The 72,089-nt window shown below is 35.6% G+C and overlaps 1 protein-coding gene and 1 pseudogene across 1 annotated transcript; one reads left to right on the top strand and one right to left on the bottom strand.

Annotated features, from left to right (window-relative positions):
* The first annotated feature begins 39,591 nt into the window (after positions 1 to 39,591).
* LOC143612046 (putative receptor protein kinase ZmPK1) lies at positions 39,592 to 42,157 on the top strand (annotated as a pseudogene).
* Positions 42,158 to 43,668: 1,511 nt separating this feature from the next.
* Positions 43,669 to 45,035, bottom strand: LOC143612044 (subtilisin-like protease SBT3.17). Its single transcript, XM_077086116.1, has 3 exons — positions 44,830 to 45,035; positions 44,043 to 44,140; positions 43,669 to 43,915 (listed from the first exon to the last, which is right to left on the bottom strand). Exons 1-3 carry the CDS (start codon positions 44,967 to 44,969, stop codon positions 43,836 to 43,838), a joined length of 318 nt encoding a protein of 105 aa, XP_076942231.1. The 5' UTR covers positions 44,970 to 45,035; the 3' UTR covers positions 43,669 to 43,835.
* Between the last annotated feature and the right edge of the window lie 27,054 nt (positions 45,036 to 72,089).

The raw sequence follows: 72,089 nt of genomic DNA, 5'->3' as shown, positions 1-72,089 counted from the left end.
GTCATCGGCTTAGTGAACGAGTCAGCTAGATTTTGATCTGTGTCTACTTTGCTTATTATGATGTCATCTTGGTCCAGTATTTCTCGTATATAGTGGAACTAAAAATGTGTTTGGACATGTGATGAAAATTGGGCTCTTTGGATTGAGCAATAACACCTGTGTAATCACATATCACGTCGATCAATTTCCTAAATTTGGAACCAGATCGAGGTTGGCTATGAATTTCTTCATCCAAGCAGATTATGAGCGATAAACATCTCGATCATTCTGGAAGTCAGCGTCAGTATAACACATTACAGTGAGCTCCTCTTCCACTCCTCCAAACACGCTTACAATATGTCAGGTCTAGTGCATAATATAGCGTACATGACAGAACCAATCGCTGAAGCATATGGAATTTCTTGCATGTGCTTTGTCTCAATGTCCGTTGTCGGAGATTGCGATTTGTTAAAACGGTTCCTTTAGCAATGGAACAGCTCCTATCTTGGAGTTGTCTATTGAAAAGCGTGTCTTGACTTTGCTTATGTATGTACTTTGACTTAGCCCCTAGAAGCCGCTTAGATCTATCTCGGTAGATCTTGATTCCCAGAATATAAGCAGCTTCACCAATATCCTTCATTGCAAAACAAGATTCCAACTAGTGCTTAACTTTCTTAAGCATAGGAATGTTGTTTCCAATTATCAGTATATCATCCACATACAAGATGAGGAATGATATAGTGCTCCCACTAGCCTTTCTGTAAACACAAGGCTCATCTTTATTTTTGATAAAACCAAACTCTTTGATTTTCTCATCAAAGTGAAGATTCCAGCTTCGAGATGTTTGCTTAAGTCCATAAATGGACTTATTCAATTTGCAAACCCTATTAGGATATTTAGGATCGACAAAACCTTTAGGCTGAACCATATAGACATCTTCATAAAGATGTCCATTAAGAAAAGCTGTTTTAACATACATTTGCCATACCTCGTAGTCATAGTGCGCGACTATGGAAAGCAATATCCTTATTGACTTAGTCATAGAAACGGGCGAGAAGGTTTCATCATAGTCAACACCTTGAGTTTGAGTAAAACCTTTCGCAACTAGCCGTGCCTTATAGGTTTGCACATTTCCATGCATGTCGGTTTTTCTCTTGAAAATCCATTTTCTCCCTACTGCCCGGCTATCGGGGGGTAACTCAACCAAGTTCCAAACTTGGTTATCCTGCATGGATTGCATCTTGGCGTTCATGGCATCTTGCCATTTCTCGGATTCAGGATCCAAGATAGCAGATTTGTAGTTAGTAGGCTTGTCGCCAGACTCGACTACTAATAAGACTTCGGGACCATCTAGATGCCATAAGTATCTAGAATTTGGTACGGGAGTCCTACTACTTCTGCGAACGCTCGTGATCACGTCTGATGTATCAGCAACAACAACTTGTTGATCAGACGCTCCAACTTCCTCAGTGGTTGTTTGTGGTTCTTGAATTTCTTCAATATCGACAATGTTATCTCCAGTTCCTTGATTGAGAAATTTCTTCTCAAGGAAGTGGCATTTCCTCTCGATAGAAATCGTATTTGTATTAGGATGAAAGAAATAATAACCGCTTTAGTTATAGTATACGACGAAAACAACTTTTACGCCGCGGGGATCAAGTTTGTCATCAGACTCACTTGAGATGTAAGCATCACATCCCCATACTCTAAGGTAAGACAATTTGGGCTTCTTTCCCTTATGCCATATCTCATATGGGGTTTTGTCTATCTTCTTAGTTGGAGCTAGATTGGCAATGCGGGCGGCGGTCATAAGGGCATAACCCCAAAAGGAGTGAGGCAAGTTAGTTCTACACATCATCGATCGAACCATGTTTAGCAAAGTTCGATTTCTCCTCTCGCTCACGCCATTATGTTGGGGTGTGCCAGGTGGAGTGAGCTGTGAAACAATTCCATGCTCTTTTAGATGAGTGATGAACTCTGAGCTGAGATATTCTCCACCTCGATCTGATCGAAGCATTTTAATGATTTTACCAAGTTGTTTTTCCACTTCGTTTTGAAACTCTTTGAACCTTTCAAAAGTTTCGTGCTTGTGTTTCATAAGGTACACATAAGCGTATCGACTATAATCTCCGATAAAAGAAACGAAGTATCTTTCATGGTTTCTAGTCATGGTTCTGAAAGGTCCACATACATCAGTATGTATGAGTCCTAACAGATCACTTGCTCGTTCACTTTTATGAGTGAAGGAGTCTTTGGCGTGTTTGCCAGCTAAGCAAGATTTGCAATCATCAAACGAGTCAGATCCTGTGGATTCAATAATCCTTTCGGATTGGAGTATTTTAACTCTTGCCTTGCTTATGCGGCCAAGTCGTCAATGCCATAGAAAGGTATCATTGATGCTAGTCTTGATATGTTTTGAAAGATGATATACGTTATTTTCAGTTTGAACATCAATCTCATAAATACCATTTCGAGGTTTAGCCTCAAAATAAAAGATATCATTTAAGTAAGCAGAAATAGCCATGCCATTAAAAACGTACTTAAAACCTTATTCAAGCAACAATGAAAATGAAATGATGTTTCTGGTCAAACCATGAGCATACAAACAATTATTCAAAGGAAAAACTAGGTCAGATGGACAAGTAAAAAGAAAAACTCCAGTTGTCAGAACTGGTATTCTCTTCCCATCTCCAACGATGAGTTCCATGCTGCCTTTATTCAGTTTCTTCCACTTCTCAGGCTCCTGCAAGACATTAACAATGTGGAAACCACATCCGGTATCAAATACCCATGTGTTGCTAGAGACAGTGAAAAGTTCAATAACGTATATGGAAATACCTCGAGAAGAGCCTTCACCATTGGCCTTCCTCTTTGCTAGCTCAGCTAGATGCTCGGGGCAGTTACGCATACAGTGCCCCATCTTGTTGCACTTGTAGCACTGGCGCTCCTCAGGAGGCGGCGGTGGTGCCTTTGCAACTTTCTTGTTAGTGTTGGTGGCAGATTTGGCAGCAACAGTAACTTTCTTCTTGTCTTTTACCTTATAACCCTGATTCTTGGGTTTAGGCTTCTTTACACCAGCAGATCGGATCATCAGAACTTGATTGGTCCTAGAAGGAATGTTCATCTCAGCCATTTTGAGCATGTTGTGCAGCTCCGGCACTGTCTTTACCCAGCGGTTCATGTTGAAGTTCATTACGAACTGGTTGTAAGAGCTGGGGAGAGAGTTGAGGATGAAATCCGATGCCATCTCATCAAGCATGGGATAATCAAGTTTCTTAAGCTGATCGATGTGCCCCTTCATCATAAGAACATGCGCACTGACGGGAGACCCTTCTACCATCTTGCAACTTATGAGTTGTTTCATGGTATCGAACCATTCCTGACGGGCTTGTTTCTGGAACATGCCCTTGAGTTATTCCAGCATCTCATAGGCACCAAACTCTTCTAAGCCTTTAGCAAGCTCAGAAGTCATGGTGGCTAGCATAATACAGGAGACCTCAGCCGAGTCATCCCTATGCTTGTCAAGAGCTTTTCGAGCAGCGGCTATGTTGTTTTCAGGCTCGTTTGGAACAGGTCCATCAAGAACATACAGGCGCTTTGCCATTGTAAGAACTAGTCTTAAGTTGCGGTGCCATTCGATGAAGTTGGTACCGTTTCAGTTTATCCTTCTCAAGGATAGTCTTAAGGGCGTAGGGTGTGATTTCATTTGACGACATCTGATTAAAAAAGCAAAAGTAAATTTAATTAGTATTCTCGATGTTGTAATCCTATTATTAATGACCCAATAACATTAATGAAATAGGCGTATGAGAATCTGGCTTCCAGTTATTAAAGGCAGCTGTAGCACACAACATTAATAAGTGGTTGGGCAGATTGACAATGATTGTCAATTGTGAATAGAGCACAACTCTCGGTTATGAGGCCTATAGAGACAACGATTGTCTGTATAGATACGTTTAGCCTCATCTTTGCCCACTTTAAGTCTCCAGACAGCTTTAGCACGTAACAAGAGAGTAAAGTAATAGTTGTCCTAGTATAGTGACGTGTGAAAGGGTCGGATGTGTCAACGAAACACTTTCACCTTGATGGGATAGGCTAGAAAACAAGTGCGGTGCTGTAGCTCCAAACACTCGAAATTTCGCAGTATGCCTCAAGTGTGACTTGTAGTAGGATTGGCATAAACTATTGATTTTTAAATTGGGATTAATTTTAAAATTACCAAATAGAGTAAAAGTCAAATTTTACTGTATTTATTATCGGGACGAATTGATGAACCATTTCATCTCTCAGGACACTTAGTTTTAAATAACCTATTAAAAAACTAAGTTTTTCGCGATACGTCTAACCATTTTTAAGTTAATAGAAAACTATTAAGTTATAAGGTTTTGGAAAATCAAATTTCGTTTAATTTTGCAAAAACTCAATTGGTTGATTAAAAATTTATTTTAATATATTTGGTATTAGGTTGGTGGTATTATAACCTATTAATATCAAGCAAGCAACCACAATAGCAAACAAGAATATATAAATCTTAAATGGCCAAAAGGTGATTGGTCTTGCTAGAGCCTATTAGCAAGACCAATCAGGTCAAGGGGTCACAACACAAACAACCACAAGGATGGACTCCTGGTGCATCCGGTCATCTTTGCTAACTCCCACTGACTTCAAGAACTCGACGAGCTCGTCCTCGGTTTTCCTTCGGGTCTTCTTCATTACAATATTCACTAATACAAATAATGAAAAACTAAACCCTATCTATTACAATTTTGAACCAACAAAGTGGCCAAAAACCATAAAATAAAACCGAAAAATAAATACAACTTTTGAACCATCCATATGGCCAAAAACCAAAAAACTATTCAACCAAACAAACAGGGTCGGGCCAGATTTACATATTCAATAAAAAATAAAGTTGAGCAATATTTTGGTTAAATAAAATAAATAAAAATTGACCAAACCAAGATTGCTCAAAAAACATATCTAGATCAAAAACTTCAACTAGCTTGAAGTTTATGATGTAGATCCGGAGAAAAGACCGGATTCGACTCATATGTTGTAACCAAGGCTCTGATACCACTGTTGAGTTCCAGTGGTGATCAGTCAACGGTTTAACCTTTAAACCCGGTTTTAATTATAAAGGTTTCATAATTATTAATCAAGTTAATAAATGAATATGCAGCGGAATACAAAAAAAAGAGTAATCACCAATAAACGGAACCGTACAGGATCCGGTTACATACGATACAAGTACGAGCCAAACAAAATAAATATAACTGTAAACCGACAATATATTTAAGTTTGCCTCGGTTAATAAATAACCGGTTGAGACACCAAGGTTCAACGAACGATGCTAGGTGACGAACACGTAACCGGACAGCGGCGGCGACAACCTTTGACGGTAGAAGCGGCGGTTTCCGATCAGCAGCAGCAAGAAACGAGCAGCAAGTGGCGGCGCGGGAAACAACGGCGATGACTGTGCTGCGGTGATGTTGTTCGGCAGTTGGTTTGCTTTTCGTGAATCACCAAACAACAATATTTAGCATGGAGTATAGAGCTCCAAGTTCTTTGGAGTTTTTGGTTTGGTGACGGCAGAAAGCTTTTTAATTGGTTAGCCATATTTAGGTTAACATTATTATATATAAGTATATAATTATTAAAACCTAACCGGGCCTCCAAAGTCCAACTCATTTAAAGCCCGAACAAGTTTATTTACTTAGTAAATAAACTATAACATTTATAACCATTATAAATGATAATTCCGTCATAGTTATATTCGTCATTTACCGGTTAAACCATGTAAGCGGATTTTTAGTTCGTTACCCAAGGTGTAACTCTCACGGGTCACAACCCGGTCGGTCACGCTGACTTAAGCGAATCGGTCCATATTTCCAACAGGTTATTGTTGCTATTAAGTTTCTAAATGAATGCCTAGCGAGTTAGACATATGTTACACGTACGCAATATATTTACGAGTGCCTCACCAGTTACAAATTTTATTGCATATAAGCGACCACCGAACATTATCATCTTTTAACAAACTGCATATATATGGCATACACTAGGGGTGTGCAAAGTGTATAACCCGACCCAACCCGAATGAAGACCAACCCGGCCCGAGGACCGATCCAACTGAAATTACAAGACCTAAGCATGAATCGATGGGAATGATCAGGTATCGGTCTTTAAACAATCAGTCTATCGGTCTTTGCACATATGACTGAAACCAACAAAAAACCTTCAATAATTTGAATCAATCTTGTATGAATCAAGGCAATGATCCTTGGAGAGTATTCAATTGAAAGTATCAATCCATTACCAAGGTCTTCAGCAGGTGCGGTTACCTTCATGCAAGATTATATATTTTTATTTTTTTTAATTTGAAGTATATGTTGAATGTTCTCCCAGATTCTTCTTTTATAACTGCTTATAACAATGTGATTTCTCAATTTGGATGCTTAATTGATCAATATAGGCTTAATTTATTGTTTGATTCACTGCACTCTCCAACTGTTTGATGAAATGTCTCAATGAACATCGGTTATTCGGTATTCAATGGACCCGGCCCGAAACTGATTGGGCATGATATTAAAGACCGAATTTATAAGTTGGTAAATAGGCCGGTCCGGGTTCGGGTCTTTTCGGGCCGGATCTAAATGTGCACACCCCTAGTATACACAAACATTTGCATCAACATTACATTACCCATTTTCCACATATATTACACATGTGCAATATACTGAACCATCGATTTCTTAATTGGTTCAGTTATTCTTATTAGACTATTATTGGTTATTTTGGAGCCTTTAATTATTTAACAGTTTTTGTTAAGTTTGTTTATGAATTAATATTTTTAGAAGATAAATGACCAAATGAGATTGGCTACAAGGGAAGCATATTTTGCAAAAGCATACACAGTTCAATATGGAACATGCACCTTTCCTTACAATTTCGCTTGCTGACAATATCTTGCAAAGACAAAGGTTTGTACCAAATCGAAAGTAACGTTGAATAAGAATGCTTTTAACTGTATAATGCAAAAAGAATCATTAATGTTAGATCTATAGTTGGAGTGTGAAAGGAAGGACAAATTCAAGTGTGTTTCAAATGTTTTATGGAAATGGTGATGCGTGTGGTAATTCAAGTTTTTTATGTAAATCATCTTTGTAATATGGTGTAAAAAAACATAATTAATTCCTATGTTTGTTTCATTCTTCAATTATTGGTGTAAAAATTCCTATGTTTCATTATGCAATTCTGTTTACATGAAAGTTAGAACCTTATTTACTTGGTTATGGCACAATATTCTCAATAACCACTGATACAAACATGAAATGCGTCCAATCAAATATTACTTGTTTTAAAGCAAAGTCATCTAATCCAATGCAAGGAAAGCAGATAGAACCCACCCTATAGTTTATCTATATAATTACTATAGTGCTTCCATAATGAACGCTGCATACCTATTTAATTGTCTAAATCATGATACTTGCTACAACATTCACCATTAATACGCATAAAATATTGCATATATGCATTCATACAATAGTTAATCCCAGCACATTAAAGTACTTTAATATTCATATGCATATTGTATTGACACTAACAATTCCAAGTACTAAGCTTCTAAAAACATCTCATTTCTTTGACATCGTATTCCAAAGCATGTACCTTTTTTCACGCCTTAAGTTTTTTGAACGCCATATTTTTCTAGCACCACATTTTATTTTTCTTGCTACCTTCTTTGGTTTATGCTCTTCATCACCTAGTTAACATTAAACCAACAAGTTAATTTATTTATGCAATACATTAGTACTATGCATGTAAAAAAAGGAAAGAAAGAAATACATTGCAACAAAAAAGATCAAACCTTGGTATTTGTTGTCCAGAAGCGTGTTTCATACCAATAGACCACTTTTAAATATTTTACATTGCTTGAGTTTTGTTATTTATATATACATATATAGTTGATTAATATTTGAAAGTAATTGGCCCTAAAAATGTGGGCCCTGTGCGGTGGCCCACCTTGCACACGCTCGGGCCGGCCCTACATATATGTAGTATATCAAAACAAAATAAATAATGACTTAACGTTATCACCATAATTTTTAGATACACTACATATGTGCAACATTAATAAATATATGTGGTTTCACCAATATTACTAGGCTCACACGTATTACATATACGCAATATAAATAAACATATACAATTACATTAACCTTAATACTTTCAACACTACATATACGCAGTATAACTAAAACATTCAAGAAATTGTCATTTATGTACTATAAAAGTGAAACGCATCAGAATTGCATATATGTAATGCATCAGCTCTGATATACATGTTGTACATCAACACCGCATATATGTAATCGTGATAATATATACATGTAATTTGGTCATAACTTATGTAGAGCATACCATTTAAGGTTGTGTCATGTTCGTCCTCATCTTCCCGTCGAACTCGTCCTTGTCTGTTCATGTTATCTCTTTCACTTTATGTGGCCATTTTGACCTCTTTCTATTCTTTGTGACCTAACATACATGTAATGTCATCTATACGAATTCATGTAATCGCAACAATATATGCATAATTTTCAATAACTTCTCTAGACTGGACCGTCAAAACTGTTATGTTAATTAGCATTTCCTGAATCTACCCTGTTTCATTTTTTTCCCCTTTTTGGCCCCTTGTTATCGTGTCTATATTGTATATGTAATGTCGTTAAAATAACCATATAATTATTATGTTTGCATACATATGTAATAAAAATACTGCATATGTGCATTATTAAAATGGGAGATTGTTACCATACACAAGTACAAGTTATTAGTTCAAAGAAAACAATAACAAGACAGTAAGATAAAATTAAACGATATATTAGTTTAATTAACAATAATTCTATAATATCAACACAAAATCTGCAATTCAGCCGCTTAAAACTACAAACACGTGCAAAATAAGACGATGTAAATATAACTAACGAAAATAGAAACATAATCTCCCTAGTTTCGTTTTCTATTCCCTTTTTTAGTTATTTAACATTAACATCATACTTTTCAAATACACTACACATATGCAATACAAATACCACATGTATGCACTATAACTAAAAATATATAGTACAACGTACATGGATACATCAACATTATAAGGTTCAAACATATTACACATAAGTAATTCAACTAAACATATACACTTATATTAACATTACTACTTTTAACGCTACATATACGCACCATAACATCAATATGCTTTAAAATACATCATTTATGTCTTGTATAAATCTAACGCATCAGTATTGCGTATATGTAATGCATCAAGATTGTTATTACCAAAACGTGTTCAACTAGACATTTCATCAAACAGTTGGAGGGCATACTGTTTGATGAATCTAACGCATCAATATTGCATATATGTAATACATCAAGATTGTTATTACCAAAACGTGTTCAACTAGACATTTCATCAGACAGTTAAAGGGCATACTGAATCAAACGATAATTATGCCTTAAATGATCAGTTGCACACCAAAATTAAAGAACCATATATGCAATATAACTAACACAAGTTCATTTACACATATGTGTCATAACTAAACGCATACAATTACATTGATATTACTACGTTCAATACTACATATGTGCATCACAACTAGAAATATGCAGTGAAATACATCATTTATGTACTATATATATGTAATATTCGACTGATAATCACAATAAATGAACTCATATCATCATACGCACTATTATTGACTTTCTTATGTAATGATTACGTTATACTGTTCTCCAATTAAAGGAAAAAAAATAACAAAAACAGGGACTATCGGTGTGATTCCTGTGTAATAAGCCTAATCGAATCATAGAATGTGTGAAATTAACTATTACAATCACTTACCTGATGTAGTTCTTGGTCTACGTGCCTGATTTTCCAATTGATTTGCTTAATTGTGCAGCCAAATCAACGATCTGCAAATGAAACCCTATATTAAAAGACCTAAGGACGAGGGTGAGCAAGAATTGAGAGGAAATAGGTGATAATAGTGAGACGATTTTACCCCTCTTCATTAAAAACCTCTTTCTTTATTTTTTGTTTCCACTTCTTTTATTTTCATCCAATGTTCAAGTAAAATAATGGTTTTAATGGAGTTCTCTAGTTCTCTTTATAAAATGAGTTCTCTCTAGATCCCATCCTATATGTATATATATATATATATATATATGTATATGTATATATATCTAGTTCTAACCGAGATTCGAAAAACAACGAGTTAATATGTTGGTTTTAATAAAATATAAATCATTTATCATTTATTAAGGTTTTAAACCATTAGAATTGATTAGTTTAACAAAATACCCAAAAAATGGGGAAAAAACGGGGTGGCAGAGGGTCGAACCCGCGACCTCTGCCCCCAATGCTTCAAGTGTTACCCAGCCGAGCTATATAGCGACGTGCAGCATATGTCCAGCTCGTTTATTTAAAAACACACACAGATACTGACCATAATGATCAAGAACCCTAGAATTTTAAATTGATCAATCCGTTTACAATTGATCAAAACAAGTTTAGGGCTTTTGATCTACATGTAAACGCGATTCAAATAGTGTATTTAATTACCTCTAACACTGATTAGACGAGGGTGAATGAGATCAAAACAGGGCCGGCTCAAGGTGTTTAAAAACGAACCACTAAATGAGCAATTTAATCTAATTATATATAGGGGTTAGGTCTGCGTTGATCTAAGAATGTTGTGTGCCTGATTAATTGTATTGTAGACGTGTATTTATAGGGTAAACATGGAAGAGCTCAGTCCATGGGTTTGTTAGTGAGGATTATGGTAACAATTAGCTGTCAAACTTCAAATTAAGATGTCGATTGAACGCGTGGTTGACCAGTTAACGAGTAAATATGATCAATTCCGTGATTTAGGGCTTATTTCTTGAACTAGAATTAAAGCTATAATAATAAATAAATAAATAGAAAAGAAGAAAAAAAAAGAGCAGGAAGATCGAGGAAAGGAAGAACAAGAAAACAATATTTTGCCCTAATTGCAAACAAGTCCGTAGAGTTTAGGCAATATTAAAAAAGTGTAGTAAAAACATAACTAAAGGTTAAAATTGAACATAAACGATACTTCTATACATTCGTTAACGAACAATATAAATTCAAAAGGCGTGTAATAACATTAATAAAATAGAGATAAAACAAAACCGTCAGTTTTATTGATTAGAAAAATTGAACGGGTCGGGTTTCGGGTTCGAAAGTTGACGAATGTTACAGTATTCACAACTTTTTGAAAATTTCGTCCCAAAATTACAATAAAAACCATAACATAAAGAAAGAAAGTAAGTGTCAAGAGATATATTTTTTTATTATTATTATATTTTTTTTATAAAAAAAAATAACACAGATCTTCAGGTTAACCAAATAACGCTACAGAAGGAAAATATGATAAGGACACTTATATATAGGATGTACCGGCGGCGTATCCACCATGCTATTATCACATCGATATTTGTATCATTACCTAACATCACCCTAGGTTCCGAGTTATGACACACAACCGTATTCACTATAGGTTCCATGCGGGGAATTTGATAATTATGCGTGCACTCATAATTATTTAGATTGTCGCATGATGCACATAACTCATCCCGTTGTGAGGGTTCGAAAATAAGGTAAAATAAAGTTTTTTTTATATAGTGGATTGTTTGAAAAAGAGTAAAGAAAATATATAAATATTAGAAATTTAATTACCATAAGTAACTGGTAAATAATCTTAGAAAGAAAATAAAAATAAAGGATAAAATTGAACATAAACGATACTTCTATATATTCGTTAACGAACAATATTATTTCAAAAGGCGTGCAATGACATTAATAAAATAGAGATAAAACAAAATCGTCAGTTTTATTGACTAAAAAAATTAAACGGGTCGGGTTTCGGGTTCGAAAGTTGACGAATGTTACAGATGCATAAGCCAGAAAAATCCAGATGGCTTGGAGTCTAGCTACGGGAGCATAAACTTCAGTGTAATCTAAACCTTCAACCTCTACGAAAGCCACGAACGACTAACCGTGCCTTGTTTCTAACAATAATCCAAGTGTTATCTTGCTTGTTTCGAAAAACCCATCTTGTATCTAGTGCTTTATTTCCCTCCAGCAACTCAACCAACCTCCATACTTTCAATTTGTCAAACTGATTTAATTCTTCATGCATAGCATCCACCCAACTCGGTTCCTGAAGAGCCATTTCTACCGATTTTGGTTCAATCTGAGAGATAAAACAAGAAAATAAGCAACTTTTTATGTGTCCTGTCTGACTTCAAGTGGACACCTCTGTTTCAAAAGGACCTATGATGTTCTCAATTGGATGATTTCTCTGGGTTCTTGATGGAATTGGTTGTTCGGGAACAACTCCGGTAGAAGGAAAGTTTGACAAATTCTCATCGATCTCAGTGAGAAGATTCTACCATCTAGAAGCCGCCGTACTATGTGAGTACGAGGTGTTGGATACGTATTCATTTGGAATGACTTCTGGAAACAAAGTGCTCCCGAAAATTTGACGAATAGGACTCTCCCCCTCAACTGTTGAAGCATTTTCTAAAGGAGTTGAAGACACAGTTTCAGTAACTTCTTCTGGTTGATTGACGGAGACAAGCGGAGTGACATCAATTGTTTCTGTGAGATCGTCATCTAGAATTGGAGATATGTGAGATACTGCATGTGGGTCTTCTTTCTCAGCATCTACGGTAGCACCACCTGAAGTCTCTGTGTTGATAACCGGAAGTACATTGAACACTTTGAAGAGTTCATTATAATCGAACAGCCAATCAGGACCAACACGGGCATTGGTCCCGTTTTCTTCCAACCAACGAACATCATATGATTCTAAAATCTGCTTGGTTCACTTATTGTAGACTCTGTAGGCGGTATGACCGGCGTAACCAACAAAATAACAATCATCAGCTTTGGCCCCAAATTTTGGAGTTGACTCGAGATTCAGTAGAGTACACAAGCAACCAAATGCTCTGAAATGTGCAACTGCGGGCTTATGACCATAGACAATCTCATATGGAGTTTTCATTTGAGACTTGTTAATTATCACCCGATTCTGAACATAGCAAGCCGTATTCACAGCTTCTGCCCAGAAGAATAGAGGCAGTTTTGAGTCACACAACATGGTCCTTGCTGCTTCAATAAGAATTCGTTTCTTCTCTCAGCCACACAATTCTGTTGCGGTGTCCGAGCTGAACTGTATTGCCGAAACACCCCCTTTTCAGAACAGAAGTGATTTTGTGAGGCATTCTTGAATTTCGTGCCATTTTCGCAACGAATGCCCTTTAGTTTCAAGTTAAGCTGATTCTCCATAAGCACCACGAACCTCTTGATCAATTCTGCAGTTTCACTCTTATTTGACAAGAAAAATACCCAAGTAAAACGTGAGTAGTCATCAGTAATAACGAGACAATAAGAGTTGCGAGAAAGACTCAAAACATGAACCAGACTGAAAAGGTCCATATGCAGCAATTGAAAAACTGATGAAATGGTATTAATCAATTTTGGCTTATGATTTTTTCGACTATGTTTACCCAAGGCGCAAGCCACACACTTTTCAATAGTGACAAAATCTTTAACAGGTAAATCACGCACAAAATCATTTTTAGCAAGACGGTTCAAGTTTTTCACATTTGCATGACCAAGACGACGATGCCAAAGCATGACATTATATTCTGACACTTTTGAAAACAAACAGGTTATTTCATCAGGAACGTTTTTGTTCATGTCGATCGCGTAAGCGTTATCTTTTCTTTGTGATCGAACAAGAATCCAATATTCTGGTATGATGATACCAGGTTTTAAAATTAAACACTCTTTGTTAGTGAAGTGAGTTGAAAAACCTTTATCAAAGATCTGTGACACGCTTAACAGACTGTGCTTTAACTCATGAACAAAATTAACATTTTCAAATTTTAGAACACCGTTACTTACTGTACCATTTTAAGTAATCTTCCCTTTGTCTCCTCCCACAAAGGACACATACCCACCGTTAAAGATTTGAATGTTGTGTAGCTGGGAAATGTCTCCTGTCATGTGCCTGGAACAGCCATTATCAACATACCAAGGTCTGATGATATTCCTCCATTGTTTTTCTCGCACAAGGCGCGAGATTAGTTAGACTTTGGTACCCAGCAGTAGTTACACTGGGTGACCCTCACTCATCCAAGGTTGTCACAGGTTGCCATGACATGTCCTTTTGATCATCTAATATTGATTTCAACGCCTCTTTTACCGGAGATTTAGGTAACCATTTATGTCTACCATTGTAAGGTTTGGCATTATGTGTACGAATGGATGACTTGATCTCTGGTTTTTTGAGTGTTAGAAACAAACGATTTTGTCTTTTCCACTTGTTTCGGTTTTGAAGCCGTGTTCGTTTTTGAAACCGAAGCACCTTTTCTACCCCCTTTACGAAACATATTAGGCTTGGTCTGATGAGGACTAAACCTACTAGATTTGTTTCTGTTCCAATAATTGTCAGAGGGATTAGCCTGGTTATGCCTGAAGTTTTGCCTGTAGGTAGTACGAGGCATATGAGGCATATTCCTCTGATAAAATCCATAATAAGGAACGTATGGACGACGTGGACAATTTCTGGCAATATGACCGGGAGTGCCATAGTTAAAACAAGTTTGACGTTTTACATAGAAATTATTTTGGGCAACTCCTTGTCTGGACCGGTTGTGTGGCCCAATTTGCTTTACCTAATGTTCACTACTAGACATATGATTTGACTTACCACCTTGTTTGTTATTAGAGCATCCCTCTTTAATAAACTTAGGCGATGAGTATTTATTAGAATTTTTCGATCTCTTAAACTTATTAAAAACCACATTATCAGAGTTCAAAGTTTTAACGGAATCAAGCACACAAGTATCTTTGCTCTTAAAAACAGAGCCCACACAAACAGTCGGAATAACAGAATTCAAAACAAGTAATTTTAAAGAAACATCAGAAGTAATGTCTTTATTAATTGAAACACGAGACTCATCATCCTCATCAGTCCAATCCTCAATGATTACTCTATCTGCACATGAGGCAAACACATTAGAATTGTTCACTTTTGAAGTGGACTCAATGGCCTTTACCGAGTCAATCTTTTCAATCTTAACAGGTTTACCATACTTCATGTCCTTTACCTTTTCTTTCTGCTCCTTGGTAAGAGGAAGACCGGTATAGTTGTCATTGTATGGTGGGGGTACTTGACTGTATCCTATACCCTCACCTTCATTTTCTTTCCACCATAATTGACTTTCAATCATGGAATTAACTACCTTACTGGAACCATCAAACTTTCTAAAATCAAGTTCAGCCCTTTTAAATTTTTCAGTTAGATTTGATACTTCTAACTTAGAGGCTTCCAGTTCAGCAGTTAATTCAACATTTTTCTGTTTAGCATCTAGATGGTGACAACATTTTAAACTAAAGGCATATTTTAGCTTGGAGAAATCCTTTTTTTGTGCCTCAATTTTATCTGGATAACCTTTTTCATTTTTCTTAAGTTTATGGTTTTCAGATTTTATCGTTTCCATTTCTCTAAGAAAGTTACTGTTGTGAGATTTATAAAGATCTACTTTATCTATACAAGCTTGAGAGTATAATGGAGAACTTACCTCAGACGAGCTGGGAGAAGTGAATATCATGAACGCGAATTGAAGTTCCTTAACTTGGTCATCAGTAGCATTTTCTTCTTCAGTGTCTTCAACATGAGCAAAGTTGGCAGTTTGATTATTTATGTTGATAGCAGCCATCTGATCAGACCATGAGAACTGTTGAGCAACCAAACCCCTTTCACCATCACCTGAGCTACCCCCCAACTTCTCCTCTAGCATTACCCACGGGAACCAGTTCCCTTTCCATATTTCCTTTCTTGGCTGGATTGGTGCATTCACGAGCAAAATGACCCTGCTCGTGACAGTTGTAACATCTCAGAGTGTCCTTGTTAAAACCCACATTCTGATTATTTGGCACATTCCAATTATTCCTTCTTGTTCTCTTAGTGAATTTCTTGGCCCGAAATACTGCCATGGCGATTTGCCAAGAGATATCCATTTTTTATACATCATCTGGATGAATTTGATCAAGCTCAGCAGCCACTACAGGTTGAACAAAATCTCCCGCAAGGAAGGCATTGTAACAGTTCATGAATCCCGCCATTAAAGCGATATTCTCTTGAGTTTCTTTAGAAATAGCGGGAGTCTGACTGGAATTCTGACTAGGAGAAACACCAGACGATTGAGGCTGAGCATTAACAGTAGGAGATTGGCCAGGTTTAGCGAAGAACACTGGTGCTGGTTGTGGTGAGACTGGAGAGAATTGACCCTGAGTGGATTTAAACATTGAGAAGTTGGCTTGAGGTTGAAATTTCTGTTGTCCCTGAGTAGTCTTGAACATTGAGAAGTTGTCTTGTGAGATGAGTACATTATTGGAGGCAACACTGTAGCAGCTGCGTTGTAGGAGTTTGCCTGATTTATAGCACGTTGTTTGTCATCCATGTCACACGCATTGATGATAGCCATGACCTCAGACAATGTTAGCTTGTTGAGGTCTTTCGTCTTCTTAATGACTGCATCATTCATATCCCAACTTTGAGGCAATGAGTTCACCAACTTATTGTTTGTTTCAGCAGCTGTAAAATTAACGCTTGCAGATCTCTTCTCAGTCACAAGAGCTATGAACCTATGAAGCTAAGTTTCTAACGACTCTCCCAGACATGATTAAACATATTAAATTTTTGTCGTAGCAGATCTTGACGACTTCTCTTCATGTCTTTATTCCCATCATACACCTCAATCAATGCTTCCCACAGTTCCTTAGCAGATTGTAGCTCTCTGAAACCTAGGGCAATCTCAGGTGAGAGTGCCATAGTCAAATTTGAAAGTGCCTTTTCATCCTCTTCTATTTTAGCAAGATCATCATCATCATACATCGCAACAGGTTTCACAGCAATTTTTGTAGAATTCTCACGTTGGTAAGTATTGACTTGGGAACCCCTAACTATGCTTCTCCAAATTTTGGCATCTTTCATCTCAACATATTTCTCGAATCTAAATTTCTACTCGCTAAACCCCTCATGAGACAGCAGACGGGGTACGCGAGGTAATGGTCCCCATAATGGAGTCCAGTTCTTGATGAAGAGAGGCATTGGATGATCCATTAGTACTAATTATTTGATCCATTTCAGTTTAGTAAGTCCAAATGTTCTACAATCCAGGAATCAAAGCCCAAGTAAGGTCTGTCAGGCCCAAATTTAAATTACAGTATGCGTTGACCGAGAACCAATCGTTGACCGAGAACAAAGAGTGTTGACCGAGAACCCACAATTTTGACCGAGAACATTTAGTATTGGTCGAGAACACTTGTTTTTGGCCGAGAACACAAGTCTAAAGCCGAAAACGCTCAGACTTGGCCGAACACCCTTGTATGAGAGCCGAAAACGATCAAATCTAGCCGAAAACTGTGAAATACAGCTAAGGGCACCCGAACTCGTTTGACCAGAATATTATGAGCAACAACTAAATCCCTAGATTGATGGGATTTAAATTGTTTCCAAAATTAATACTCCTTCTTCCTGGATCCACTGTTCACCGGAAAACCCAACCTAAAACTCCAAAAACACCAAAATCCTGAATCGTTGATATCAAAACCGAGCCTTTAATGGTTCAAAAGGCTCTGATACCAATTGTAAGTCCCGTAGATGGATATTTCAATATGATATCAACACACCTCAACGATATTACGGAATATATCGTAAGGTGATTCAAGATAATCAAGTAAAAACGCAAAGAACATAGGTAGATGCTTCAAAACACACGTTGTATTAGCGTCGGGTGCTTAAGCACAATTGAACATATAATACTCGTTTCACACTAATGATGTGAACGGCCAGCCACAACCCTATACATGTTATCTATATATATATATATATAGGGAAACAAACAACCTAGCCCAACAAAGCCCAAGCCCATCGAGATCCTTTTAAATGATCTCGGTTTACATACATAAACACTTAGACACAAAATACATCAAAATGAACTAAGTACAAACCACCAAAAGTATACCCAACAATTTTGATCATTATTGGTTTAATTACCATTTTCATGCATGAGGTTTGACCAACTATGAAACTTTAGTACCTATTTTAATTATCTTACAAATCAACACCTAACGTTTCCAAAAGAATTCTATTTTATTACTTTTCGCTAACCTCGGTTATTTTTTTTTTCCCAAAATCATGCTAAATAGAATCAATTATTGGGTTGGTGGTTATTTCCTGCATTGTAGAAAATAAGTATTTAGGTATGCACTTATATTGTTTAATGACATTATGCTCTAGACTATTGTCTATATATGCATAAATCGTTATCTTTTTACTATTGTTACACGAGAAATTACATTAAGTTCATATTTTCTATCATGTGCAGTACATGGGGTGAAATATGAAAAATATACATTTAATAAGTCGTGAACTGAAACACAATATACTTTATAAGTTTTACTTTGTACGTTAAATTAAACCATAAATATTTTGAGAATCACACTTGAAATAAAGGACCTTATTTATTTTTATCATTTGACAAATCCAGTGTAATATACGGGTTAAAAGCTAGTTATATTATATGGTATTTAATGTACTTTTGAATCTAATTAAATATTAACTTTTTACATAATTTTGAGTTATTTTATTAAAATCATTAGTACATGCATTAGTTTTTTTCATCTGTAAGGTGTAATAAATATTTAAAAACTTTATGTATTAGTTTTTTTACACATTATAATACACGGATTGAAAATTAGTGGGTTAGGTTAAAATTAGAAATGGCAAATGGGTTGGGTTGGGTTGAACGAGTCATGGGTTGAAACGAGTAATTGGTCAAAACGAGTTTGGGTCAAAATGAGTTTAGGTCAGAACATGTCAATTAAAAAAAGGTTGCTTTGGTTTAAGTCGGAATAGGTTAGGGTTGGACCGGGTTTATATATATATATATATATATATATATATATATATATATATATATATATTGTGAACGAGAATGACGGCAGAAACATTTTAGTTTTTTTAGATTTTTTGTTTTTTATTTATATTTTAAGTTATGATTTTTTATTATTATTTTTTTTTTGAATTTTTTTGAGGGGTTTTCTATTAAGATAAAAAAACCCTCAAAAAAATATTTAAAAGTAATAATAAAAAAATTATAACTCAAAATATAAAATCATAAACATAAAAAAATAAAAACACTAAAATGTTTCCTACGTTGTCCTCGTTCCATAAAAAAAACCACCTAGAATTGAACCTAAACCGAAAAAATCGACGAAAATGAAAAAAAAAACAAAACCGAACCACATCAATCGAAATCGAAAAAATCAATCAAAACGAAACTAAAAGAATTCAAACCGAACAAAAACGAAACAGAAAAACGGACAAAAATGAGTCCGGAATCGATCAAAAAGAAACAAAATGTACCAAAACCCAACCTGTACCGTGTGAAAACTCTTGTTGGCTTGAAACCTGAACCGAACCCGTTCAAATCTGAAACCCGTTTCGTGTCGAAATCTGTGTTGTACGAAAACACGTTCCGATCCGAAACCTGCTACATTTCCTTAGTACACTAACCCACATCGACCCATTTTTTTGAACTTGTCGACCCATTTTGACCCGTAAATAAAAAGAATAGAATTTCAAATTACTCATTTAGTTAAAGCCTTTTACTCAACCCATTTAATTTTTAAAACAACTCAAATTGACTCATTTGAAAGAGGTTTGAGTCAAGATTGTCACCCCTAGTTAAAATATGAAAAAAAGTGACAAATATGAGAATGTTGATAATAATTTGTGGCCTAAAAAAGTTTAATAAAAATAAAAAATTCATACCTCAAAATATAAAAGAAAAACAAAAAAGGTTAAAAAAACTAAAACGTTTCCCTCATCGTTCTCGTTAAAAAAAACAATGATGTCATTGTGTTGTATATTTTCCTTGACGCTGTTTATTTTTTGTTTGATATTGTTGTTTTGGTCAAAAATCAGTTTAAGGATAGTGTGACCAATTTTGAATTTGTAAGGTAGCGTGTTTGTATAACAATGGTATTTATGTAAACGAATTAAGGATGAACACATAGATTTGTTACGAGGAAAAGCCCTTGTTCGTAATAGGATTGCTGGCACAAAAACCCCATGTGATGACATTGTCGATCGCCACTATATTAATCAAGAAAAAGTGTTACAGTAGTGGAGCTTATGATCGATGATTACAAATGTAGTTAAGTGTAAGTGATAAGCGAACTGTAATGTGTTAAGTGTGTGTTACCTAAGATCGTATAGCTCAATATAAATACAAAAATTAAGCTAACTAACATCCCTACAAATCCGTCACTACTCCATAGAAGTTGCATCCACCTTGACCACGTGCTATTTCCATTGAGCTGTGAATTAGTGGGTAGACTTGGTCTCTTAGCCGTTATACCTGCTAAATGCAACACCATCCAAAGAATACAACCGTTAGTGAACAATAAGTACTAAGAATCCTTAATCCTGCGTAACATGGAACTCATATCTTAAGGATAACTGATCCATAAGTCACATAAGGATAATATATCCTCAACACAAAAATATGTGCCATAACAATTGTGTTATATTTTGCGATCTAAAAACACAATGGATCACAAAATTTAATACAATGCCGACCAAAATATAACATAATAATAAACAAATAACACAATGATATTTTTTAAATAAAATCGACAGAGAAAACATTTTAGTTTTATTTTTTAATTTATATTTTGAGTTAGGTTTTTTTCTTTTTTAATCTTAAAAGATTTTATTCATACCACAAATTTTTATCATTTTTATCAAAATAACTCAACCATAGACTTGTATTATTATATAATAACATGGACAAATCAACTCCTTTTAGTCGGAACTTTGACATTCTACGCTCGTTGACGCATCATAAATTAATGGCAACCACAAGTAGTAGCAATTTGCAAACTTGCAATCTACGGGTGTCCCTCAATTGTCAAATATATCTCTTTGAATACATGTTACTTAATTTTTAAATATACTAATGATTATTTGCTTTGACCTCGAGTTATCTCCTCTTAAGACCATGCACAGTCAAACTCTTTATATTTGGGCGTCTTATGTCACGTGACGTTCATTATGCTTTGTGAAGTTTTGCAAAAAGATAGCGTAGTCAAAACTCTCCTAAAAACTTTGTAGCAATCATTACACAATTATTATTTTTTTAATATAAACAAAAAAATGATTGGCTAAACTCTCCCTGTACTCCAGAGTGAACGTTCACGACCAAAACTCTAGAGACATGTGGGGGGGGGGGGTGGTTCCCGAAGTTTTTCCTCAAAACACCGTCAAAACTTACCAAATACACATGGTCTAATAGTTTTTTATACTACATGCTAATTTAATATAAGCTTTTTTTTATCGTTGAACAAGTTTATACTAATTTAATTTAACTTAGTTTACTTTTAACTTTATATAATACATTGATACTAACAAGTTTATGCATAACAAATCTATCTATTCTAATCAAAAACTATTAACTATTGCCACTTGTCAATCTCTTAGCCCCTCTCACATTTTTTTCAACTCATTTTAATGCATGGTTCTTATCTTTTAATTCATTTTAATATATGAATTCAATTTTTTATTAAATGTAAATCTTTATCAATTCATTCATTAACATTTAGGGTATTGAAACCTAAACTATCGTTTTCATCAGTTATTTACATAATTTCAATATTACATAACTTATTAATTTTATTCTTTTACAGATACAACGAGTCGAGTTATGTTAGTTTTACATTTTGGTTAGTACAAACTTAAAGGGCTTATTATGGTTTATATTCAAATAATAAAGTTATACACATTTAAAAAATTACAGTTATAACATTTATTATTAAAATTTATAAAAAAATTCTTAAAATTCACATCTTAATTATAATGTAACTTAATAGAAATATATATTATTTTTATGTTTTTATTATTTGTAACTTAATCATGCTTCTCATGATATTTTAAGGATATTTCATTATCACATTAATATTTAAAGAAAATAAATAGTTAATTCGGTTAAAAGTCATTTACCATGTTTCCATAAAATTCAAACTCTTTGCTTCTTCTTTTTCTCTATAAGTACGTTGTTAATATATATATATATATATCGATTAGTTAAATATTCCAATAACTTCCCATAATATTTAGTTTTCAATATTTTCTTCCATAACTTAGACCTAAATGTTTAAGATATAAATATTTTATGGTTTGATTTAAACGTTTTTATACATTTAAATATATTTAATTTAATATTCCTTATAAAACAAATTACTTGACTAAAAGCGTTCAAAACGTTCACTTTATTCAACTTTATTATATTTTGCCGTTATAAGCAATTACATTCATATGAAATGAAACAAATCATTTTATTATATTTTAATTTTCGGTTTTATATGTCTCTTGATTATACAATTGTTAATTGTAAAATACAAAATAAATTAAAAACTTGTCATACGCAGAATATTAATGACAACAAGTTTATCATGATCAATCAATTTCAAATTCTAAATATTCTAAAGATGATTATCTAATCAAAGTTCAAGTAATCTGTTTTTTGTGACAATAATGATTTTTGGATAAACACAAGCAGATAATCTCAAGGACATCATGTTAATTGATTAGAATGTATGATAATGTGTATAAATATTTTTTTTGTTAGTTTCATGGATACATTATCATTTATCCATGGTTGGTATGTACTTGAAGAACCTTACTTGTCACACGAAAGAGTTATAAGCATGCCTATATGTTACCTTATCAAGAGTTACAAGCAAACATGTACTAAAGATTTTGATTTTTGATAAACAATTTATACCGACCAACACAATCACAAATGTAGTGTATAAGTAAGGTTTTACTTATTTGTGTAATCTTAATTATGTAATTTCTGTAATTTTAATGTAAATTGTAATTATATTAACAACATATGATCATGTTGTTGATTGTATTTCAGTTAATGATTAAAGTTTAAAATTTTCATCAATTACCCGTATAATACACGGACCTCAAACTAGTATCTATATATTCATGGATTACCATGTATCACAATTCTATAAATCCAACTTTAGTTTCTCTTATTTCACTTTTCATCTATGTAATTATGTATATTATATTATAAAATATTTGAAAAGAGTTTTTTTTTTTCTAATTCTAAGAATTTTCTAAACTTTTATTCATATACTACATAATGTAATACATTTTTTTTAAGTAATTAAAATTTTTCAAAAGTGTAAAATAATCTTTTAATCACTAGCTATACATTCAATTCAATACATTAAACGCATATTAATAAGTTATAATAAATCATGCATGTATTAATGAGAATATTACACTAGAGGTCTATATATTTTAGTTATATCTAATTTTTAAAATTCTTAACTTTATTTTATTATTTTGTCGAGTCACTAGTATTTAAGTCGGAAATAGCACGGTTGCCCCTCTATACCTTAACTCGTATCTCATGACATAAATTTTATTATTCACACTAATAATACTAGGCTTGCATATGTTAGATTAGATGTAACACCAGTTATCCCGTCGCTTAGCACGGGTATTCATGTTAGAAGTTGTTGGACAACTCACTTATTTGTAATTTGTCCTTGTTAGTTTCTTCTTTTCTTTTTAGTTTTATTTCTTTTTAAATTTATAAACATTTACTAGGGTGTTGTTTCCATTTAAAAAAACCTTGTAAACATAAAATTCCGCTGCAACATGTGAGCAACCTACTAGTTCATAATATATACCTTTATAACTTGCAAAATTTAAGAACATTGATTTCAATTTAAATCCAACTGCCAATTGGGTTTAAAGAAAATTGATTAGCATCTTACCGACCCACTTTCAATTATATATTATCTCAAAATATTGTTTAAAAATTTTCAGGTTTTCGTTACTAATTGATTAAGGCTTTCGTTATTCATGATACGCATATTTCTAACTTAGTTACAGTAATAAATATACTTTTTGATAAATAAATGGCGATCCTCTTCCTCCATAAAAAAAATCAACGAAAATCTTTTCCATATACCCATAATACAAAAAATAATAAAAAATACTAATAACAATATTTCTTTTTCTATAGGGGATTATTACTAGGCTAAAAACATGTGTATTACACATAATGAATACATATAATAAATAGTTTGTAATAAAAAATATAATTTAAAACAAACAAGAAAAGAAAATGATAGTAATAAAAATTTAGAATTAAGAAAAGACACATAAAAAACTTATTTATTAAGTAAAGAAAAGAAAAACAGAAAAAATAATGGGTGAATACAAAATTGTAATAAATAACTCTCTCGTTTACCTATTTGTAATGTATATTAAACTAGATATTTAGAAACTATTATACTTAGCGATAGATATATACGCTACGGGTCAGGCTAAACGTACCTCCCTGGTTGCTTGTCATACCATCCCCCTTGGAAAAACCAACTTTCGTATTACCCATTGAAATCATATAATTACCAAATTAGACAAAAATAAGGATTTCATATTATTTTTTTTACAAGTTGCGTTTTTTTTTATGATTTTGAGTTTAGGGTTCGGGTTTAGGGTTTAGGGTTTCGGGTTTAGGGTTTCGGGTTTTAGGTTTTCGAGTTTCGGGTTTATTTTGTAAAAGATAAAGAGGTAAAATAAGGATATTATAAATATATATACTATTAAAATTAAAAAAATATATATTATAAATATTTACAATATTAATACTAAAAAATAAATTAATAGTAATGCTTGATAGTTTTTAATTTGATATATGTAGTGAAGATTATTAAGTGAAAAAAATGTTGTATGAACTAATATGTATATAAATAATGTTAAGAGGTAAGAGTAATTTATCTAATAAGTTAAGAGGGTGTGTATATTTAGTAAAAATGGTGTAATGGGGGGTACGTTTAGCAGCACCCATACGTTACGTATCGGGATCGTGTGAGAACTTTGAGAATCATTTTGGATCACAAAAAACCTTTCAAGAAAAAAATAAAAAAAAATTATAAAACCAAAACAAATGCAAAAATAAATTAGTAAAATAACCAAAACGTTTATCTAGCATCCAGGTTTCATAAAAAAAATTATTGGTCTTGCAAATTATATATATGTGTATAATACTTATAAATACGTATATACATATATGTATATATACATGTTAATTTTATACAGGGCCGGCCTAGACCCAATCCTGGGCTCAGCGACCATTTAGGGCACAGTTTCGGTTAAGTGCACAAAGTTTTTAAGTGTTTTTTAATATGTATATATATTTATCAATTATTTTAAACATTAACCAGTGAAATTGAGCCAATTACTTGTGAAATAATGAAAATGAGTAGGAAAAATGATATAGCTTCGGCTGGTGTATGGAGCTGTCGGGGAAGGAGTTGGGAGCTTTTGGTGTTATGAAGATGATAAAAATAATAATATTTTATTATATGTATTTGTACTTTTCTGTCAACCTTTTGTCCTATCTTTACAAGAACTTTTGGCAATTTCATATAATAGTAACTAAGTTTTAAAAGTGTTCTAATTAGGTCATTCAACATTAAAAAATGTTTCAATTAAGTCACTTAACTTTCATATTTTATTAAATTGAAGTTTTTAACATGTTTTTAGCGGTTTTTTTTGTTTCACATAGGAAATGTTTTTATCTTTTTTATTAATGTTACGTTGAGTAACGTAGATTTTTTTTTTTGAATTTTAATATAATTAACGTTTTTTATTTTTTTAAATATAACTGCATATATTGCAAATTCCCACCCTCACATGTTATCCTTCATTTCTTTATTAACGCACAAAAAAATCGGTGATACTCAATTTGAAGATTTAGTGACCCGATTTGATAAAAATATGCATTAGTGACCTAATTGGAACACTTTTGAAAGTTTGTTACTATTCTATGAGATATTCCCCCTTTTTTAATATATATGTCTTTGTGCTCAACATTAGTCTTTCTACTTATCATTGTGTTTTAGTCATTGTCTTTAACATTTATTTAATTTGAGAAAAATAGTTTTATGTTCAATGTGTATTATGTTCAAGTCATTGTGTAATATGTAGTTTCTATTGTATTTTACGTTTAAGGTCATTGTGTTATATGTATTTTACCATTGTGTCTTACGTTTCAGGTTATTGTGTTATATGTATTTTACCACTGTGTCTTACGTTTTAGGTCATTGTGTTATATGTATTTTATCATTGTGTCTTACGTTTCAGGTCATTGTGTTATATGTATCCATTATTGTGTTTTACGTTTCAGGTTAACATTAAATATGTATTCATCATTGTGTTTAGTATTAGATAATTTGTTGGTATTTTTCATTACATTTACATATTATTATTACACAATGGTGTTATTGGTATTAAAAAAAAAACACAACGATGAGTTGAAAGACACAATGACGATAACACAATAACAAACAGAAAGACACAATGGTAAGCAAAAAGACACACTGACGTATTTTTTTAATTTTATATAACAAAATCATACTCATGTTAAAGACAAAAAACGCTTGTTATTATGGTGAACTTTTTTAAAAAAAAATATCATATGAAAAAGTTATAGACGTTTTAAAATGATGGTGAAATTAACATGTGACTTGCATGCGGAGAGATAAAACATGTACTATTACTTTTATACCATTTTCCCTTTGGTCTCTACTTGACACATGTCAATTCTTTTATGGCTTATCATCCTTTTCATTTTTGTTATCCTTTGTAGAATAACTCAACCCTATATACCTATACTTAAAATATGCAGGTCCTGGTAATTGAAATGGGTTCATGTCCCCGAAAGCAATTTAGCAATAAATTTATTTATAATTGTGGTTTTTCTATATAAGACACATTTTGCTTACTCGTTTTTGGCACTTTAAATTTCAAAGACGGCTCTGTTTTTATACATATATGTACAGTTATGATATATGATAATGTACATATGTGTATATTATGTAACTGGAGATTAAATGATAATAAATTTTTTCTATAAAACAGGGATAATAAATAAACCTTTTGATTTTTTTACTTTTTAAAAGTTTCATATTTTTTTTGTTTTATATTACTTTTAAAATTTTTTTGAAGGAGGTTTTTTTGTTTAAAAGTTTTTTTAAATCCTCACCCACCCTGCATGTTACATCCAGTATCATATTTTAATTGTTTTTGTATGTTTGTCAACGAGTACACTATAAGCTAATGCAACAAACAGTGTATCTACCAAAGAATAATTTTATTCACTAGTGCCAAAGTGAGAGGAATAAACTCGTAGTTCGTTTTTCCAATGATTTGATTTGTACATGACAATAATTATCATAAGAAAAAACGACAAATATAATGGTAAGACGTAAGACTGAGCATGTTACCCTCGTTGAATTGATAGACAACGAGCTATCATTGGTCACTTTAAGAATGTCCCTACAAACCCCTCAAAATATTTCATCGATTTAACTTATATGTGGAAGTCATCTTCAACTGCCAAAACATGCAAATAAGTTGAAATTAAAGGCTTGTCGAATATGCTTTTGATGAGGAAGCATACAATCCAATTAGACTACGGGGTATGAACCCCGTAACACCGCAATTGTTGGTGATGTAATAACAAGACCGTCTAAATCCCTAAGAACTCCCTAAAACCAAGAGGAGTAAGAAATGAACTCCTAAATCACAACTAAGTCAGCTTAAGGTTGACTCGAATGTAAACCTAGCTGAAAAGTACAACTCGAGCTCGAATCGTGTACAAATTGAGCTTCTTGATTCCATGGGCACTAACAATCATTTGTTTCACTTAGCAAAAAAACGCATATTCGCTACAAAAAACACATATTTTTTTCACTAAATCATCTCCACTTCAAAAATCATGGATTTTTATTCAATGATGATTCTTCTAGAATGTCATTTGTTGTCACATGATTGTGTTAGCTGCGACCATGAGGGCTATATATGATGAAAAGATGATCAAGAGATGATATCAGATTTTCAGGTGTCTAAATAGCTATTCATACAAATAACTAACACTTTGGAAGGTGGGATGCAACATGAGGTATGAATTTTACGACATAACAAAACAAAGTGCACATCAACACTTTGTAAACGGGGTACAGAACCACAACAGATTCGTGTGATGAATATTTAGGGATGTTTAATAAACCACACAAGACACAAGAAAGCATCTACAAATTATGTAAATACTATCAAGCTTTAGGGGATTGGTTAGGGCTTTGACGTGTAATGGTTAGATAGAACGAAAAGATGACGCGAAATTACCATGTTACCCTCACATGCTTGACATGTGAGTAAACTTAACCAAAAATATACGAGATTAGGGCATAGGGTCAGGGGCGGATTAGGTGTTATCTACGGTGGGTCGGTGCCCACCATCCGTCTACCATAGTGTCGTGTTTATAGATACATATACGTATATGATGATGCAAACACTGGCCAATGCCCACCGTCTATATTATGCTTTTTTGGCATATAAAGTTAAAAAGAAAGTGAACACATAATCTTTATGGGTTTTCCGGCTATATGATATGTGAAAACTCCATGCCATGAACTTCAAATAATAGAACAAAGGAAGAAGAAGGATATAGATTTATTGGGATGTGTCTTACATATAAATGAATTTTATATAATGTTTTTTTTTAAGTTGATTAAAGATAAATAGGCTACAAGTGGAGTACAACATTCAACCTATCATGTAGACCAAGTTTATAGTTTATCTTTTTTTCTTTTTTCTTTTTTAACATATAATTTTATATTTATTCACTCTATATTATATTAGCTAAAACTTAACAGGGGATATGAATTTTATTTTCTACATAATAACGAGTCATTTCATCAAGTTTAAAACGAAATATTGATAATCATGTATTTAAATCAATAAACTCTTATTTGATTAAATTTTCGAGAGCGTGTAAGAAGACAACAAATTTATTCTTTTATATTGAAAAGACGTAAGGCGACAATAATTAACTAATGGATCGATTAACTTGCGTCATGCACTTGATGTATATTAATGAATGCAAAATATTTTTATTAATATGTATTTTAACTTTTAAAAGGTGGTGTCTAAAATGATAAATTTGCCACTCATGTGCGTCGGGAGTTCATTCCGCTTTTAGGCCCGATCCATTTTTTCACCCCGGTTCATTTTGTGCCCATCATAACGAAAATTCTTGAATTCATCACTGTGTAGGGACAAAGCGTGAAGTAAAACATAAAGGATGGTACATGTAAATCCGTGAGTTAAAAGAGAGTTTGAAATTTTATAAAACATACAGGACGTAAAGTGCATTCACTCGTGATAAAAGAATCTCTATTTGATTTAGAATATTTTCTTGATGTTAATTAGTTGTTTATGCCAATTTTAAATTTCAAATATTTAGTCATGTTAGTCCAAATTTAAAATTTTCTAAATTAAAAGCGGCTTGATATGATAATAGTTATTAAATTTTAAAATACATTAAGGGTATGTTTAGCAAGGAGTTTTTAAAAGTTTTTAGGAGCTTTAAGCTACAAGCTTTTAATAAAAAGCTCATATTTATTGAGAAGTCTTGTTTGGTTAGAATAGCTTTAAGCTTTTAGGTTAGGCTCTGTGTACTGGGCGAGAATAATGGGCGAAAATGGACGGTGGCGAGATATATTTGTCGCCCGTTGAAGAAGAAAATAATAATAATTTAATAAAATGACCATTGTGAAACGGTCAAATTTAAAAAAAAAATAAAAAATTAAACAATATATATATATATATATATATATATATATATATAAACATACACCCTTCTTCTCCATTTTATACCCAATTTCTTACAAAAAAAAATAAACAAAATGAATCCTAGAAACAACCCGAATCAACCGAACTACCAACTCCCTGCTTTCGGTCAAGCGTATGGTTCGCAATCGAGCCAACCGAACCCACCGTACTACCAATTCCCTGGTTTTGGTCAAAAGTATGGTTCGCAATCGAGCCAACCGAACCAACCGAACTACCAATTCCCTGCTTTCGGTCAAATCTATGGTTCGCAATCAAGCCAACCGAACCAACCGAACTTACAATGGAACCAACCGAGCCAACCGAGCCAACCTAACCAACCGAGCTATCCGTATCAACTTTCCGACCCGAACCTAAACATGTACGCCAACTTTCTCAGCCCCCAAAACACAATGCCGGCATTCGGGTCTACACCACCGGAGTCGGAGCCGGTGACGGTACCAGATACGCAAACTTCACGGGCCTCCGGTTCAAGCAAAAAGCCGACCCGTAAACACAAAAAAAACAACCGGGGGAGACGATGGCGCAACGTGATCCATACAAGCATTGGAACGAGGAGGATGTGGCCCTTGCAAGGGCTTGGATTAACATTTCGGAGGATCCCGACGTCGATAAGTTTTTTAATATTAAGTATTTATTAAAAATGTATTTAGTGTTTATTAAAATATATACTAATTGTTACAAATAAATTTAATTTGTAGCTAACTTTCAAGCCACCGGGGTGTTTTGGAAGAAAGTATTTGAAGCTTGGCTCGCGATAACCGGTAAACCCGAAGACTACCGGGGAAAAAAAGCGGTTCAAGCCCACTGGAAGGGGCTTAACGCCGATTGTCAAAAATTTGCCGGGATAATTAACCGGTTGAAGGGGTCCGGCTGGCGTAGCGGAAATAACGACGTCGACATTATAGGTCAAGCCTTGAGCGACTTTCGAGCTCAGGGTCACACTATTGAGCGGCCCGGGAAACCGTTCAAGTATTTGAGTTCTTAGGAAAAACTACGTCGTTGCTCGAAATGGAATGTGGTACCAACCGTTCCGGCCGCCCGACGAGCCAGCTCATCCCGGCCTTCAAAAAGGTCGAAGACATCGTCATCGACAAATCCGAGCACACCAAACACACCCTCCGATGCTCGTAGCTTCTTCCTCGACGACACGGTCAATTTAGCCGATGATTTGAATATACCCGACGAAGATGAGGTAGAGGAGTTGCCTCGACCACGCGGGAGATCGAGGAAAAATAAGGGGGAAGGTTCATCGTCAACACGATTCAATACGGAGCCCGTTGAAATAAACGAGTTGGTCGGTCGTTTGGAAACAAATGCCACCGTAATTGGAGCCGACATTCGAGCATCCAACAAACAACAAGAAAAGCTGAACCAGACATTCGAATTAAAACAAATGAAAGACGACTACGAATCCCTCAAAGCGGAGGGGTTTCACGAGGATGCCGAATTATTGATGCAACGCCGACGTGAAAAAATGCGCGAATATTATGGATATTAGTTTCTTTTTTAGTTATGTTTTTTTTTCTTTACTTATATTTTTTAATATTTTTAGTTATTTTTTTTAGTTATGTTTTTTTTTGTATTTCTTTTTAATTTTAATGCATTTTTATTTAATTATTTAAATAAATTGGTTTTTATTTAATTAGTTTAATTATAAAAAGAAAATAATAAAAAAACACACTGTGGGCCCAACTTGTAGCCTCTACACCATTACACCCCAAAAACAAATTTCCACTCCATTCTGACTGAGCGGCATGTGTCACAATTCGCCCCTCAATTGTAGTCCCTCCACTACACATAGCCTTAGGAGAAAAAACTTGAAGCTAAAGCTCCAATTAATAGCGTTTAGAGAAAAGATACAAGCTTTTGGTATTTCATATTTTACAATTTTGGTACTTGAACTTTCATAACCTTTTGTTAATTCATATAATAATTACATATTTAACCCTTATTCAAAACCAACTACCCCATGACTTTTTAAAAGGCCATAACTTTTTCACACGTTAATATTTTAAAAAAAAATTACATCATAAAAACGAGCATTTTATTCTCTTTAATTTGAGTATCATATTGTTATGCTTCTATAACTTTAAAAAATTAGCATATTATGTGATTATTGGTCAGGATCGGCAACAAATCGAGTCAGGAAAGCCCAGGTCATGTGTAAGACCAAATTAGGGTCAAAACGAGTCAATGCAAAAATGGTTAATTTAGTTCAGTTCATGTTGTTACAGTTTTGAGTCTAAAGGGGTCAAGTCTGAATAGGTTTCGGATTAAAACAATGCACCGCGCGAGCACCTAGCTAGTTTTATTAAAAGCTCCAGCTACTCTACCAAACACCTAAATATTTCTAAAAAGCTACAGCTAACAGCTACCAACTACAGCTTCCAGCCACCAGCTAGCAGCTTCCAGCTACAGCTACCAGCTAATTTTGCCAAACATACCCTAAGGTCAAGTTATTCTACACAGAGTAACAAAAATGAGAAGTGTGAGAACCCATAAATAATTGACATGTGTCAAGTGGGGATCAAAGAACAAAGTTATAGAGGTAATTGTACACATTTTCTCTCTCTACATGCAAGGCACATGTTAATGCCCCCATCATTTTAGAACGTTATAACTTTTTCCTATGATATTTTTTTAAAAAAAATTCATCATAAATAATAAGCGTTTTTTTATCTTTAATATGAGTATGATTTTTGTTATATAAAATTTAAAACAAAAACCATGTCATTGTGTCTTTTCGCACACCATTATGTCTTTTCGCTTATCATTGTGTCTTTTTTCGTCATTGTGTCTTTTCACACCATTGTGTCTTTTCGCACACCATTGTGTCTTTTCGCTTATCATTGTGTCTTTTTTCGTCATTGTGTCTTTTCGCTCACCATTGTGTCTTTTTTCGTCATTGTGTTTTTTCGTCATTGTGTCTTTTAACTTATCATTACGTTTTTTAAATACTAATAACACCGTTGTGTAAAAATAATATAAAATAACAACTAATTATCTAATACATAAAACACAATGACTAATACATATTATACAATAACTTGAAATGTAAAACACAATGGTGAATACGTATAACACAATGACCTAAAACGTAAGACATAATGGTGAATACGTATAACACAATAACCTAAAACGTAAGACACAATGGTGAATATATATAATACAACGATTTGAAGCGTAAAATACAATAGAAACAACATATTACACAATGAACAACAAAAAACACAATTAAAAAACCCATAATTTTTTTTATTTTTATATAACAATATGATACTCATAATAAAGATAAAAAAACGCTTATTATTATGGTGAATCTTTTTTTTAAATAATGTTGTATGAAAAAGTTATGGACATTTTAAAATGATGGGGAATTGACATGTGCCTTGCATGTGAAGAGAGAAAGTTAACAAATGTGGATTATTACCTTCATACCTTTGCCATCAATTTTTATTTGTTAAATTAATCTAAGCAATTCAAATATAAGATTAGTGGACTGGATTCCTTTTCACCGTTCTCATTTTTGTTGACCTTTGTATTTTAACTTTACCCTACATTAATATTGTATCAAATTTTGCTTGAAATATTGCGTGATACTGCTAGCATGCGAGTATGCGACATAATGCATTAGAGTAAATCAACCTTCTTATTCTTCGAGCTGGGGGTCTCACCGGAAGCAGCCTCTCTATCCCTATGGGATAGAGGTAAGGCTGTCTACATCTTACCCTCCTCAGACCCTACCATAGCATTGCTATTGGTGGGATATACTGAGTACGATGATGATGATGATGATGAACCTTCTTATTCTTACCGTGACCATTGCGGGGTCGATATATAATTTGTGTCGTGTGTTTTGAAGGTCTATATGCAAGGGTCAACAAACTAGCTAGGCATATAGAACTAAGTGCTGTGATCGTGCAAGGTAGAATCATCCACAAAATCATGATCGAGGTGGTTGCTATGATTATTTGGCATCTCCATAAAGGATCATGTTTTACCAGTACTAGTCGTAAATCGATCTATTGACTTCAATCCATTATTATAACTTCTTACGTGATGAAGAGTATCTCTGTGTTGATGGTAACTTCAAGTCAAAATTATTGAGAAAATCTCAAAATGATGATGATATATGGAGGTTGATGAAAATGGGTAAAGAAGCTCCAAAGATATTGTTGAGGTGACAAAGGATGTTTGCATTGCATGATATAGAGTCACGAAATCATGGGAGCAAATGAGGTTGAAACCGTTGCATCTCAAAGTGATGATGAGATGCCACATTAACATTGGCGAGGTTGAAGGCATAATTAATAATGGAGGTAATATCATGGTTGAGAGTCATGAAGAGAAGGTAACAAATGGTGAAGATCGAGAATTAAAAAAATGACACCAATCATGTTCTCATGATGGAGTACTCTCTATTCAGAGACCAACAACATTTAAACAGGAAAAAAAATGTGAAATTAAACAACGCTTCAATAAAGCATCAAATATTTTGGACATTTACTTTACAATAGTCTTTAGAATAATTTTAAACTAAACAATACACTTGTATTAATTGGATTCATGCTTACAATGTAGTTGTTTAATCATGTTTTGAAAAGGCTCTATTACAATTATAAAAATGATTGAAAAAGATATAAAAAGATGGGTAAAAAAGATGTTTTGTATAGAATTTTAAACAATAATTATAAGTGTGTGTGTTTGTCATAGTTTTTTCTAACATTAGTTATTGAACACTAAACGGGTGCACGCGCGATGCAACGTGTGTTTGAACCTGTTAATCGCGTATAAATATAAGTGTTTATGGTTCGGTTAAAACCTTAAAATCGTTTAAATCGGTCATTGGTTTGACTACTTTTTTCTTTTTCTTTTTTACTTTCGGTTTTTGGTCGGTTTCAAAATTTTCAAACGTAGTGAACGGTTGGTTCGCGGTTTATATCGGCAACCGACAATATGAAACCAGAAAATACTGTTAATTAACCTAATTGCAATATGATTACTTTTGTAATATTTGTTGTTATTATTTAACGTCCTAGATTATACATTAATATTTACCATTTATGTGGCTAAAATTATCATTGTTTAGATCATCTCAATTATCATATTATGTTGGTTTTTAGTTAAAATTAATGGTACTTTTAAATTATTAATTATTTTAAACTACATTTATTATTAAAGTTTAAACTGTAAAACCAAACTAGAACAAGCCGTTAGTAACGATTCGGTTTCAACTTTCAATGGTTGAGTTTGGTTTTGGACGACAAAAAACAGTATTAACGGGTGAACTCACAAGTTTAACTTAAAAACCGAAACTGAACACCCCTACGTAACATATTAATTTATTAAAATGAAAAAAATTACAACAATATCATATCCAAATTAAAGAGAATAAAATGCTCGTTTTTATGGTGCAATTTGTTTATAAAAATATTAACGTATGAAAATGCTATAGTCGTTTAAAAATCATGGGTGAGAAGTTAGTTTATAAGTTAAATTAAAAAACATAATATGGTTAAAGATTAGGGACCAAACTTGTAAGTTGAATGGATTGTGTTTAAAAGACATGTTTACCCTTACTAACACATGTACCTTATGCTTTAAGTGTTGTAAATTATTTAAAAATGAGTGTCTTAATTTGTCCTTGCTTGATGTATTATATATAGTATAGATATAGATATAGATATGTTAAAGTAAAACAACATATATTCAACTACTACTAATGTACGTTAAATCACACGTTTTTGGAAATATACATGCTGCTCTTATGAAATCAAAGAAAGTTCGTAATTTTGCGATATGCAATACTAATATTAACAATAATAATTTAACTTTTGCTTTTTTAAATTAAACTATTAACCAAAATATATATTATTAAAATACGTGTGGGATGTCTATTTTGTAGTTGACCATTGACAAACTCGTGTGAACGATCATTCTAAAAACTTAATTTTTGTAGTTGACCATTTCCACTACCGTAAAGTCAACGAAGCACTCGACTTGTGTCTTGTCTTGAGTTCACGTAAGAACGCAGTGGGTGGGGCCGGGAGAATTATTCTACCGATTTGACAGTATTATTAGAGAAATTTGTTTTAGGATAGTTTCATCAAATTCTCAATAACGTATGTTTAAGGTAGTAAGACAGCTTAAAATAATGTTATTATTTTTCTTAAAATTTAAACTAGGTGTTATTAGTCGTGTTACGCCACAGAGAAGATGTATATCATAAAAAAATCAACTTTTCGAAAGTTGGAATAAATAAAATATATGCGAAAATGTAATTATAAAGAGGGGACGTGATGATAATTTTGCTGATATCAATTATGTTCGGTCCGCTAGGTAGGTTACAACACTAAAATCATAAACAATGACAATCGGTACTTATGTCGGTATCACAATAAAATAAAATTTAAAAAGTTAGCCATATAATTGAGGTTGGAACATTGAAAAAAAAAGTTTAAAAACATCTGTGTATTTAACTTATTTAAGAAATCAAAATAAACAAAAAAAAATTAATAAAAGGTTTATGACTAAACGTAAGAGTACAAAAATTTTGTGGTTAATTAATAAAATTTTGTGACTAACATTAAAAAGCAACACTTATGAGATCAATTTAGAAACTTTAAAAATAAAAGGATCCTATAAAAATAACCTTCATGGCCAAACATAAAAAGTTTAAAACTTTGATGGCCCATTTTAGAAAAGAACAAAGTTCACTATTCTTGCCATTTTTTTTTCTCAACAGGCCTTTAGTAAGTATGCTGTTATATTATTAAATCGACCTATGCTATATTTATCTTTGGATTAATAGTTAACTAACTTAACATTTTCAAAGTCATATTTCTTCACATGCAATATCTATTAAGTCTTTTACTTAATTCTGAATATTACATGTTAAAATTTAAGTGAGAGTTATATTAAAAAGTGCATTGTGTTTCACAGGAAGAGTAGCACGCACTAAGGCAATGTGTAATGGGCGTGGGTTAGGGCGAAAAGGGGGCGAGAAGGGACGCGAACACCGCCCTCCGGCGATATATGGGCAAAAAGAGGCGGGGGCGGGGTTCCTTTGTCGCCCAAAGGTGTTTAAAAATAATAATATTTTATTAAATTGACCGTTGTCAAACGGTAAACAATAAAAAAATTAATTAAAACAATATATTTATATATCTATATAAACATAAACCTTTTTCTCTATTTCATATTCATTTTATATCCTTCTTCTTCATTTCATATCTATATAAACATACACTTTTTCAAAAAATCTAACAAAATGAATCCTAGAAAACAACCCGAACCAACCGAATTCCGTGGAACTCACCGCTACCATGAGAGAAATAATTGAAAAACACGAAAAGTGTGTCGAGGAACTCAACGACGCCATGAGAGAAACCAACAAACAACACGAAAAGATTGCCGCTATGTTGAAATTGCGGGAAATGAGTGAAGAATTCGAATCCCTCAAAGTGGCCGGGTTACACGAAGAGGCCGCATTATTGCAACGACAACGAATTGAAAAAATGCGCGGATATTAGTATTTTTTTAATTTTTAGTTATGTATTTTTTTGTATTTCTTTTTAATTTTAATGCATTTTTATTTAATTATTTAAATAAATTGGTTTTTATTTGTTTAGTTTAATTATAAAAATAAAATAATAAAAAAAGATACTGTGAGCCCAATTTGTAGCCCCTACACCATTACACCCCAAAAACAAATTCTCACTCTTTCCTGACTGGGCGCCACGTGTCACAATTCGCTCTCATTTGTAGCCCATCCACTACGCATAGCCTAATTTATATAATATTACTGAAATGTATTATAGTCTTTTTAGTGGGTGGTCATTTTTGGAATTGCTTATGTTGTTATAAATAATGATTTTCATGTATCAAGATCATAAACAACACAATATATCCATATAAAGAACCACCCAAGGTATTTTACAAACATATGAACTAAAACATCACATTATACATTTTAACACACATATTGCCTCATAATGTAACCAGAAACAACATGGATCGATGTGTATTTGAATAAAAACACAATCTTTGAGTTTTTAAACATATGAACTAAAACACTATGATATGCACTTTAACACACACACACATTATAGTTTTATCAAAATGTGAACCAGAATAAAAACACCTCTCTCTCTCTCGTTTTAATGAACAAGAGAAACATAAATAAAACACCACATATTAATTACAATGTAATGAAGATAAACTAAAACACAATGTATTGAAGATGAACATAAGACATATATAGAAGATGAACCATTAATACATACAATGAATTAAAGATGAACAAAAACACAATGCATTGATTGTGTACTAAAACATAATGTATTAAAGATGAACCAATAACACAATATATTGTATATAAATTAAGACAAAATATATTGAATATGAACTAAAACACAATGTATTAAATATGAATTAAAACACAATGTATTATGATGCAAAGTTGCAAACTATGTTGGAGTCCTTAGTACTCACCAGTTTTTATGATCTGTTTTGGAGCCGAGTACGGAGCGGCTGGTATGGCAGCTCAAGAATGCACCTTGTTGGTACAATTATTGAAGGAATTAAACCAGGAAAGTAGTCACATTGTTTGATGATAAGATGCCGTCCATACTCTTAGCTAAGAACCCAACGTTTCATGCTAGCTAGAACGAAGCATATAGAGGTTTAGGTTAAGAAGTCCTTTTTGTCCAAGCAGGATCTGAAGTATCCGCCTTGTTGGGTAGAATGCCTTCCGCCGTGGGTTATCAACCTACCCTTAGTACCGAAATGGGTTCTTTACAAGAAAGAATTACTTCTACAGTCCATAACTTCTATTCAAGCTGTTTATGTACCTGCAGATGATTTGACCGACCCTGCTCCTGCTACGACATTTGCACATTTAGATGCTACTACCGTACTATCAAGAGGATTAGCCGCCAAAGGTATCTATCCAGCAGTAGATCCTTTAGATTCAACGTCAACTATGCTACAACCCCGGATCGTCGGTGAAGAACATTATGAAACTGCACAACAAGTTAAGCAAACTTTACAACGTTACAAAGAACTTCAAGATATTATAGCTATTCTTGGATTAGACGAATTATCCGAAGAAGATCGTTTAACCATAGCAAGAGCGCGAAAAATTGAGCGTTTCTTATCACAACCGTTTTTCGTAGCAGAAGTCTTTACGGGTTCTCCGGGAAAATATGTTGGTTTAGCAGAAACAATTAGAGGCTTATATATATAACAAGTTTAGAGCATTTAGCTTGAGAAGAGTGTTTGTATCAGAATTAGCTGTCATTCTTGGATCTTTGTACTCCGATATATATACATGTACACTAGATGATTTAACATAACTTTTTCACCTCCACAATAGTTTTTAGTTAATAATCTTTTCTCTATTATCTAAGGTTTTAAAATCATGCATGCCATTTTTAGATTAAACTTTATAAATCTTTACTTCAAAAACTTTAGGCCAAACTCTTTAGACTTTAGAGGTTTTGTATTCTTCATTTTCTCCGCCTTTATTTACCATCAAGAAAAATAATAGCTGGAAAAGAAACATATCCCATTCCAAAATCCAAACAGCCTTTGTATTCCTTTCTTTTGTTTCTTTCTCCATTAAAGTCACATAATCTTAACATGAGGAGCAAAAACAATGACTATATTTTTAAATAAACAATACTCTTGTTTCTTTCATTTCACATCATCAAAATCATGGCTACACCATTTCATCTTCTTCATCACCACCATAACTACATTACCTTCTTCTTCTTATTGTTATTATTCTTCCCTATCCATAGCTTAACTCCCGGTTCATCTCTCTCGGTCGAAAACACCAACACGACATTATAACCTCCCCAAACAGCCTTTTCACCGCGGGTTTCCACAAAGTTGGAGACAATGCTTACTGCTTCGCCATTTGGTTCTCTGACCACCTCCCCACCTCCAGTCGCACCATCGTCTGGATGGCTAACCGAGATGAACCAGTAAACGGACAACACTCAAAACTCTCACTACAAAAGGTTGGTAATCTTGTTTTAACTGATGCCGGTCGATACATCATTTGGTCAACCCAAACAATATCAAATCATTCAATGAACTTACAACTTCATGACACCGGTAACCTTATTCTCCAAGAACAAGGAACACTTGTTTGGCAAAGCTTTGATCATCCAACAGACACCCTTCTTCCAAACCAACCATTTACAAAGAACACACAACGTGTTGCCTCCAGAAGTCCCACAAACTATTCTTCTGGTTTCTATAAGCTTTTTTTTGACACTGATAGCATTCTTCGTCTTCATTACGATAGTCTTGAAACAACCACAATTTTCTGGCCTGATCCTAGCTTACGACCTTGGGAGGTTGGGAGGTACCAGTATTTATATAGCCAACAACTTGATTCGCAGGGTCGGTTTAACTCCACAGATGGTCTTGGATTTGTGTCTGCGGATTTTGGATACGGTCCCCAGAGAATGATGAAGATTGATATGGATGGTAATCTAAGACTTTATAGTCTTGTTAAGCATGGGACATCAATGGAATGGAAGGTTCAATGGCAAGCTGTTTCTCATTCTTGTAGGATTCATGGTGTTTGTGGACAAAACAGTTTTGTACTTACTCCCAAAACTCAGGTAAAGATAAAATCTAACCTTTTTTTTCTTTTTAATAAAACCTTAATTAAAAAGTTCTGATCCGACTGCAGGTAGGACATGCACGTGCTTACATGGTTACAAGATGGTGAATTCTAAAGATTGGAGTTACGGATGTGAACCCGACTTCAAGGTTTGTAGACCGGAAGATGAAGATTTCGTCGAGCTTCGATATGTTGAATTCTACAGCTATGATATTCGGTACCGTTAGCTTTAGCTGAGTTTATTATCTGTTATTGTTGTTATTATTTGACTTAGCATTTGCTTCAACTTTCTTTAGTTAGTTATTATTCTATCGTTGACTTAATATTATGATCATACGATGATGATGGAACATATTACTGCTACATCAAGACTTCTTTATACAATGGATACCAAATGGGTTTCTACAATCCAATGTACATCAAACTACCAAAAACATTTGTTTCATCTTTTCAGCAAAAACCCATGAAGTACAAATCAAGCTTTCATTGTTCAAACCCAATTACAGTGACACCCATTATAAGATCGTACGAGAATAAACCGGATAACAAGATGATCCCATTCCTGCTCATAATTGGATGCGTGATCGGGTTCATTGAGATCATTTGCATCTTGTTTTTCTGGATCAAGACTCATAGAACCTCGGTTAGAACCGATCAAAGTGATTATTATTCTCCGGCTGTAACACCTTTCAGAAAGTTCACGTATAGCGAGCTGAAGAAAACGACTAGTAATTTTAGATTCGAGATAGGGCGAGGTGCTGCTGGTGTTGTGTATAAGGGAAGATTAGCAGATAACCGTATTGCAGCGATAAAGAAGCTAAAAAACATAATTAACCACCAAAATGAAGATGAGTTTCAAGCGGAAATTAGCACAATTGGGAGGCTAAACCACAAGAATTTAATAGAAACATGGGGTTATTGTGCTGAAGGGCAGCATTGACTAATCGTTTACGAGTACATGGAAAACGGGTCGTTAGCTAAAAACCTACGACTTGGGAAACTTAATTGGGACGCCATGTTGGATGTTGCGAAAGGTACCGCGAAAGGATTGGCGTATTTACACGAAGAGTGCTTGGAATGGGTCCTGCATTGTGATGTGAAGCCTCATAACATATTATTGGATGGAAACTTTAATCCTAAAGTTGCGGATTTTGGGCTTTCAAGGATATTGGAAAGAGGTGATATCAAGAAATCAAGATTTTCGAGTATCAGAGGAACTCGAGGCTACATGGCACCCGAATGGGTGTTCAAACTTCCGATCACTTCAAAAGTTGATGTGTTCAGCTACGGTGTGGTGGTTTTGGAGATGATAACGGGTCGGGGTCCAGGAGGAAAGAAGGAAAGGATCAATGAAGATGGTGAGACTGAGGCTGAGGCTGGGGTGGTCGAGTGGGTGAGAGCTAGGGTGAGTGAGCTTGAGGGAAACGGTTCGGAATCTTGGGTTGAGGATGTGGTAAATGGTTCGATAAGTGGCGAGCTTGATAGGGGAATGATGGAAAAGCTGATTAGAATAGCATTGCTATGTGCCGAGGATGATATGGAGGTCCGGCCCTCAATGAGCCAAGTGGTTAATATGCTTCTAGATCAAGAAAACAATCGGTAGCATATGGAACTATTGAGAGGTCATATTTTGTGTAATGTTACTTTGAAGTTTGAAAGTTTCTAGTTTCTTTTCATCCTTCCTTCAAGATATAATCGTATAATACTTTGTTTCTAGTTAAATATAATACGTTATCATAATTACTTTGTGTAACCTAATCAAACCAACACATTATTAACTCCCAAAAATGTAGTAGTCATGATAACCACGTCTCTTAACACAATATGACTTGTTATGGCTTTTAGCTTAACATGACGGTACACACTACAACCAAAACCAGCCTAAATTACAAGGCCTAATAGAGATTTCTTTTATCACCAAAATGACTTGTTATTATCTAATGTTACTTTATGCAATATAAATGAACGCATTCACACATGTTTTTGTAGCATAAATGAATGCATTAACACATGTGGCAAGTCCCATGCTAACCATGACTCTTAAAACCAAAATGACTTGTAATGACCTACTATGACACTAAGCAACCAAAACCAGCCAACTAACATATTAAGGCCCATTACCGTCCAAAAGTGTACCACCAGGCACCAATACATATGCACTTAATAACCTAATAAGGTTTCATAATATGGTTTCATGCAATCTAAAAGAAACCACTAACACATGTCACCCATTAATGCTCAAATGTGTACTATGTCTTCAGAACCAATGCCTTGCCATGGCCTAATTAACTATGTGCAACCAAATCAACTCACTTAACTTTTTCAGCAGTCACTGATGGATTGCCAAGTGAATCGTCGACAATCTACAGTGATGAAAACTAAACAAGTTCTAACAATCTTCATAGCCCTTCAAGATAGCCTTGGTTACATAAATGCACGAAAACAAGAACAAACAAAGGGACACTCAATGGATGGATATATGAAACTTGTAAAACATATAAACTTGTAACACACTGGGACTAGTCTACAACATATTGAACTAACACACAATAGTCACTTCATAGAATAACTTAACACCGACCCGTAGAGAAAATAGAACAACATAACGAGTACTCTGTAGAGAAAAAGATAACAGGCACTCCAGCAACATAAAGCGCACTGTGCGAAGCAAAACATAACAGACAATCCGCCGAGCAAACACAACTGGTACTTCATAGAGCAAACACAACAGTCAATATCTATCCACATCTCCAGACACAATATTTTTGAGTATCTATGATGGTAACCACATTTGCTGGCATGTGCTCCGTAGTGAAGGTAGAGCAAACATAAGACACTACACATAGCAAAATAGCAGGCACACCTTAGGGCAAAAAGAACAGGCCTCATAGAGAAGACCACAACAGGTACAAAACATAAAAATATTAGTGTTATTCGCACCTCAAAAGTAGATGATACCAGCCAAAAGATGAATAATGTAGCAGCATAAGATCTAAAATCAAACTAACATACATTCTGAATCGTAAAGGCTTAACTTAACTTATCAAGAAGATAACACGTAAAACGCATTCCTACGTGTATTCTTCATTGCCAAAATACAATTTCTTACAGAACAGAATTTGTTGACCGTATAGATAGAAGGTGCACAGGAGCTCTAACACAAACCATTAACTTTTATTAAACATTGTTCAACTCGAGTTATCCTAGAAACCATATATTTCAAGTCAGTGCAACACCATGAACGTAACAGATTTTACATAACAAAGGTATAACAAGTAGTAACCAGTCACACTCCTATAGCCATCAAAAGTTGCAGATACTTTTAGATGGCGTGCAGCTTTGCAGGTGAGTTGTGTAGCCTCATGGTTTGGTCCGCCACCACCTGGAGAACACCTGGTTGTTCTGTCAAAACATATAGCCTATTAATAATACGTATGTTCTTTCCTTACATATTATTATTACTAAATTTTATCATTAAATTCAATTCTGCTTCAAATAGTTTTTAAAGGGTAAAAAATTTATATCATACTTGAAAGTTCTTCAACTTGTTTGGGAGTGAGTTTAGCAGAAAACCCGCAAGCTGCATGCTTGTAAGTGTAGAGTAAAGCCCCTTTTGCTGCATCCTCACTAAAATCATACAAAATTTAATATGATAATCAGCAACTCACATCCAATGGCAGTAAAAGATAATAAATCCACATCTTTCATGTAATTGAAGTCGAATTTTTATATGAATTTAAAACACACTGCCTACTGATATTCAAACACTTCAATTAACTGTTTGTTTTCAATATCACATGACAAAAAATTATCTTCGTAATCTGAATCTAAAGCTTAAGTCCATTGTAAACATCTTGACGAATTGTTGATCTTCAAACTCCTTACCATTATTCATTATTAATGTAACTGAATCTATCCTCAAATATTCTGAAACTAAAAATCCAATTTGTTTCGTTCTCAATAAAAAAAACCATAACTCGCAGATTCATATTGCAGAAGCCGATGTCATAACTTTGAGATTCAAGCAATGATCAACATAAAATCTAGAAACAATATAACTTGTATAATATATGTGAATCTACTATCAGAAGTTAAAAACCCTTAGTCGCCTATAATTTCAATATTCAAGCAATAATCAACCTAACCTAAATCCAGTAAGTATAAGTTTTACATACATACATACATACATACTTGAATAATAAGACGATTGATTAATTAAGATACCTATATATAATATTTAGATGAAACATGAACAGAAGCCTAATTCGTTTCATAAATCCCTAATTAATCATGAATAAGAATAAACGAGATGAGACCTGCCGAGGACCGAAGAGAGAGTGCGAAGGTGATAGGTTTCGAGTTCTTCGTGTTGAGGACGGTCGGTGTAAACGATATGAACTGCTGCCGCTGCTTGTTCTTCTGGTTTAGGAACAACAGATGAATCGGTGTCCGCCATTGATGATGCTGATGTTATGGTGACGCTGATAAAGATGAAGATGAAGATGAATATGAGCCATTTTATAGTGGAAGATTGTTGCTTAATCACAAAGGTAGAAGAAGAATACATAGAAACTATGGTTAACAACACTAAGTTTTTGTTATTCAGCCGTGTGACTGACGTGTCTAACCCATTTTATTTTATTTTATTTCAACCAAAATGAATAATAACAATATGAAATCGATACCAGTTGATAAGGTGTTTTTTTATTTCCATTAATTCATTTTTGCAAAACACTTCTTTTTCTTCTTGCATAGTGATATTGCTTCAGTCAACTTCTCCAAATATTCAATTTTATTCTCTCCTCTATCTTCTTCCTCTATCTTTTAATCTCCAGTGTACATTTTTTTAACTTACTTGCAAGCCTACTAACTGGTTAACAACGTTATATTAGGTTTTACACTTTTTTTAGTGTTATCATTGTATAGTCTGATAGGTGATGGGTGTTTAGGTTTGATTTGCACCATTTCTATCTCTCTCAAAAACTTTCTAAAATGCAAATCTGTTTAACCCTCTTAAGTCTTAATCCAAAAGACTCAAATGTCAGATGAAGAAAACATTGTATCGATGCTTTAAATCAAAAGTAACCCTGAAATTATCACAAACCTTGATTCGCGTCTCATGACATATGGTATGTGAAGGGGTATGCACCCGCCTTAACATCGAGCGGGGCGGGTCAACCCACAAGATATAGACAAGAGGCTTGAAATCAGGATGTCATGAAGACACAAAGCCAAAACCTATGCGCAAGCGCATGAAACATCTGCGCGTGGCGCATATCACATATGCGCAAGCGCATGAAACATCTGTGAGAATAAAGAGAAGACCTTGCGCATCCCCGGGATAGGCGTATAAAGGCCGCGCGTAAGCGACACACAACAAATGAGACAATAGTCTAATCCAAATCAGGATAAGGACAACCATGATTGTACTCATCAGGCAACCTTCCAGAAGGTATCTTTTAAGGAATAAAGAATGTGCTGATGTTGACTGCTGCCAATGAAGGGTGGACAACTCAGCAAAGCCCATGTGCCACCACGTGATGGCACATAGGTCAAGTGAAATACCTTGGTCAGAGAATAATCAATGAAAAAGCACCAGGTGACCTAAGTACACGTGGCGCGAAGCAATAGGAGGAGGCCAAAAAGGCCCTAATTGGGTCTGAGCCCAATCATTGGAAACCCTAATACTATAAATACCACACCACCTCCACAGTTGAAGGCGAAGAAAATATATTCTAAGTCCTTTACTCATTTTCACATCCTTATTATCTTCTCCTACAATATCTGATTCTCACACCGGAGGGTTACCCCAAAGAGGACCCCTCTGTCCCTTTCTGAGGGGTAAGCTCACGGTGCTGTTCGTTTTGTAGGTGGAAGAACTCGTATCTCGGAAAACTATCGGTGATATAGCACACTTGTACCCGAGGAACGTTGATCGTATACAAGTAAGACGATACACGCTTCTTCATTGGCGCCATCACCTGTTACAACGGCAACAAAACCACTATTTCATCAATTTTCTCTCTGAAAATCTTCACCATGGTTTCCGGTGTTCGAAACAACGATCAAGTTCTGGAGGATAATGAGCTTGAGGATGTTAACGAGGGACATCAGGTTCTGAGGGCGCCGCGTGACACTGCGCGCACCACCAGTAACCATCCCTTCAACACAACACCTCATAGTCAAACTGAAACTCCCCCAGACGATCTCACTTTCCAAAATCTGACTGGTACAAAACAAAAAGGACCAATGGGCCCGGAAGTTGAAACCAATGACCCTAAAGAATGGCTCATAAACGAACAACGGCGTTTAATGGACAAATACAATGAGTTGGTAAAACACAAAAAGTTAGCCGATTTAACACAAAGGCTCGCATTTGATAAACAAACCATTCAGGGAACAGCAAAAAAGACGCGCGCGCTGGAAGACGGTCATTCTGTTCACACCGAACAAGCTGATATTAGTGATGAGGAAGAGGTGCACAGCATGAAGAAGACGCGAGATACTCATGCAGGAGGTTCACAGCTTCGCGCACACATGCACATAGCACCTGGAGCCAAAGCTGATATGGATTCATACACACCATACAACCCACAAGCGAAAGAGCAAGTGGACGTAACCACACCATATAGGCCAGCCATCTTGGTAAAACATTCAAAATTCGCTGAGCGCATTGCGAAGGCTCCCATTCAACACAAAACCAAGATGCCAAGTGGTTTAGGCAAGTACGATGGTACAACAGATCCAGATGATTTCTTACAAGGTTTTTATAACACTGGAAACTTAGAAAGCTGGACGACGCCAACATGGTGTCACATGTTTGCTCGCTGCCTCACGGGCGCAGCGCGTGTCTGGTTCGAAAGCTTGCCGACAGGACAAATCGATGGGTTCGAAAAGCTATTGGAAAAGTTCCAGGCTCACTTTGTACAGCAGCGCAGACACACGCGCGACCCCGATGACATCATGCACTGCGTACGCAGGAATGATGAAACCATTGAAGACTACATAACTCGTTTCAATCAGGAATCTCTTGCAATTGGAGGTATCACTGAACAACTCTTGCGCGTGGCCTTTATACAAGGTGCGCGCTGTGATCAACTCCGCAGAGCTCTCGTGAGCAGAGAAGGCATGCCAACCACTTGGGCTAAGCTTATGGAAGCATCGCGAGTCTTCGCGCGAAATGAAAAACAAATTGCCCAAGACAGAGCAAGATATAAAAGGCATCAAACAGAAGCACCACGCAACAATGAAAAGAGGCGCAAACAAAACTCCGTATGGTCCAGGTTGCAATAAACCAATTATTCTCCTACAGAAAAGCAACCGCAACAAAGTTCACCCCAACCCCAAAAAGACATTCTTAATCGCGGAGAAGGTGACAAGAAGGAAGGCGGCAGAGAGCATAACAGACCTCTACCAAGAATATGGACTCCCATCACCAAAACGCCTTCGCAAGTGTTAAGCACAGAGAATGTCCAGTTTAAAAACCCCAGGCCATTACTCCATAAGGGACCACCGAACAGTGGCAAATATTGTGAGTTTCACAAATCCACAGGGCACAACACTGATGCATGCCATCATTTGAAGGATGCGATCGAAAAAGATGTGAAATCAGGCAAGTTGGCTCACCTGGTAAAAAATCCAAGACCAGAGAACGAACAACTAGACGGAGCCTCAGCCAGTAAAAAATTCAAAAGAATCTGTGTAGCTGAAGGAAGAAGGCAAGGGCAAAGATCGAGGAAGAGAAGCGCGCAAATCCAAGGGGATTGGCGCGAGCAACAAGTAATCTTTCCAAGAATCAGAGGAGGCCCGTCTATCAGCAGCCCTCTAGTCATCACTGCACACATCGCTCATTATGAGGTGTCAAGAGTCCTGGTGGACATCGGTAGTGAGTCAGACATCATGTATGAGCAATGTTTCAGGAAGTTGGATCCAGCAGACCAAGCAAGGCTTGAAGTTGTGAATGCACCAATCTCGGATGTCTCAAACGAAATTATTCACCCTCTAGGTCAGATACAATTCGAACTAACTATGGGGATGAGAAGCACAAGCGAGCTGAAATTGTCAACTTCCTGGTCTTGCCCACCACTTCATGCCATAGTATGATCTTGGGCAGATGAACGATTGCCCAATTCAACGCCATACCGTCACCAGCGCATGGCGCGTTGGGGTTCCCAACACCAACAGGAGTAACATTTGTGTACCGAGATCACTTATGCGCAGTAATAAGTATACCTCGAGAGGGGAGAATGAAGCTTCCAGTGGCAAACAACGCGCCAGAGGAATGGATTCTCAACCCAAAATTCCCAGAACAAACAATCACAATCGGAGCTACGATATCAGATGACACAAGAGTGAGAATGAAAAGGTTGCTCACAACGTATATGTCAGTCTTCGCTTGGCAACATTATGATATGACTGGGGTTCCGCGAGACCTGACGCAGCACTCTCTCAACACATTCAAGTCCGTGGAGCCAATTGCTCAAAAGAAAAGAGTCATGGGAGACGAGAAGACAAAGGCCATGAATAAGCAAGTAGAGGATCTACTGCGCGCGAATATCATTAGCCCAATACGATATCAAACATGGGTAGCCAATCCTGTGATGGTAAAGAAGAGCAATGGGTCATGGAGAATGTGCATTGATTTCAAGGACCTCAACAAGGCGTGTCCAAAAGATTGTTACCCCCTCCCAAACATTGACATGAAGGTGGACTCTGTGGTGCCATTTAAGCTCAAATGTTTCCTGGATGCCTATAAGGGCTATCACCAAATTCAAATGGCACCACAGGATGAAGACAAGACTGCTTTCAGAACTGACAAGGGTGTTTTCTGTTACACAAAAATGCCCTTTGGTTTGAAGAATGCAGGAGCCACTTACCAAAGACTCATGGATGCAATTTTCAACGAGCAGATTGGAAAAAACTTAGAAGTCTACGTGGATGATTTGGTGATTAAAAGCAGGGAGGAAAAACAAATACTCAAAGACATCGAAGAAACCCTTCGGCGCCTAAAGGAAGTAAACATGAAGCTCAACCCGAGCAAATGCACATTCGGTGTTGAAGAAGGGAAATTTCTCGGCGTAATGGTCACCAAGGATGGTTTCAAGGTGAACCCAGAGAAGGTGGAGGCTATCCTCGGCATGCCCTCACCATCCACCATGAAGGAAGTTCAAAAGTTGAATGGTAGATTGGTATCAATTAACAGGTTCCTAGCAAACCATGCAAGCAAATCTACCCCATTCATTAACACATTGAGAAATTGCTTAAAGAAAAGCCAATTCAAGTGGACGCCTGAGGCCGAGCAAGCTTTCAGTGAGATAAAAGAATGTCTGATAAATCTGCCTGCGCTCACAGCTCCACTACCTGGTGAAACTTTAACGTTGTACCTGTCAGCAGGAGAGCGCGCCATTGGCGCAGTATTATTGGTGGATCGCAAGGGAATCCAAACACCAATTTATTATGTAAGTCGGGTGCTGACAGATCCTGAGACGCGCTACACCATCATAGAAAAGTTAGTTTTATCACTAACGCATGTGTCGCGCAAGCTTCACAGATATTTCAATGGTCATTCTATTGAAGTCCTGACTGATTACAACATCCAGCAAGTCTTGCGACGTCCCGCGCTCTCAGGAAGGCTGACAAAATGGGCGCTGGAATTAGGGGAGCACACGATCACCTATAAGCCTCGTCCAGCAATCAAGGGACAAGTCTTAGCTGATTTCATCGCAGAAATCCCTGAAGGAAAAGTCGATGAGGCTCAGCGCAAAGTAGACCCTCCGCAAGCCAATAATGAAGAAAACGTTTGGAGATTATTCACTGATGGAGCTTCAAACAACGAAGGGTCCGGCGCAGGCCTCAAACTGGTGGATCCAGAAAATCATGAGTATACTTACGCAATCAGGTTGGATTTCAAGAGCACCAACAATGAAGCTGAGTATGAAGCCCTGCTGGCTGGTTTGCGCATCGCGCACAAGTTCGGAGTTAAAAAGCTAGAGGCTCATGTAGATTCATACCTGGTAGCAGCACAAGTCAATGGCCTTTATGATGCCAAGGAGAACACCATGCCTCTGTATCTAGAGCAGGCGAAGAAATTCACCGAACAATTTGACCTTTTCAGAATCATACACATTCCGCGCAGTGAAAATAAGTCTGCCGACGCGCTAAGCAAGATGGCATCAACCAGCTTCGATCATTTTGGCAAAGATGTCAGGGTGGAAGTAATGAGCAACCCGTCAGTGGGAGCGAAGTCTGTTCTTGTAATTCATACAACACCTTCATCATGGATAACTCCAATAATGGAATTCTTGAAGGAGGGAAAGTTACCAGACGATCGCGTACAGGCGAGGAAGATAAGACACAAGTCGCAGAACTACGAAATGCTCGATGGTACGTTATATCGACGCTCTTATCTTGGACCACTCATGAAATGCCTAGACGCTGAGGAAGCAAGCTATGTGATCAGAGAGATACACGAAGGAATCTGTGGAATACATGCTGGCCCGCGCATGGTGATCGCCAAGGCAATGAACGCAGGTTACTATTGGCCAAGCATGTACTTGGACGCGTTAAAAGAGATCCAAAAATGCAAAGCGTGTCAGAGCTATGCGCCAAATACCATGCGGCCAAAGAACAACTTGATTCCGGTGACCTCTGCATGGCCTTTCCACAAGTGGGCAATCGATATTGTGGGTCCCTTACCACAAGCGCCAGGGCGAGTAAAGTTTTTGGTAGTGGCAGTAGACTATTTCACAAAATGGGTTGAAGCCAAGCCACTGGCAAAAATCACAGCCGAGGCAATGAAGCAATTTATTTGGAGCCACATCGTATGCCGTTTTGGCCTGCCCATGGAAATCGTGAGCGACAATGGCAAACAATTCACTGACAGGAAGATATCCAGTTGGTTCAAGGAATTGCACATCAATCAGGTCTTCACTTCAGTATACCACCCTCAAGGGAATGGCCAAGTGGAACGCGCGAACCAAAGCTTGCTGAATGGGCTGAAGAAAAGGTTGGAGGGAGAGTCCCATGCATGGGTCGAGGAGTTACCTAATGTCCTGTGGGCGCACAGGACATTAAGCAAAACCAGCAATGGCAAGTCCCCGTTCAGCCTAACCTATGGAACAGAGGCTATGATTCCAGCAGAGATTGGATGCCCATCCTATAGAGTGCTCATGATGAGTAAGACGGATAACGAGCAAGAAAGGAGGTTGGATCTCAATTTACTTGAGGGACGCAGAGAGGCGGCTATCATCAGTGAAACCAAATACAAGAAAAAGCTAGAAAAATACTACAATCAGCGCGTGAAAGAATGCCACTTCAAGAAGAATGATTTTGTCCTTCGGAACAATGAAGCTAGTCGCGCAATACCCCCGGAAAAGATGTCTCCCAACTGGGAGGGACCTTATCAAGTCTCGGAAGAATTGGGAAAAGGCGCATACGCTTTAAAAGATTTAAATGGAAAGACGATCCCGTGCACATGGAACGCAGCACAACTTAGAACATGTTTCATGTAAAAGTTGTCAAGTTTGTAATCAAGGCTTTTTAAGCCATTACGAATAATGATACGCTCTACTTTTTCTCAATATGCGTTCTATTACCTTTTGCATACATGTTTCACACTTCCCTTTATTAATTTTGAGCAATATGACAACATTGTATTGACATCAAACTAAAAATAAAACGAAGTAAAACATACATGCGCGAGCTTCAAGCTCAGACGCGTTAACGAGTTTTAACTCTAAAACGTCAGGGCCTTAGCCCAATAATATGAGCCTTAGCTCAAATTGCTCATAGCATCCATCCTACGTATTGCGCAGCTGGACCATAAAAATACCTAAGCACAACTAAGGCAAAGCACATGCCAAAGCATAGTTGTTAAGGTCTCAGGTCGGGGCCGCGCATGGGATTATAATGGATATAGGCAGAGTAACACATACTGACACGTAAAGGCTAAAAAGCTCATTCATAATTCCCTACAATAAATGCACGATAACGTCGCGCAAAGAGGAATAATGAAATGCCAAGGCACGTGTCAACATATTCAGAATATCGCAAAATAACTTGAAATATGACAACTGTTAAGGATTAAGTAAAAATAATTTCCTTACAACCTTGTTCAAGTTTCAATGTGTAAGCATACCTTATATTCAACAAGCACACACATGCAATATAAAGAGATGAATTGGGAATGCGCAAGATGCGAATAAGGGAAAAACAAAATTTCATTCCGAAACATAGAAGTTTACAAATTTACAAATGATGAGGTAAAAACTACAAACACAAAAAAAAAACAAAAAAACAAGAAGGGCTTTTCAAGTCTCTATGTTAATATCAGCCTCTTCATCTTCCTCATCATTATTTCCTCCCTCAGCATCTGGCGCAGCCCGCTCTTCGTCATCCCCAAACTTACCATAATCAAGCTGTTCGTCTTGAATATAGTCGTCTTCTGTCATGATAGCGTCAGGAGTAGGTCCTTTGGCCACGCCAGAGCCACTGGCAGAGGTAGCGTTGCCCACGCCATCATCATTGCCACCAGTCCCTTCACATTCATCAAGTAATTTCTTTAAAGCGCCAAGATCGGGCTGGTCAGCAAGCGCGGCTATCTGCAAGTCACAAGGAACAGTATAAGTACAAAAGATTATGAAAATAAGTCAAGTAAACTCATTAAGGTTAAAATACCTGCTCAATGATGGGAATTGGAGTATTCAAGTACTTCTCCCCCACCTCAGCCATGTCAGCGCAGACAGCGTCGAGCTGATAAGGGTAGTCGGATGGATTCTTCTTTAGCATGCCATATTCATAACCATCCTTAAACCCCTCAGCCCGACCCACCAAGCGCGACGCCGCATTACAGTCCATCACAAGGGTCTGAAACTCGTCTGAGTATTTCATGGCATAAGCGCAACGAGTCACACCCTGTGAAATCAGCCATTGACGGTCCTGCGCGAGGGAAGAAACAGACGTCTCAAGAGCAGGGATTTGAGAGTTTAATAACTTAACAGTTTCCTTGGCTTGTTTTAGCTCTTCTTTGTTAGACGCTGCTGCCGCCAAGGCTTCATTCTTTTCTGCTCGCGCAGCATCGAGCTCTTTCTTCAGGCGCGCAACCTCACTCTCCAATAAAGATTTTTCAGTATTAACCCGCGCAATAGTTTGGTCACGCGCCTCCACTGCCAACTCCAGGTCACGCTCTCGACGTGCGTACTTGGCCGCATCTGCCTCTGCCACTTGCAGTTTCTCCCGCGCAGCTTGCAGCTCAAGCCCGCGCTTCACAAAAGCAGCGTTGGAACTTGCCCGGTTCTCGCTATGTTCTGCTTGGAGTTTCTCAGCTTTCTCTCGGGCATCAGAAAGATTCCAAGCAGAAATCTTAGCCTCTTGCTTGGCCTCCGCAAGGGCATCACGTACCTTTATATAATCATTGCGAAGCTCTTGGGAGGCAGCAAAAAACGCAGACCCAGCAAAAAGGTGGTCATTAAGCAAATCCACGCTAGCACGGTCCTCTTGAAACCTCCTTTTAGCTGGAGGAACAGAGTGAGCCCAAAAGTCTTCACATACGCCCAAGGATTGGAATGAGCTCTCTTCAGTGATACTCTAGCTCGGGCGGTATATGTGATCGGCTCCCTACAAACACAAAGCAACGCAAAAAAACGTTTTAGTTATCTAAACACTAATTTGGAAGTCTGCACAGCGGAGCAAAATAAACTTATACCTGAGGAGAACCGGCAGAAAGATTAGCGCCAGCTGATGAGCTCCTGCCTGCCCCATGAGAAAAAGGCTGCGCCACGAAATCTCGTGGCGCTATAGGGCTTACGCGGCCACCATCAGAATTTTCATAATTAACCCCCTCATCATCCTCTATAACAGGTCTCTTCTCCTGCGACTTGGAAGAATAAAAAATAGTCTCACGAGGAGGGCTGCGCGCAGGAGGAGGTGAGGGAGGTCTTGACGCTGTTAGAGCAGCGCGAAAAATAGTCTCCTGCTCCTTAGTGATCCCAATGAGGGGAGATTCAGTACTTGTTGGAGCTGGAGCAGAACTAACGGCGCCAGCGCTAGCAGTGCCACCAGCAGCTTGTGTGCCAGCTATAATTCCTATGAAAAAACCAACAAGGAGAAATGATTCATGACTTGAACTAAAGGAAAAAATCAGACAATCAAAGCGCAATAAATACCTTGGCGCACCGCAGTCCGCGAATTAAGCATCGCTATGAAGTCCATTTTCCCCCTTTTTGAGGGCAAAACAGAGGACTTCAAAACAATTTTTGGCATAGCCTTGGCACCTTGCTACGCCTGAGGTTGAGCCACCAACGTTGCCGGCTCTACAAACATTTGAGTGAACAAAGCTTCATTAATAACTCTATCGGAATCACGCTCATAAAACCACAAAATATAAACAAAGTATACCTGTTGGAGAAGACGAAACAGCAGGCGCAGCACGGCTTCCCTTGTCTGCCGCGCGCAGAGATGAGGTGGCAGCACCATACCTCGTGTGGACCGGAGGATTGCCCACACATTGAGGCAAAGAAGACGAGGAAAACTTGGAAGTAAAACCCTTGGTTTTCTCAAGTCCCTTCACTTGAGTAGGAGGAAGATTCTGGGCAACAGAGGCATCATCTTTTTTTGTTTTTCTTTTTGCATTTTCTACTTTTTTTCATGCATACAATTGAGGGAATAATTAAGGATTTGAAGAAATGAAGCTAATATATTATGAAGTTATTTGAAGTCATCAATTTTGATCTTTTGAGTACTTAATGATGACAATGTGTTTTGTTCATTTGGATTTATATGTTGATAAAGTTTTCGCTCTAATTTGATTTAATTTAGCTTATTATAGCTAGAGGTGAAAAAAAACTTATACCCGGAATCGAACCTGAAATAAAAATCCGGAACCGGTTTTTATATACCCGGGTTTTTATTGCCCGACCCTATCCGTAAGGTATTGATAGGGTATGCATTTCAGTACCAAAACCCGTACCCGGAACCGGACCCGGTTTTTACCCGGTAATATCCGAAAACCGGGTTTTTCCAAAACCCGAAACCGGGTTTATCGAATACCCGATCTATACCCGAAAAATACTTGAAAATGACCCATAAATACCCCTAAAAGTGCAACCAATTTAAAAAACTCAATCTATATTCGAAAAATACCAGGGAAAAAGCCCGAAAAAACACGAAAATAGGGTTTTTTTAATACCCGAAAATAGGGTATTCAAATACCCAGTTTTAAAATACATGGTTCCATACCCGACCCGAACCCGATGCATAGGGTATGGTTTTTAGAGACAATACCTTGACCCGAACCCGACCCGGTTATTATCAATACCCGAAATAGATTCCATACCTGAAGCCGAGTGTTTAGTAAACCCGATTTGTGCACTTCTAATGATAGCGCCTCATAAGTATACTATGATGGACACGACCCAATAACATTAGGTTTTAGAAGTGACTTGGGTCAGAGTTTGCATTGGGTTTGAAATTGGGCCTTGTATTTAAAAATGTATCAATAATCTTTACCTAAATAAATCCAGAAGGACATAAAACTTGAGACAATGCTCTAAAAGTATATCTGGAAAGCCTAGTATTTTTCGGGCAATCACTACACAATATGGTGTCGATGCGATTTTCTTTAACGTTGTTTAATTACTCGGAATCGATCAAATGTGATTTGTCTCAATTAAAATCGGATCTAGTACGTCAACTCGGGTTGATTTAGACTTACAAAATAACACATAATTCTTAATCTTTAATATTAAAGATTGAATATCATTTTTTTAACTAATGCTTAGCAATTTAGAATTTATATTGATATTTACATATTTTGTTATAAATATAAGTAAGCTTATGATAATACACACACACACACCCATATATATACATACATACAAAATTTTTATAAAAAAAACGTTAGTTATTAAGAGTTCCATACCATACATCTATATCTATACTATATATAATACACTAAACAAATTCAAATTAAGACACTCATTTTTAAATAATTTACAACACTTAAAGCATTATGTACAATCTATAACAAGGGTAAAAGGGTAATTGACACACTTTTTCTTCCGAAGCCATCCCGTTGAAATGAGGAACGATGTTGATGTAAGATGGCCGGGACTTGAAGGTTGGCTGTCCCTGCACTCGTTCCTGTGGAACCAACGGGAATGTTCTGTCTGAGATAACCGGTCTGAACCGACTGTTAACACCATGAGCTGGGGCTATGTAATTTCTCCTTTGCCCCCCGGGGTTTCCCATACCGCCCCGATTAACCGGAATACCACGAACTCTTTCAGGTTGTTCCGCCCGATTTACCCTTTCTCGATCCCTTCTGCGTTTGTTAACCGGTTCAGCCTGTCTTCGATTAAAGGTCTCCTCCACTTCATCTTCATAATTGTTTTCACCCTCGACCTCTGGTTCACCAACCTCGTTCTCGGGTTCAACCTCCCGATTTCTCCTAACCCATCGATCGACCTCATCATCAGCTGCCCGAAAACCCTCGTTTCCATTATTTTCTTCACCATCAACCTCGTCTTCAGTCGGAACACTCGATCGAACATCATCAAGTTTTATCCGAACTCGGCGGTTGGGGTTATTGTTTGGAGCGGATGGTCCGGCTTGGTCAAAGTTGAGGTTTAAGTTTCGGTTAAGGTTTTGGTTTCGGTTTTGATTTCGGGTTCTGGAAGCATGAGCTGAGTTGTTTTGGTTATTTTGGTTATTGAAGTTTGGTGGATCGGGTATGTTTTCTGGGTGAAATATGTTGGTTTGTGGAAGTGGATCTTGGTTTTGGCTATTGTTCTGGTTCTGGTTTTCGTTCTGGTTCTGGTTCTGGTCTTCCATTTGTGAGTTTCTGTTTTGTACTCGGTTCTGCCGAGCTACTCTCTCGATTTCGGGCTCGTAAACTAATAGAGACTGTTGGCCCGAATGGCGGGTGCGCATAAACCTGTAATCTGCACAACTAACACAACTCGCGTAAAATGAAAAAATACAAATAAAATAAAATAAAATTTAAACTAAAAAATGAAAATTAAATAAAACACGAAAATCAAATAACACGAAAAACAAAAAGCGCACTAACTCCCCGGCAGCGACGTCATTTTGATGATCGTCGTTTGAGTCATTCAAAAACCTAATTAACCTAAGTAGCTTGGGTAAATAAGGTATCGTATCCACCAGGAGTATGTGGTCAATGTAATTGTGTAACAGATTTCTAATATTATGAAGTGACAGAATGTAGTGTTGATCACCCAAGCAAATAGTTTAGTTTAAAATTAAGCAATTAGCAAAAAGTTTCAATTAGTTAACTAAAGCAAATCACACCCGGGACTTCAAGTATGTAACTAACAGTAATCTCATGCAACCTAACATATTAATCACTAACGGTTAACTACAGATTGATCAACGAGACAAAACCTTAGGCAACAATAATCGCTTTACACACGGCACTGGTTATCAAACAGTCCCTGCCAGTGTGACTCATTTAAGGGCAATTATATGCTTTGTCGTACTCAACCTAATCAAACAACCCTATGATCAATTATTATAGCAACTGGTAACTAATCGTTCAGATCAACGTAAACCTAAACCGATTGAACACACAGAAATACCAAACATCAATAATCATAGATTAACCATAAACAATTATACATAAACGTTCTTAGTCACATGAGAAAACTGAAAACAATACAAACTTTACATCCCGGATATGATTCGAAGAGGATTAGCCTCTCATGGTAGCCATTAGATCTTCAATTGATGATTGGAATCCGTTAGGCATCGATCGAATGATGTTTGATGGTGTTTCCTAGCTCCCAAAATCGTCCCAAGATGTTCCAAAACGTCCAAGAGAAGTTCTTCACGAGTTAGGGTTTATTATTGCTTTTTATACCCTCAAAAACTCGTAAGTTTGTGTCATATATTAACACCCGGCGTAAGTTACTCCCTACCCGGCGTAAGTTACGCTGGGTCTTGTTTTCCTACGCCAAACACCACTGTTTTATAATTTGCTTACGCCCTTTGTGTCAGGTCCTGGAGTAAGTTACGCCAGGACCAGAGTAACTTACGCTGAGACCTAAAATTCCATATTTACGTCTTGTTTCCAATCCAACGCTTGTATAACATGCTGAGGCTCAATTCTCCACATTGATTAGCTTCCGTTTACTCTTCGATCATCCCAAGACTTCATCCCATGCTCATACAAGTCCCAATTTAGCATATTTATCATTCAATGACCTGCAACATATAAACACGTATGAAGTACCATTGTTCGCATACTAAACTAACTAAAACAAATAAAATAATACAAATAAGTACATGATTTACACCCGACCATCATTGGTTTGTCAGTAAATATAAGTGAAAGTGATGTTTTGTTGACATTTAATGTGCGACACAAATTAGTAGTGTTGAAAGTTTTGTTTGTAAGAAAAAATATATATAATATATATTTATATATGGCAATTATAATCCTTTATATTATAATAGATCAAAATATTAAATATACCTTATTATATATTAGTTTGGTAATTGTTGATGGGCCATATTACCTATAATTAACTAATAAAGGGTTTCCCCTTGGGTGTATATATAAAGAGATAAATATTAACATCATAACCTAATCACACACATAGCAATTTTGTGTGCCTCCTCTCTCATAAAACCGGGTTCCTCTCAAGAACCCTAACACCATCCTTAACTATACATCCTAAAGGGAAACTCGACCAAGATGACAAACATGTCGAATATCGCATACTCTGCTGCGATTACTATTCTCCATGCTGTAACAGGTTCATAGGTTTAATATTTATCATGTTTATATTACTTACATGAAGAACTGATCAACATGTGGCATCAGAGTGATGTTGATGAATCAGTTCTTCATGTTTTCCCTAAATCTGGAATTGAATCAGAAGACAGGGACTAAAACTTGATAAACCCTAATTTTTTCGGTTTCTTTTTCATGTTCTATTACGAAAACAATATATGAAACTGTTTAAAATCGCTAAAATTCATATTTAATAAACCCTAATATTTTCGAAATCTGTTAAAATCATGTTTAAAGATTTTGATTCCAGTTTTTGTATATGTTTAATAATTAAAATTCTCAACGATGTTCTTCGTGTTCATCGTAATTTTTGAAAATTATAACATATTTTGGTTCAAATCTGGATTAAAATCTGTTAAAGTTAATTTAGGGATATAATTTTTCAAATCTTGAATTAATTAAAAGTTTTGATATTTTCTTAAAAGATTTGAATCCCATTAAAATAGGAAATAGATATAATTGTTAATCCTTAAAAGATTTGAACCAAATCTTATTATTATCCTTTTAGTTTTCGAAATCTGTTTAGGGATCAACTAGTTTACGAAATTATATGTATGGGTTTTATAATTTTTTTTTGTGTTTTCAGTTTAATTAGGATAATATTAATTTTTGGATCTTAGAGTTATCGGATTTTAAATTATATCGCCTTATATGGGTTTTTTTTTTGGAATGGTTTTCCAATCTTCTTCCCGCAAACACGCTAATTTTCCGAAAACTCATTACTTTACCCAAAAACCCATAATACTCGAAAACATATTAACCAAGAACCCATGTCATCCGAAAACTATAATTTTCCCGAATGGGTTATTTCTTGAAATTCTTAATTTTACCCAGAAAGTTTTTACTATTAACTCATTAAAATGTTTTGTAGATCCTTAAATATTATAAAATTTTACAAAACATAAAGGCTTAACTTGAATGAACTTTTTATGTATCACTTCTGCCCAAAGGTGATGAGTTACATTTACAATATCATTCAAGTCTAATAAAAAGCTTTTGCTAGTTTTTGCCTAAGATGATACGAATGTCTCACTTATGCCCAAAGGTGATGTGTTGCATTTTTATCTAGCAAAACTAGCCCGTGCATAATTAAAATAATTGTCACACTTCCGCCCAAAGGTGATGTGTTACAATTGTTTTGCACACATACTTAAATAAATTTTAGTTCTGCCCAAAGTTGATTTATTTTTTGTTTATGTAGAACTTTTAATTATAGTCTATTAGTTTGATGTTAATAATAGACATATCACATTTTCAATAAAATATAATGATCCTCACATTAATGATCCTTCATTAATCTAATGATCATAAATTTTAATATGTATTATCTTAATATCCCATAACATTACTCACTATAATTTTCTTCTATAAATAGCTATCTCATTCAAATCATCCACTCTAATCTCAAAACACAATTGAATTTTGTCTCATAAAGAGTTTTAATAACATTTAGCTCTTTTCAATTTTAATTATCCATTAAGACATGATATGACTATCCTACTGCTCTTTCTAATAACAATTATTCCATTGAAAACTAGAGCCTAACAAATGGAATGAGTCAATCATAATGTCTTTACGATAATGATAATCAAGAACTTATATAAATAAATGCTATCACTAGAGTTATTATAGATTTAGTTTTTCCTAAGACTAATCAAAATAACTCCCAAGATTCATGCACTCCTTATAAATTCTAACTATAAGGTTAGGTGGTATTATTGAATATATCCTAATGAACAATCATGACCCATAAAATTAAGGGCTCACACATGATATTAAGTACAATATTCTAGTACATTGCATACTCAAATTTTCAATAGTATAATTTGGTGTCTTAAAAATCAACTATAATACTCAGAAGTACCAAAGGAATATGAGTGTGTTGATCAGCAACATATGTACAAGAAAAGAAGCATCCGGTACTAGAAAATAAGATGTTATTCAACTCACTACCACTAAAACCTAAAAGAGGATTATTCTAAGGTTCATAGACAAAATACAAGTATTACCTCCAGCTTTAAGTTCTCTAAGGAGAAGTCTCATTGCAAAAATATGCCATTAGATTAGACATAGGAATTACAAGATTATCCATAATTCAAAAGAACAACTGGCTAAAATTGATAGTTATATATTAATGATATTTAAGTCTGCTAACCTAATATTCTCATTAACACATGATTGGTTGAGTCTAGTTCTATATGTTTACCCAAAAAACAACAAATAACTAACATGAGGGTTAGTGACAAATTTAAATGTTAAGGTTATTATAACCATGATAAACTGTCTTTAAATTACACTTTATAATACCTTAAATATTCTGGAGATTAATCAGAATTTAATATCAATACTTATGCTACATTATGACAGTTATAAGGTTTGCATAGCCAACATAAAGTCACTATTACCTTAAACTCTCATATGATTTGTTATCAATATTTGGATTGAAACATTTATAAAATACAACTAGATGATACTATATATTTTCACAACTTTTGTTATCATGCAAATAAAAATGTAATAAAAGACAAATGAGACATATAAAATTCATCCATTAAAACAAAATTTCATGAGAAATCATGATATGGTTAATGAGGGTGATTTTTCATATAATCTCATTCTCAGGGATTTTAAATCATGTGTTAGATGCCCTAAACATTGTTTGGCTTAAGAAATAAGTATGGGTCCAACAGAAGTTATATTTCACTTACATTAGTGGAACTTATTCATACAAAATATTCAGACATAATTATTTTATCATTTAAAAAGCTATTTAATTGTATCTAGTATGTCTTCTATCATTCATGGTCTTAAAGAGATCCATTCATATATAGTTAATATGATTTCTTCTAAATATGTCCCTAAGTTTCTTATGACACATAAAGGAAATCAAATTAAGTCTAACGTATGTATGACAAATTCCCACATCACGTACATCATTGAAACTTCTCATGTAGTTTTTCCTAGAGATATCGAATATTAGTGGGAGCCTTAAGTGTCTCAATCATAACTTACAAGATTTGCAAGAGGTGGAGGAGTGAAAACTTGATATTATCTTAATTACACCTCTTGTACAAAACACTGCTCCATCACAACACTATTTCATCAAAACATATCTCTGTAGAATTTACTACTACTCTTACAAAAGTTTTGGTGTTTCTTAAATGTGGGCATACTCCGATTTCTTACTGAAATAATCCTCACAAGAGAAACTACGACGACTTACATCATTAACTCATTTTTCTATTAGAATCTACTGGTATTTAAATATTGAGCCTAAGCATGCAAATTTTCCTAAAGGCTTCTTAGGTCAGTGAGAAAAGTAAAAGTATTTATAATGACTTGTAAGAAGTACAAGAGGAGGGGGAAGAGAGTCATTAAATTTTACTCCATATTTAAACTCCAATTACCACCTCTTGTACACCATACTGCACCAACTCTTATATACTTAGAATCCTAAAACTGATAGCAACCTAACCAAGAGCTAATCCATAAAACCGAGACTTTTAAAATTACCCAATAATCAACTCAGGAGGCCATCTAGGTTTTAAAACCTGCTAACACTGATGATTATGTAACCTCCCTAACTAAAGTTGACATGGATGTTTGAAAGTTTAATGATCCTACCCCTTATAATTAAACCATTAGCATTAATCATAATTTACTCCATAAGTCAGGATAACATTTTGAGATTTGGTTGAATCACCTTAGAGTGTTCATAACTAAACTAAATCCCAATACGAAGCGTTAAGACAATAAGAAGCATGATTGATTGTTAAAGGTTATATTCATGGATGAACCAATTATTAAAGAATCTTCTTACATATATTACAAAAGATTTCTTTAATGATCATTATTGTTCTAGTAGCTTACAATAGTTAAGAGATACATTAGATGAACATTAAAACAACTTTCCCTAACAATCGGCTTACATATTTATATGTTCACAAAACAACCTAAAAGTTATAAACTGAAGGTCAAAGAACATTTAGTATATAAGTCAATAAAATCCATATGTGGGTTAATGTAAACATCAAAATACGATGAAATATTTATACAATTATTTTCATCAAAAACAAGTGGATTAATGTACCTATCTCAAGATGAGTGGGAGCAACTAAAAACAAACTTGTCTTATATAGATGACATTCTTCTGACAAGTATATGTTACATGAGTCAAAGCATTTTTACACATACTTTGATATTATAGATCTCAGATATATTCCTTACACATGTAACAAACAGTATTGCTCTACTTTAGAGGATAATAGGAACACATAGATTATTTCCTTATGCTTCATTAAGTAGAAGCCTTATATAAGTTCAAGTCTATACTCGTTTTGATATTACTCAAAACTGCAACACACTAGATATGTCTAGATTAATGTGAATCATCTAAAAGAGTACTAAGATATCTTTAAAAGAAACGAAAGACTTAATTTAAAAGAAGAAGTGAGAATTCAAACCGGTAGATTACTCTAAACTTTGTCATATTCAAAGATAAGAAAATGTAATTTTCGGGATATATCCTTATGTCAGTTGACAAATCTATCGTTTATGAACGAACTGAGAAAAAGTCAACTACCATGTTTTCTCAAACAGTAACAGTTTGAGAGGTGCTGTATTAAATTTTGATATGAAATTAATTATTCGTTTATGAACGAACTGAGAAATCTAAATTTTTGTATCGAGTACATTCATGATATGCTTAAGGATCCTGTTGGAATATCGTATGCCCGAGACACATAATTAAGTTAATGTGGCTAGTTATGTTTGATCCAAGTCGGGTCATACCCAATAACGAGTTAGACACACACCAATTATGTATTTGTTAAGATAAGATCTTTAAGACAAATACAGAACACGACACATTCAGAAAAACGGGTTTCTGAATAATTACTTGAAAGTATTAAATAATTAATTGGTTAATTTATTTATTTAAATAATTGGAATGATTATTTAACTATGTATTCTTTTATAAAATGGTTTATAAAAGATGGGGTGTTTATATATTTTATAAAGTATAAAATATATAACATAAAAAAAAAAAAAATAATAAATAAATAAATAAAATATGTTGGGGCCGATTTTGGGTGGGCCCCACACCCCACTCACTTGGTCAAAATTGTCAACATGCAAACATAGATGGAGTATGGACTTGTATAAACATCTAATCAAGAGTGTGCATGTAAATATAATGATCAATACTTACAACACTTTCAAGTAACCTTTCAAAAAAAAAACACACCCTTTCTTTCTTTTCTCTCTAGCTCACGGCCAAAGAAGGGAAAGTTCGGGTCTCGGGTTTTTCGTGTTCAAGCTTCCTAGCATAGCTCGGTGCGTGTTGGAGGCTCGGGGTATATTCCGTTTGAGGGTTTTCCTTTGAAAGTCTTGCATTCATCATCATCTTCTTCAACCATCACTAAACTCTTAAAGGGTTAAGATTGTAAGTGTTTTATATGCTTTGATAGTTTAGTTATTCCCGTATCATTTGATCCTTGCTTCGGGTTTCTAGTAAATAGATTATTGGTAATCTTGAAATAAATAAACTAGGTTGTTCATATGTTTTAGTTTGTATATCACGTTTCCGCATATATTATAACTAGTTAATCGGTTAACTAAGTTTGTAAATTCCATAGAAACCCAACAAATGGCATCAAGAGCCGGGATACGGGATACTAAGCTTCGGGTTCTCGGTTTTTATTTTCCCCTTGAAAGATTTTATACAAAAATTAACATGCATGATATTTTTGTATTTAATCTTGCTATCGTTTTTGGCTAAGTTCAAAAAAAAAAAAAAAAATATAAAAACCGGGCTAATGGGCCGAAGCCCATTTCGGGTGAAATTTGGGCCGAAGCCCATTTTTGTTATTGGGCCGGGCCCATAAGTTTTATTTGGGCCGAGCCCATGTAAGTCATTTGGGCCGAGCCCATGTAATTTTGTTTGGGCCGAGCCCAAGCAGTTTTTTAATTGGGCCGAGGCCCATAATCTTGTTATTGGGTCGAGCCCAAATGGGTTGGGCTAGGCCCGATAAAGGCAAGGGGTTTTGGAACGGGTTCCTATGACATATCGGGTTATGTTTGCTAATACTAGACCGAGCCGTAGACCAATGTGGATGTTTGTTTGTGGTTGATGTTGTGATTGTAGTTAATTATTCAAGTTTCGGTTTGTAATAATTAATTATGGGCAATTTTGTAATTTTGTAATTATTTATTCATATGGGTATGTAATAAATAGGTTATTTGTAATTTCTTTATTTTATAGAAAAAATGTATTAGGACATTTAATTTTGTAAAATTAAAGAAGATTGCAAAATTGGAAGTTTGGGCCTAATTGGGCCGGGTATGGTCATAATGGGTTTCACAAGCCCATTAAGGGATTCAAGCCCAAAAGGACCTAAGCCCACCAATTGAGCCCAAGTGGAAGCTTATGGAAGCTAAGGCCCAAGTTCAAGCCCAATGGATCACAACAAGGTTGAAGAAGATGCTCGAAGCATTTGGATGCGGGATCGAGTGGGAGCTACAACATCCATGTGTCATGTGTCCCTTAGGATTGGACCTAAGACACACACTTGTTTCGGCTAACAAGTGTGGTCTAACTTAGTGGCTCGTGTCTAGTATATATTGTGTGTATGCTTGTTGATTGATTGTTTGATTGTGTGGTTGTTAGATATTAGGATATCAACTCCGTCACATAGAATTAATTAACAAAGCATAAAACGGGTTCTAATAATTATCGGTAATTACGTGACACGTAGTTTAATAAAATGGAATTATTAACTAGCCGTCTCACGCCCATAATAAAATGGTTTTATTATAAATTAGTTTTGAAAATGGTTTCAAAATCATGTTTCTAAATGCATGTTAGAACATGATTTAAAGTTTTATAACTAGAATTATTAAAACTAAAAATCCCTTTTAAAATTAAGGATAAATAAGTTAAACACCATCCTTTTGTATAACACTTAACATATTAGTAAGCTCTTAGTGGGAAAAAGGTCACCTAACCGCATAGAGTAAGTTAACATGTTGAGGTAATATTGGCATAAAATGGGAAAAAGGTCACCTAACCGTTTGTATGTTAATATTACAAGTTGATACAAGTAGGACGACTTAAATTAGAACCATGTGAAGAGGGTCACCCAAGCATGGGGTCTAATGGGTGTTGATGGGATAAACATGCCAACACGAAATATGATTTCGAACCGGTCCCATAAATTCTAGAAGTTGCAAAATGGTTTGCAATTGTTATGAATAACTACCTTGATAAACCGACAAAGGGAAAAAGGTCACCTAACCGGAGTCGGGTTTATCGTTGGATTCTAGATTTTAATTATTAATTATATCTGGTATATATATAAAAGGGTATTAATAATTAAAAGGTTAAAACACTAAAATGAACTTATTTAAAATTCTGCAGATGGCCACACACGTCGACGACAACATTATCCCTAACAAACCAAAACGTATCTCTCCGATCTATTCTCGCAAAAGACCGTCTTAACCACAATAACTTTTCGGATTGGTTCCGAAATTTAAGGATTGTTCTAAAACAAGAAAAATTATATCATGTTTTGGAAACACAAATCCCCGAAGAACCGGAAGATGGAAGTGAGGTCGAATATATGAATTGGGTCAAACTCTCGGAAGATTCCATTCAGTGTCATGCCTCATGTTGGCGACTATGGTTCCCGAAATCCAAAAGGATTTCGAAAACCATAATGCGTACGACATGATTACTCAACTTAAGGAAATGTTCCTTAAGCAATCGAGGGTTGAAAGGTTCGAAACGGTTCGAGCCTTGCATGCATGTAGAATGGATGATAATCAACCAGTTTCATCTTATGTACTTAAGATGAAAAGTTACATTGATCGCCTCGCCAAGCTCAATTGTCCCATCTCAAATGAGTTAGCAACGGATTTGATCCTTAACTCTTTGTCGAAAAGGTTCGACACTTTCGTGTTAAATTATAACATGAACGGGTGGGACAAAACCATTGGAGAACTTCACTCAATGCTTAAAACAGCCGAGGCGAGCATGGGCAAAAGGTTTTTACCCGTGTTTGCGATCAATGAAGGTAAATTCAAGAATCGATCTCAACCCAATCTTAAGGCTAAGGTAGCTAAAAGGAAGGGTCCCCCTATGCATCTTAAGGGTAAGGGCAAATCACCGGTTATGGCAAAGAAACAAAAGGTTGTGGAACCAAGGGGTCATAAGGATGATCCTTGTTTTGGTTGTGGGGAGACCGGACACTGGAAACGCAATTGCCCGGTCTACCTAAAAGAGCTAAAAGACAAGAGGAATGCGGCGCATACCTCGGGTAATGTCTTTATGATTAATGTTGAGCTAAATCTTATTTCTTCTAACACATGGGTATTGGATACCGGATGTGGAACTCATATTTGCAATTGGTTGCAGGGGTTCAAAAGGAATGAAGACTTAAAGAAGGGCGAAGTGAATCTTTTCATGGGCAACGGTGCAAGAGTACACGTGGTCGCTAGAGGAGACTTCACTTTATCACTTCCAAGTGGTTTGGAAGTTGTTTTAAAAAATGTTTTGTATGCTCCTAGTTTGACTAGGAACATTATTTCTGTGCACCTTCTTAGACAATGTAACTTTGACTTTAAATTTGTAGGATCGGAAATGCATGTGTCATCTAATGGTATCTTTTATTTTAAAGCCGTACCAAACAACGGTATTTATGAATTGGTTCATGATAATACCTCAAATAGCTCATTATATCAAACTTCTACTAAAAGACTCAAAAAGGGTTTGAGTGATTCCTACATTTGGCATTGTCGCCTTGGACACATAAACAAGAATCGTATAAACACTCTCCAAAAGAATGGTCTTTTGAAAACAAACGAGTTAGGTTCGTTTGATGAGTGTGAATCTTGTATTCAAGGCAAGATGACCAAAGAGCCTTTCAAAGGTACAAATGAAAGAGCTAAGGACTTGTTGGGTATCATACATACGGATGTATGCGGACCTTTCAAGCCAACTAGTAGGAATAGTGAAAGGTACTTCATTACCTTTACCGACGATTTTAGTCGATATGGGTATGTTTATCTAATGAAACACAAACATGAAGCCTTTGAAATGTTCAAAGAATTTCAAAATGAAGTACAAAATCAGCTCGACCGAACAATCAAGGTACTCCGCTCCGATAGAGGAGGCGAATACCTAAGTGATGCTTTTCAAAGTCATCTTAGAAATTGTGGAATTATTTCACAGCTCACTCCTCCTGGAACTCCTCAACATAACGGAGTATCCGAGAGAGGAATCGAACACTGTTGGACATGGTTCGATCAATGATGGCACGAAGCTCACTACCGCCATCATTTTGGGGATATGCGCTACTCACAGCGGCTCGTATTTTGAATATGGCCCCGACCAAAAAGGTGGATCGAATACCCTATGAAGTGTGGCATGGAAAGGTTCCATCCTTTTCATATTTAAGGGTATGGGGATGCATAGTTTATGTTAAACGTGACACCCCAAATAAGCTTGAGACTCGATCCATCAGGTGTGTCTTCATAGGATACCCAAAGGATGATATAGGATATATATTCTATGATCCTAGTGAACAAAGAGTGTTTGTTTCACGCAAAGGATACTTCTTAGAAACTAGGTTCCTTATGGAAGGACCTAGTGAAAAGAGAGTGGAACTTGAAGAGGTTCAAGAATCACTGGATGATACACAGTTGGTCGATACTAGCTTTCAACACGAGGATGTTGAAGATGATCAAATGGTTGATCATACACACGTTGCTCGCAGATCTAGTAGGGATAGTCAACCTCCCAAGAGATATGGATTTCTTGTGGATGATTGCTATTTGGTTGATTCGGATGAACCGATCTCCTACAAAGATGCTATGTCACAACCTGATTGTGACAAGTGGCTTGAAGCCATGAGCGCCGAGATGCAATCCATGCACGATAACCAAGTTTGGGAATTGGTTGATCGTCCACTTAACTCCAAACTGGTTGGATGTAAGTGGGTCTTCAAAAAGAAGACCGATATGCATGGAAATTTAGATACTTACAAAGCTCGACTTGTCGCAAAAGGTTTCACGCAAACTCAAGGGATTGATTATGATGAAACCTTCTCGCCAGTCGCGATGCTTAAGTCGATCAGGATATTGTTTGCCATTGCAGCTCATTTTGATTATGAGATATGGCAAATGGATGTCAAGACCGCTTTTCTAAATGGATATCTTGAGGAAGATGTCCATATGGTTCAGCCTGAAGGTTTTGTCGATCCATCTAATCCTGATAAAGTTTGTAAGTTAAGGAAATCAATCTACGGATTGAAACAAGCATCACGGATGTGGAATCATCGTTTTAATGAAGAAATCAAAGCGTTTGGTTTCGTCCAAAACGGTGATGAGGCATGTGTGTATAAATGGGCTAGTGGGAGTATAATCATTTTCCTTATTTTGTATGTCGATGATATACTTTTATTTGGAAATGATATACCAAGTATGGAAAACGTTAAAACGTGGTTAAGTAGTCGTTTCTCAATTAAGGATCTTGGAGAAGCGACATATATCTTGGGAATAAAAGTCTATAGGGATAGACAAAGGAAATTGATCGGACTCAATCAAAGTGCGTACATTGATAAAATCCTGAAAAGGTTCAGGATGGAAAACTCTAAGAAAGGTTTGGTACCTATTCCTAGAGGAACCATGTTAAGCTCATCCCAAAGTCCCAGCTCTAAGGAAGAGCAGGATAGGATGAAGCATGTTCCTTATGCTTCGGCAATAGGATCTATCATGTATGCAATGATGTGCACTAGACCGGATGTCTCGTATGCTTTAAGCATAACAAGTAGATACCAGCACAACCCAGGTGACAGTCATTGGATGGCTGTCAAGAATATATTAAAATACCTTAGAAGGACTAAGGATATGTTTTTAATATATGGGTCTGGTGAGGAGGAACTCGTCGTAAAGGGTTACGTGGATGCGAGTTTCCAAACTGACCGAGATGATTCTCGGTCACAGTCGGGATATGTCTTCATCTTAAATGGAGGCGCTGTCTCTTGGAAGAGTTCGAAGCAGGATGTTGTCGCGTTATCCACTACAGAATCTGAGTACATAGCCGCTTCAATGGCAGCCCAAGAGGCTGCATGGATGAAAAAGTTCATCATGGATCTAGGGATTATCTCTTCCATTCAGGAGCCCCTAGAGATATTCTGTGACAATGAGGGTGCTATTGCACAGATCAAGGAGCCTCGTGCTCATCAGAAAACGAGGCACATTGAGCGCAGATTCAACTACATAAGAGATGAAGTTGAAAAGAGAAAGATATGTATTCACAAAGTTCATACCGATCAAAATATTGCGGACCCACTCACGAAGCTCCTCGATAGGCCAAAGCATGAGGGTCATGTTTGTGCATTAGGACTTCGGTATTCTAGTGAGTGGATTTAATCCGTGTTTAGTGTTTGTTTAAGAACGAATGTAATGGGTATCTCATGAAATTAATTAAGTTTTAATTATTAAATGAGTTATGTTCTATTTTTTGCATGTTTAATCCATGAATGACTTATGTTGTTCTAAACGTCCGTAGTCGATCATGCTTGTGGGAACAAGTATGAAGGTAAGACTATTATGAACCCGGATTGGTTGATATTCATGTGATGAATATAAGGCATAGGTTTGCCACCAAGGTTCATAGATATTTGTGGGATACAAATATTGGACATGATCCGCTCTCGAGGATCACTGCATGGAGTTAGTGCAACTGATCATAAGTAATCCTTGAGTAAAGGCGAGTATCATTGTGTCCTTTGACCTGAGATGCATATTGGATCTGACCTTTCATCAAGTCTGATAACTTGACTCTCTTCTTTGTTTTTCGGTAACACGATGACATAAAAGAAAGAGCTCAGATATCATACGAGATGTCAACAAGGATGTATGCAGTCAAGATGGGATTTGTTCCTCTTATGTGTTGAGAGTTTAGATGTCTAAGGCCTGTTAAGTTAAATCATTGAGAGAATGATCAATCTGTGTCTCTCCGATTTGACAGGACATCTAGTAACAAAGGGAAATAATGATAAGACTTACCTATATCATATCAAGTATGGACTTGAAGGGGATGATGTTATTGAATGGCACTTAGTCAAACACACTAGGGGTGGTGACCTGTTGTTAGGCGGTATTCACCATTAGCATTAACTTCCTATGAGTCTCGTGCAAGTGGGAGATTGTTGGAATATCGTATGCCCGAGACACATAATTAAGTTAATGTGGCTAGTTATGTTTGATCCAAGTCGGGTCATACCCAATAACGAGTTAGACACACACCAATTATGTATTTGTTAAGATAAGATCTTTAAGACAAATACAGAACACGACACATTCAGAAAAACGGGTTTCTGAATAATTACTTGAAAGTATTAAATAATTAATTGGTTAATTTATTTATTTAAATAATTGGAATGATTATTTAACTATGTATTCTTTTATAAAATGGTTTATAAAAGATGGGGTGTTTATATATTTTATAAAGTATAAAATATATAACATAAAAAAAAAAAAATAAATAAATAAATAAATAAAATATGTTGGGGCCGATTTTGGGTGGGCCCCACACCCCACTCACTTGGTCAAAATTGTCAACATGCAAACATAGATGGAGTATGGACTTGTATAAACATCTAATCAAGAGTGTGCATGTAAATATAATGATCAATACTTACAACACTTTCAAGTAACCTTTCAAAAAAAAACACACCCTTTCTTTCTTTTCTCTCTAGC

The sequence above is a fragment of the Bidens hawaiensis genome, unplaced genomic scaffold (assembly GCF_021521415.1).
Source record: "Bidens hawaiensis isolate Kalapana, Puna unplaced genomic scaffold, B.hawaiensis_p1.1 tig00033134_1, whole genome shotgun sequence".
Taxonomy (NCBI): domain Eukaryota; kingdom Viridiplantae; phylum Streptophyta; class Magnoliopsida; order Asterales; family Asteraceae; genus Bidens; species Bidens hawaiensis.
Note: the sequence above shows the minus strand (reverse complement) of the source record. Positions and strands in the feature narration are given on the sequence as shown.

Coding starts and splice junctions, on each gene's coding strand:
- LOC143612044 (XM_077086116.1), bottom strand. CDS start 44,969: ATGGCGGACACCGATTCATCTGTTGTTCCTAAACCAGAAGAACAAGCA. Junction 44,141..44,829: donor CTCTCTTCGGTCCTCGGCAG/GTCTCATCTCGT, acceptor GTATGATTTTAG/TGAGGATGCAGCAAAAGGGG. Junction 43,916..44,042: donor ACAAGTTGAAGAACTTTCAA/GTATGATATAAA, acceptor ATGTTTTGACAG/AACAACCAGGTGTTCTCCAG.